Source organism: Lactuca saligna, chromosome 9, assembly GCF_052625555.1.
Source record: "Lactuca saligna cultivar CGN05327 chromosome 9, ASM5262555v1, whole genome shotgun sequence".
Lineage (NCBI taxonomy): Eukaryota > Viridiplantae > Streptophyta > Magnoliopsida > Asterales > Asteraceae > Lactuca > Lactuca saligna.
In genome coordinates this window covers 182,526,479-182,598,567 of record NC_136425.1, presented here as the reverse complement: position 1 = coordinate 182,598,567, position 72,089 = coordinate 182,526,479, and the positions used below count along the sequence as shown (strand labels likewise).

At 38.3% G+C, this 72,089-nt stretch overlaps 4 protein-coding genes and 2 pseudogenes across 5 annotated transcripts; 3 read left to right on the top strand and 3 right to left on the bottom strand.

The window, feature by feature from the left end:
- Positions 1-847: 847 nt before the first annotated feature.
- Positions 848-6,628, bottom strand: LOC145014570 (uncharacterized). Of its 2 annotated transcripts, none has more exons than XM_078972962.1 (9): positions 6,456-6,628; positions 5,399-5,993; positions 5,190-5,315; positions 4,915-5,094; positions 4,601-4,828; positions 3,369-4,505; positions 2,964-3,257; positions 2,424-2,853; positions 848-1,932 (listed from the first exon to the last, which is right to left on the bottom strand). In XM_078972962.1, exons 2-9 carry the CDS (start codon positions 5,966-5,968, stop codon positions 1,088-1,090), a joined length of 3,810 nt encoding a protein of 1,269 aa, XP_078829088.1. In that variant the 5' UTR covers positions 5,969-5,993; positions 6,456-6,628; the 3' UTR covers positions 848-1,087. The 2 variants fall into 2 exon arrangements, with proteins under 2 accessions (XP_078829088.1, XP_078829089.1); XM_078972963.1 differs by having other exon boundaries at positions 6,477-6,628.
- A 3,872-nt stretch (positions 6,629-10,500) lies between these two features.
- On the bottom strand, positions 10,501-12,983 carry LOC145017011 (uncharacterized; annotated as a pseudogene).
- Positions 12,984-38,509: 25,526 nt separating this feature from the next.
- On the top strand, positions 38,510-42,746 carry LOC145014496 (heat shock 70 kDa protein, mitochondrial-like). The gene is made up of 6 exons (XM_078972878.1): positions 38,510-38,739; positions 39,371-39,444; positions 39,521-39,599; positions 39,688-40,254; positions 40,575-41,195; positions 41,910-42,746. Exons 1-6 carry the CDS (start codon positions 38,665-38,667, stop codon positions 42,540-42,542), a joined length of 2,049 nt encoding a protein of 682 aa, XP_078829004.1. The 5' UTR covers positions 38,510-38,664; the 3' UTR covers positions 42,543-42,746.
- Positions 42,747-46,496: 3,750 nt separating this feature from the next.
- Positions 46,497-51,887, top strand: LOC145014119 (uncharacterized). The gene is made up of 8 exons (XM_078972489.1): positions 46,497-47,127; positions 47,211-47,336; positions 47,432-47,611; positions 47,698-47,925; positions 48,021-49,157; positions 49,269-49,562; positions 49,673-50,102; positions 50,804-51,887. The coding sequence occupies exons 1-8, from the start codon at positions 46,558-46,560 to the stop codon at positions 51,646-51,648; spliced, it is 3,810 nt and encodes a 1,269-aa protein (XP_078828615.1). The 5' UTR covers positions 46,497-46,557; the 3' UTR covers positions 51,649-51,887.
- Positions 51,888-56,226: 4,339 nt separating this feature from the next.
- On the top strand, positions 56,227-58,333 carry LOC145017009 (L-type lectin-domain containing receptor kinase IX.1 pseudogene; annotated as a pseudogene).
- Positions 58,334-58,507: 174 nt separating this feature from the next.
- Positions 58,508-61,874, bottom strand: AGD2 (Pyridoxal phosphate (PLP)-dependent transferases superfamily protein). Its single transcript, XM_078972490.1, has 10 exons — positions 61,717-61,874; positions 61,497-61,573; positions 61,180-61,247; positions 60,936-61,052; positions 60,652-60,714; positions 60,393-60,497; positions 60,208-60,258; positions 59,553-59,873; positions 59,033-59,239; positions 58,508-58,937 (listed from the first exon to the last, which is right to left on the bottom strand). Exons 1-10 carry the CDS (start codon positions 61,803-61,805, stop codon positions 58,644-58,646), a joined length of 1,392 nt encoding a protein of 463 aa, XP_078828616.1. The 5' UTR covers positions 61,806-61,874; the 3' UTR covers positions 58,508-58,643.
- Between the last annotated feature and the right edge of the window lie 10,215 nt (positions 61,875-72,089).

The following is a 72,089-nucleotide window of genomic DNA, read 5'->3' as shown; positions in this document are numbered from 1 at the left end:
TAGGTTACAAATCATTTGTTTGTATGCATTGTATGTGTATTGTTGTATGTGATATATTTGTGAACTCACTAAGTACTATGTTTACCTATAGTTTACAAATGTTTTTTTCATGTTGTTCTAGTGATCAAGGCAAGGTGCGGGGTGACTATAAACTCATATCATTGGGTTTTTATGATGTACACTTCTATTGATTCTATATTATTACAATTTTTTTTTTCTATTTTGGAAACTATGTTTTATAACGTTGAACAAATGTATTTTTATATTATTTGTGGGAACGAAGCTTGATACTTTATTATATTCTGATAATGAAATTTTTAATTTGAAATTTAAGACCTTGCATACGATTTTTTTTTAATGGCACGACTTTTGATAAATAGGGCACACTTATGTAAATGTCACATGATACTCTTTGGATTAACTTATGATACATAATTACATATGCCATAGAAGTTTATCATGTACTATTTAACAACATTACAAATCATGTACATTCAATACAAACTGTTAATATGCAAAAATATTTTAAAAACTATGGATAACCAAAGTTCCACTTATGTCGCTAAACAAAATGCATTACAGAACTAGTACACATTTCAACTTGTCATTACGCAAAATCCATTAAACCAGTTTAACTAGAAACGTTAACAGCTTCCATTTCTTTTGGTTTAATTCTTGTCTAACAACCAAAACTTCCTTGATTCATCTTTCATGTGGTAGTTGTTCATGTCATTTCCCTCGTATACCATGTTAAAAAGTTGAGTGAAGTTCAATGATAAAACACATAAAAAGGACTAAATAATATCATTTGAAATATATATATATTTACTCGGTATATGCAAGGGTATTTAAAACGTTGAAAAAATGTAAGCAATGAGGATATTCTTGTTCAATAGTACATGAAAATAATATTCAAAAGTTTATAACATAAAATGCTCTAATAAAACTAAGCAACTGCAAACATTCGTATAGTGATTCCAGAATATAAAGTTTCTTAAAAATAAAACAAAGATCCCTTCAAAATTTTATGAAGCTCTAAAATCTCACACTTTAGCTTCATCTCCAAATCTTTTTCAAGAACCCTACGCTAAACTTGTTGTTTCTTCAAATCAAGAAACACTTTACCAATTTGCCCCTCACACGCCACAGAAACTTCCGGATCCAAAGACTCAAGAAACTTAGCGGATAACTTTAAATTGGTGAAAATCGTAAATAATTTCCCACAAAACTTTCTGACTTCCGCCCTTTTGGATTGCTTTTCAGGCATATTCATCACCAATTCCTTAATCAAAACACAAATTTCAGACATATGTTTACTCACCATCTTCTTTCCAACATCGCTTCCTTCAATGTTCAAAGGCTTCAAAATCTCCAACACCAAATCAAGCCCTTCAACTCTCCGAAATTTCGATTTCGCCCCTCCACATTTCTCAACTAAAAACCCGAAAAAACGTCTCCCGATCCACGCCCACCTCCTGAAAATCTCCTTCAAGAAATTCAACTTGAGCATCGAGTTTTTCCCATCGAAATAACGGGTTAAAGCCCCTTTAAAAATCTCAAACACCTTCTCCAATTCATCTTCCTTGAAGCTTCTAGAATCAATGATCTTCAAGATCCAGTAGATTGAATTCTGGGCGAGATTCACAATCTTTCTGTAACGTTGAAACGAAGCTGATTGTTTCTTTTTTGATGGAGTGATTGCTGATTTCTTCTTTTTGAAAGGTTTTGATGCCAATTTTAGATTCTTTTCAAGTAGAGGCTCGAGAAGTGATAGCTGAACAGATTCGTCTTTTGGATAATGTTTTGCTTTGAAGATTTTGTGTTCCATGATTTTACAGATCCTGTCACCTAACTGTTCACTTCCTTCAGTTGTATTGGGGTTCACGAATGCTTGTGCAAGATTTGTGAACACCTTCAATACTTGTGGTTTACCTGCATGATATGATATGATGTTAAATTAGATTAATTTACATTCTTGGTCCCTGAGTATAGCTGGTTTTTGAAATTCTAGTAATTTGAGGTTTTTGTAACATTTTTGGGGGTCAAATTTGCAAAAATCAGGTATACTCAAGGACCAAAAATATACTAAAAAACTGTTACAAAACCTCAAACAAATTTCTTACAATAGCCCCAAATTTAGAGACCAAATTTGCAAAAGAACTTTTTTGGGACCAAAATTAGTACAAAAACCTAAAAGACCAAAATTGCAAAATCGGCTAAACTTAAGGACGAAAATCGTTACAAAGAACATCAAATAAGGACCAAAACTACAAGATAACTTTTTGGGAGGGAGCAAAAATGCAAAAATCAGCTATACTCAGGTACCAAAAATGCAGAAATAAGCTATACTCAAAGGACCAAAATTAAAAGAAAACACTTTTAGGGACTAAAAATGTAACATATTATAAAAGTAAAAAACTTGCCTTGATTCTCATGGAGGTAGATTTCAAGCAAGGAAAGAACACGGAGTTTGAAAAGAACAAGCTGAGAATGAGCAGTTTCCCCTCCTGCTTGGTTTCGTTTCTCTTTAAAGATCTGCGCCAGATACGAATCCATTCTAAACATGGCTTCATCATCCATTCCGCCATCGGAATCGGAATCGGAATCTTCTTTTCCGGCGGAATCAGCAATTCCCTCGGAGTCTTCGGATTGGTCATCAGCAGCTTCACCACCGGTTTCCGCTTCATCGGAATCTTCAGCTTCTTCGATTTCTAGAAGATCATCGTCATCAGTGTCATCATCATTTTCAGTATCGGAATCCTGACGCCTTGCGGGTTTTAAATCTTTTTTTATAACTTTCAACATTCGGAGTAAACCATCGTCTGTCACATCATCACTGTAGTATTTGAAAACCTACAAAAGGTAAGTGGAAAAATGTCAACAATGGAAACTTGAAAATTCTATTTCAACTTCTATTTGCTTATTATGAAGAAAATCAATACAAGTATGTTGATTGATTATACCTGTTCAATGGAGGATCGCATGGGAGCTGATGATTGAGGAAGCAATGATAAGAGTGTATCAACAAAAACATCCATTAACACAGGTGCATCATCACCATCTGCATCTGCTTCATCATCTCCAGATGAATCAAGAAGATCGGGTGATGGGAAGAATTTTTTGCAGCAAATTATGATTTCAGAAGCAGCTTCAAAGAATTCCCCTGGTCTGAGTAGGATTTGGAGCAGCAATTGGATGAGTAAGTACCTCAATGCATGCAATCTGTGAGCATCTGCACTCATCCCACAATTCCTTTCCTGAAATTGTTCAAACTCTTTTTTAGACGCAATATAATATGAAAGGTTTAACTGGAAGTATAATGTTGTAACAAAAAGAAATAGAAGTAGGATGCTGTAGGAGTGAGTTACCTCTTTGGAAAGCCAATTTTCCATGGCTTGCAATTTCTTGAAAGCCTTTTCATCTTCATCGCTCAATGACCTAAAGAGGGATACAGATGGAATGTTGCGCAAAACACTGAGAAATTTCATGAAATAAGAACCAAGATCATTAGCTTCTTTCCCACTTGTAACTGTATGAGGCCATTCTCCTTTTTGAGCATTGGCCAAAAGTAATTGCAGCTGTTCAATACACATCCTGCAAAGAGAACTTGAAGTTGCTGCTTTTGGCCATCTAAACTTCTGATCTAACTCAAATGAAGTCACTTCAGTCCCTAAAGATGAAGAGAACAACCCCTGAACAGCTAAAAACTTCAAGATTTCTTTCTGAACACCAAACTTTCCTTCACCTTCAGGCAGCTCGTTTGAATCCTCAGTCTTATCAAGCTTTGCATGTTTTAAAACACTTGGAAGAGAGTCCACAACCCAACTTTTGAGAAAATCTGAAGTGACATCTTTCTCTTCAATCGAACCGATTTCTGAATTATCATCAGTTGTTTGACTTTGGTCAGATGGTTCTTCTAAAGGTCGCACATCAAGAAACATGTCGATTAGGTTTTTAATGAAAAGCATACAGCCAGGTTCAGTAGTGAAACCTGACATTAGATCTTTTACAGTTTTAGTCCTTGTAATGCAGTCGAATTTCCCATTGCTGTGTTTTTGTAGAGCCATGGTTACAGCTACCCGTTTTCCATCATCATTGCTGACCCAATCTGACAGCTTTTCAAGAAAGTATTGTGCAAATTTGTAAAGCCATGAATCCTTTGTGGAAAGTATGTCAATTAGACATTGGACAATCTTGTAGGATAAAACAATTGGTATGCAAGAAACAGGGAGTCTTGGTAGAACAAGAAGCATAACATCAAACACCAAGTGTTTTCGATCATGAGAGGATAAAAGAAGCGACCCTTCGATGATAACATCCCAGAAATTTTGTAGGTTTTTCTGTAGATCTTCTTCATAAGAACTCGATTTGGGTTTCTTTTTGTGCTTCTTTGTAGAGTTTAATCCTGTTGATGAATCAGTGCCTTCTGGGACAACATCGGGTAAAAGGATATTCACTAAAACAGGCCACACACCATGAACTCGAGGCTGACAAAATGTTGACTCCTGCAAACCCACAATAAAAACTTCAAAAATTACAACTTTAACCCTCGAACTGATGCAAATACCATGAAACCATTTTTAAAAAAAAAAAAAATCACCTTTAGGCAATTTGAAAGAATGGATAGATGTTCAGGAGAGAACATTGAGCTAGAACTGTATGGATTTGGCAAAAGCTTCCCAAATGATCTGTTGTCATCAGATAGTTTTTCTCTTAGTTTAAGAGCTAGAAGTAATGCATCAGGATTTCCAGCTTCTGTGGCTCCTTCAAACCATTCATGGAGACCAGGAGCATCAAGAACTTGCTTCAAGACAACTTTAACAGGCAACTGCAATCCATTTTACACAGATCATGAAAGGGTATTAATGGAATGATAAAAAAAAAAATTGTTTTATCCCATCAATTATTAAGTACCTTTTCAACTAACTGCAGGATAACAACAACAGCAGGCTCCTGGAGATAACGTTTCTTGGTGGCTAGTGTAATAACAGCACCAGTGAATTCCTTAATATACTCGCTTTCCTGAATCAGTCTTCCTGATCTTGCAAGAGCACCATAAGCAAACAAACGACCTAAAAGACAATCTTTGATTTCCTGTATGACATAAAGAAACACACAAACATTTAGAAAGGGAATAAATAAGTCATCAGTCATGTTCAAAAAAAGTTAAAAAGAGATTACAATCCCACCTGTCCCTTCATAGAAGAAGAGACTTCCAATAAGTCAACTATAAGTTTCAGCAAAGAGTCCAATGCAATATCAGAAACTGCACCAACTAACATAGTCAAGCCCAATGCAAACCCTTGTCTTGCACACTGAAAAAGAATAACCAAATAAGCACCTGCTAGTAAAGACAACAATGGTCATATAAGTAAAATCAAAGTGAGGAAGCACACACCTCTCTTGATGAGGAAACACCACGAATAAGCCTTCTGACAGCATATCTTATGGAAGGTGCACAGTTATTCAATCCATCCTCTTTCTCAGCTTCCAATTTCAACCCACCATCAACATCTTCCTTCTTCTCGAGCATATTATAAGCCTTCTGAACCACCTGCAACTCCATCACCAATCTCTCTGCAGCAGCTTCCCTTACCAAACCATCGGCAGATCCCAAATCCTTAAACACGCCTATATGAAACTCAGGCAAACTGTTACTTGTTCTACTCTTCTCAACTTCTTTGACCTCCAAATTTGCTAGAATTGGCTTCACTTCAGCGTTATCACCCGATGTAGCGCGGTGTTTTTCTTTATCTAATGCTTTTCGTTTTTTCTTCCTCTCCATTGGTTTAACACCATTGGAGCTGTTATCGTTATTATTTGATTTTTCTATCTCCTCTTCGTTCTTCGTCACCTTTTTAATCTTCTTTTTCAAATGCTCACTCGAAACTTTGCTATCAGAGCTTGTATTGCTCTTCTGGATATCTATTTCTTCTACACTATCAGAGCTCCTTTTCTTGCTACCCATTGATGTCAACGAATTTAGGAAATATCTGTTAAATCAGAAACAAAAACACATAAACACAAAGATTATTGGAGCATAAGAGCATAATATCGATTGTAATGAGCATGTTACACGAATACGAACCTATTATAAAATATATATTATGTAACTATTATAGCTATTATAATCAATAAATAAGAAAACAAACCATTAAACTAGCTAAATAACTTAACCATATTAGTTTTTTAGACATGTTTGTAGAAGATTGTAATCAACTAGAAGTTACATTGCACCCATTGGCTATTTCCTTCAATCTTTGTACCATAAGCCCAACCAGGATCGGTTTTTTCTTTTACTAGCCATTTCTAAGAAAGTAGCAGTGATCAAAACATGAATTAGAAGTGTAATACTAACTTACTAAGCCTAATCATCAAACCACAGTGAAAGACAGCAGAACAAGTGAAAACAGGAAAAAGAAAAGAAGAAATAGCAAAATTTTCCAATTTTGGACCTGAAGTCGCCGGAGAAGAACCTGGTCGAAGGTAGAGAAGTCGCCGGAAGAAGGCAGTCGATCCTGGTGGGGGTCGCAGGAGGTGGACGCAAGGAATCGGATGCAGAGCAAGTCCAAAGCGTAGAGGCGGGACTCAGGAGGCGAAGCAGCGAACGAGCACGAGACTGATTTTAGTTAGCGTGAGTCCTCAACCCTAAAACGTTCTTTTTATTAAAAATAATAATAATAATAATAATAATAATAAATAACCCTATCGCTAACCGCTATTTGTGGCTATTTACACCATAGCGGTCGATGGTCGCCTCGCCTCGCCTCGCTATTTGCTATGGTCGCTATTGACAACTGTGATCTGAAGTGCTTTAAGGTTTTGCTAAATCCTAACGGAAAAGATGAAACGAAGCGTTTTTGTTTTTCCAAAATAAAATTGTCTGAAGTCTGCGGATCACTTTTGCAGACCTCTACAGCAGAAAATGTGAACCAAAGTGTTGCAGAATGTAATGAGAAGCATATTTGTTTTTTAATATCTGCAGGCTGCTGCACATATTAAAAAATTTAAAATTAAGTAATTTAATAAACCGAAAATAGTTTTTTTAATAACAAAAATTTAATAATTGTAGACTTAAAACATTGAAATAAAATTGAAACAACCAAATTAGTTTTACAATTACATTTTTAAATAAAATTCATACATCATGAATGAACAAAAAAAATCATATAAGCAAAGATTATACAGCAAAATCAATAAATAACTTTAGCATATTCAACTATTTAAGCACAGCATTCATAACCATTCAACACAAAAATTCATAAACCTAAACATAAAGTTTATACAACACAATCATCAAATAAGTTTTGCATTTAAGTTTATGATTTCAGCAAGGATTATGATTCGACAGAAAAATTTATAAACCTAAACATAAATTTGAGCAGAAAATTTATTTAAAGAACAATTATATAATAAATCAACATTCAATAAAGCTTTTAGCAACGATTCTTCACATCTCAGCAACAAAATAAGTACTCAAATGTATAGAGTTGGTACTTTATAAGAAAAAAAAAAACTAACCTGATGTTGAAGACGATGGCAGCAAGGATCGAAACTGCGCTTGGCAGCAGCAGAGGGTGCTGAGAACGAACGAACGAACGAAGAAGAAGGGTGACCAGTCCGGCAACGAAAGGGCAGGGTCGGCTGGAATCGATCTTCAACAGGGATGAGAAGGGTGCTGAGAACGAACGAACGAAGAAGAAGGGTGTTGCGGCGTTTTTTTTTCTTTGCGTAGCGTGTTTTTTGTGTAGGGTGTTTTTTTAAGTTTAGGTTAGAAGTGGATAGAAGAGTCAGGCCCAATGTTGTATGGGGAAGAGGACGGGAAGAGGTTTTTGAGCCCGAAGTCTGCAGAAAAACAAACTGTTGCGAACTTAAAAATGTTGCGTGTGTGCTGCGCCACTATAACATCCCAAATTTCAAAGCCAAAAAATTCATTTTTAAATAAGTTATTACATAAAACCATTAGTATAAAAAAACATTCATAATAATATCTTGTGTCAAACCAAGGTGTCAGTAATCAAAACATATTATCATAAAACCATATTAGAGTGTAATCCTAAAGATCTCACGTGCGGAAAACAAAGTGTGATGTGCTGCGATCAACCCGAATCCTTTCCTTTAAACACGAAGTACCTGAAACCAAAACTGAAAACCGTAAGCACGAAGCTTAGTGAGTTCCCCCCATCATACCACATACCACACAATCACATAACATACATACTGCTAGGCATTTATGGGGTGCCCGACCTACCCGGTACAGCCATTACGAGGTGCCGACCTACCTGTGTCAAGCCATTATGGGGTGCTGACTACCCATGTTAAGCCATTATGGGGTGCTGACTACCCTTTGGTCCTAACAACCGAACCTCGAGGATTATTTCACCCCTACTACTACTACTATCACATATCATAACATAACAGATTATCAGACATATATAGGGTGTCTGAACTACCCTTCGATCCTAACAACCGAACTCGGGGACTGCTCCCCTCCTACTACCTCTAACTCATATAACAGATCATGCTAGCATATAAACATAACATCACATACTATCAGACGTATCTGGGGTGTCTGACTACCCTCCGATCCTAACAACCGAACTCTACTACTATCACATATAACATATCATGCTAGCATATAACATATCAGGTAGTAGCAAACCTAAATGATATCACATAGACAATCATCTATCATACGTCTCATACTGGTGGGTTGGCATTGTGGCCTTAGACCCACCGCTACTGGAAGGTAACTCACCTCACATTGATGAAGTCCCGAAGACACAATCCCACACTTGCTGAAGTCCCGCATACTCGACCCCAACTTTTGGCTGACACATTCCCGAACTTGGTTGCCGGTGGTAGTGAGTGGCGGCAGCCACCATGGCTGGCGACCATGGTGGTTAACTCCTTGATTTTCGGCCAAACACACACACACACACTAAAACATTAGGCTTGAAGCAGCGATACACGAACATCACATAACACACCCACACAACTCACAGACACCTCCACGGTGGCATGCGACGATCCTGACGGTAGGCAGCAGCTGCGCGAAATGGAGGCAGCAACGGCAGAAGAACGGACCCACCGGTGTCCTCTTCGTCACCGGTAAGGAAGCATGATCGATCTGCGACAACAACAACAATGCTTTACGTCCGTCGGCGGACCTGTGGGTGCTAGCAGTCGTTCGCTAATCAGAAAACAGATATGACAACGACTCATCGTCTTCATCGGCGGCGGCGCAGCGGCGGCAACAGCCTTGATGTTCATATCCCATGAATCGACATTCCTTTCTCCGTCATCGTCAACAGTGGGTCTCCGGGTGGTTCAGCTTCAACAACGGTGGCGAAGAGAGGTTGGCTGCTGTGGAACGGTCTCAGAAGCGGGTGGTCCTCGTTGTCGCCGGCAACAAGAAAGAGATAAGAGAGGTGGCGATCGGAGGTGAAGAAGTGGGAGTGGCGGCCGGTGAGGGAGGCATAAGGAGGGTGACGGCTGATTGCTTCTATTAGGGTTAGGGTTAGGGTTAGGCAATGGAACCTTTATATACATGTGCACCACAAAACTTTATCCCATAATGACATAAATAGTCCCTCCCTTCAGAAATAACTTCGAAATAGATCCCATAATTACATTAACAGCCCATCTATCCTAATTCCTTTCAAAATAAGTCAATAATTACCAAACGCACCCTGACTTCTGAAATCCTTTTCAAATTGAATCCAGAACTTACATTTTTAACCCCCAACTTCTAAAAATGTGGCAATTAACTCCTCGATCCCAACACCCTGCATAAATAGTTATTTATGAGTCCTTCATTTATTTATTTATTTATTTATTTATTTATTTAATAATAAACGGGGTTTTACAGCCACGTAGCACTAAGAGGTTCAAAGAGTTTTTTTTAAAAAAAAAAAATAATAAACACAACCTTAGTGTGGTTTCTGGTATGGTATCGGCAATGATGAAGGAAGGTGCCATGGTTTGGAACACTATAAACTCGCCGCTTATGTTAGTTCTTTATTGAAAGTTACACTTGCATCCCTTCTATTTTGGATAACTTTCAATTTCACTCCGAACAAAAAAAAAAATAGAACGACTGAAAATAAAATAAAAATAAAAATAAGAAAAAAGCAATGTTTTAAAAAACTGGTTTTTTAGTTGAACCAATCGTGTGACCGGTTTCCGGTTCAACCGGTTTTCTTAATTTTTTATGTTTATTATTTTTTTTATCTACATATATATTATTATATACAACATAGAATTTAACATCCACACATTCAAACAATAAAAATACATATGAAAATTATTGTAGATCAATCCAAACACATTAAAAAACATATTGTCATAGGTTTTACATCAATTCAATACATCCAAAAAACATAAAACGTAATACCTAAACAAAAAATATTGTTTTAGCTTAAAAGTAACGCATCAAGATCAAATCAAACTATGGATCTTGAGACATCGGAGTGTTATACGCATCAATCTCACGATTGCTTAATAAATAAAATTCACTGTCAACTTCATCATTATTAAAAACAGGGTCAGTTTCTTTTTCTACAATATAAAAAAAAGGTTAATATCACGAAATAGCTTAATAATAAACTAAAATTATAACACTTCATTAATATTTATGCAAAAAATATCAACTTGTGTTTGAGCAGCCGGTTCATGCTCTTCTTCATCAAGCATATTTTCTAAATCATTGTAATCAAGTTCTCATTCGACTCTTTTTCAACCACCCAAAAATTGGTCTTGTCAATACATTCATAGTCAATAGGATCGTAAGATTTTTTATCAACCTTGAGTCTACAAAATCATTCACAGAAAAAGTTGTAAAAATAAAACAACATTGTTATTAGTTAAATATTTTATTATAATAAAATGTACCTATATTTTTAAACGCAAGTTGTAGTGCACAAATACAAGATCATTTAGTCTTTGATGTTCCAACCTATTCCTCTTTTTTGTATGAATCCTTTCAAAGACACTCCAATTACGTTCACATCCGGAAGAAGATGCGGTTTGGCTTAGTATTCTAATAGCAATTTTTTTGTAATATTGGAGTATCTCCGCCAAATACCTTCCACTACTCATCTACAAATACAATTGTAAGAATATATATATATATATATATATATATATATATATATATATACATATATATATATATATATCACAAGAATATAGTTAATAATAGTATACAAAAGTTAAATGTTACCTGGATGGGTACTAGTACGAGAAGCAATGACATTATATCTACCAAAAGTACCTTCACTTTCACGAAACTTGCCTAGAGATAGTGTGAGATCTAAAATGCTTGTACCGGAAAAATTCTTCTCAACCATATCGAGAATACCTTGAAACACATCTCTCTTAGAACAAACATTCTCATGATTATACTGAAAAACTGGATTTAACTAATACGTTGCACAATGAATACTTTTTCTTAGCATTATATCCCAACGAAGATCAATTATGTCAGTATAAGGCTTGTATAATTCTTTCTTCTTCTTAAATAATTCCTTTACCCCTCTTCTTGCCCGGTACATTCCCTCATAAACATAACCCAATGTAGGTTTTTCATCTGAATCACATAACCGTAAAAGTCTTAACAAAGGAGTCATCACTTTTACCGTAATCAAACAATTTCTCCAAAAAATTTCATTCAAGACAATATCTTTACATTTAACTGCATTTCTCACTTTCAACGTCTTCTTAAAGTCATTAGGTATGACCATTGCTTGTAAATCGACTTTATGGTCATACAAACTTTTTAATGCAATAAACGCAGTACCAAAACGGGTAACACCTGGACAGATGATTTATGTCCAACCATATCTTTTTCTTAACCATTTCAAGGGCCACTTATGATTGTAAATAAAAACAGTAACTTTGGACGCAAGAGTGACCAAACTTTTTATATTATCCAATTTCAAAACATCATTTAATATAAGATTAAGACAATGTGTTGCACATGGAGACCAAGTAATAGAAGGATATCTTTCACGTAGCTTATTACCAGCAAGTTTGTAATTGGCAGCATTATCAGTAACAATTTGAACCACATTCTTGTGTCCTACCATTTCAAGAATCTCAGCAAACAAATTGCACAAATTTGAAGCATTACTCTCTACATCAGATGCATCAACAAATTTAAGAAATGATATTCTTTTCGAACAATAAACCAAAAAAATTAATTAAATGGTGTTGCCTAGTATCCCTCCACCCATCACTCATAATTATGCAACCACTTTCAATCCATTGACTTCTAAATGAATCAATTAACAATGAAACAGACTTCTCTGCATCAGACAATAAATTGGCCCTCAAAGCATGATAATTAGGTGCTTTATACCCATGACCAATACCCGCTATTTTATCTACCATGTGTTGAAAATAAGGAGAGTTACAAGCATTGATATGTACACATGCATCATAGAACCACATTACAATTGCTAAATCGACATCACATATTTTTTGCTTAGTTTGCATGACATATTTAATAGTGGGTTGAGAATGATCATTTATACTTTTTGTGAAGGATGAAAATTTGATGTACCTTTCCGTTTTCCTTCCTTATTAGTATGTGCTTTGACATTTTGATTTTGTGTTTCTTCCGTATCTTCATCGTCATCCGAGATAGTAACATTGTTTATGCCATCACCACTAGCTTTGCGTTTTTCCTTTTGTGCCGTTTCTTTTAAAAGACCGTGCATTAAGAAACGGACTTCTTGAGATACTTTAGTACAAACTGATATGTCACCACTAACACCGACAAGGTGTTTCTTAGCTATGCTTATTCCACCACCACGCCAAAAAATTTCACAAAAATTACATATGTAACTTTTGTTTCCTTTTTCATCCTTAACTATAGTTATATGTTCACATGCTTTATCTGTCTTCGTTTTTACATTTGATTCAACGAAAGGTTCTGATTGAGATTGTGTTTCCATTGGTTGTTTGTCTCTAGAATCCATGTTGAACTGTATTTTAAACCTTAGAACAATTTCAAAATTAGAATAACAAACATAAGCTAAAAATAATAAAATTTAACAAATACAAATTGACTAACCATTAACCAAATAGTTTTTGAAGTTCGATATATATATATATATATATATATATATATATATATATATATATATATATATATATATATATATATATATATATATATATATAATAAACTTAAGCAGTGGGTAAGGTTTCGTTCATAACCAACATTAATTAAAATAATGTATAGTAAACAAGATAGGACTTACCGACTTATGTATTGATTTTTTCAATTAACTTAATTAAAGTCATATATGGACGATGGATTAAAATTGAACTAAAAAACACATGTGCTCAATTCTTACCTTAGTAGGTTGCGGTTTTTGAAGATGAAGACTGTATTAAAAAAAAAGCAACTTTATTATGGAAGATTATGTATTGATCACGATCGACCATGGAGATAACGAGAGATAAGAACTTGACCTACTGTTCGTAACATTCAATCTAAACTGCAGGGTATATTTGTTGAAACTTGTGAAGCCCGCACTCCATATTTTAGCCCAAAAGTTTTTAGTCACCGGTCTAAACGATATTTAACCGGTTCATTACAACAGGTTCAACCAGAAAATAACAATAACCGGCCGGTTCACCCCGGCATGAAATCTAGAAAAAACCCGGTCCTAATTAAACCGGACACTACACCGGTTCCCGGTTCGACCGGTCGGACCGGCCGGTTCGAGCCGGTTTTTAAAACACTGGAAAAAAGTAGTCAGCTGGACCGATAACAAATAGTGCAAATTACACAGATAAGACACTAAGAACTAAGAGGGATATTGTAGAGTCGAAGTCTTGTAAAAAGTCAAATAGGGTTATGTCTCATTTCGTATGTAATCTATTTTGCTAAGTCATTTGTATTCGAAGCTTAATGCGTTTAGACTTAGTATTTTTTGTACTCTCTAGTTTCCTATAAATAGGGACTTTGCTTAGGATTAGACTAACGAGTTTTCCCACTTCATTAGTCGATTTTGTATCCAAGTTCAGAGAGTAATAAAGCTTACAAACAAATCATATTTACATTCGTTGTTTTTACTTTCAATCAGAACTTGTTTAATCATGTTTCGTATTTGATGCTCGATTACAATTCTTCATCAGTTGGTATCATAGCAGAAATCAAACTGCATTGATCTGATTTTCAATTTGAATCACATGATTTCGAGTCATCATTTTGTCTTAAAAATTTCCGCTCATTTGGTTCTGAAAATCATCTTTGATCTTCAAATTTGATTCGATTTTGTAATAGAATTGTTTAATCGAGTGATCAAATATTAGTTTGTGATCAATTCGCTTGATCATATTTGAAATTCATCAAGTTTTCAAGTTTTTCTGAAATTTTTTATTGTGTTCATCAATTGCGAACTTCAACATGAACACGATGACTTCTTATTCTCATTTGCTTGGTTCTTCAACCAAAATTCCTACGTTGATCCCTGAGTATTACGATCAATGGGCTGATCGAATGGAGGATTATTTGAATGGACTAGATGAGGAGCTTTGGAAGTGCATCAATGGAAATGTTCAACCTCCATTGAATGTTCAAAACTTAGGTTCGTCTGGAACCTCTTATAGAGTTGGAGATCAACAAACTCGCATGAAGAACAATGAAAAACAATGCATGCGGGAGTTAAAAGGTGCCTTGCCACCTGTTGTTTACAACTACATCCTTGGTTGTAAAACAGCAAAGGAGATCTGGACAACACTTAAAGAGAAATATCAAGGCAGAGAGAAAACAAAAATCAACTTTGTGAAACAATGTATGGTGGAGCTGAAAGAATTCAGACAGAAAGAAACATAAACGGTTGAAGATTATTATGATCGTCTGATTGAACTCATCTACAGGTGCAATCGTTATGGAACCACGAGGTCGCTCATGGAGTTTAATCTTACATTTGTCATGGGACTTCGCAAGGAGTGGCGAAGTGTTAGCATGATGATTAAAAACCAGCAAAGTTTCAACAATTCTACTTTGAATGATCTTTACAATCAACTTAAGACGCATAAAAGTGAAGTTGCTGAGATGATGGAAGAATCAAAACAAAGCTTAGGAGGTCCGTTGGCTTCGGTTTCAAAGATTTTTGAAACTGATTCTGCATAGAAAGAGGTGTCTGATGATGAAGGTTTTCTAATGAATTCGGATGACGAAGTTGTGGATTTCTATTCGAACAATAGGGTCAAAAAGTTCTTCAAAAAGCTTTCAATCCGAAAGGAAAACAAAGTGATGTGAAAGGAAGTTTTGTAAAAGCAGGAGGAGAAGATAAGAAGAAGTTTGAAAAGAGTGATGAGAAGGTGAAAGAGTTTAAAGCTGAAAAGAAATTGAAAGGAGATTCCGGTGTTGATTGCCACTACTGTAATGGGGCAAATCACTTCGTTGCTGATTGTATGCTTCGGAAGAAGGATGAAAAGAAGAACAAGGTGAAGGATGAAGCGTATTACGCCGAGAAATTGGAGGAGGTTCATTCTAAGGCGAAGGGATTATCTCTAGTGACGAGAGGAGAAGGTGATGATGATGAAAGTGGTACCTATCAGATCTGGTCTTCCGGATCTGATGATGAATAGATGAGGCATCCAACACATGGTGCCATGTTTGCAAGCTATGAGGAAGAGGCTGAAGAGGAAATTTCAGGAAGATGCTTCGTTTTGAAATCTGGTGATAAGTCTCCAATGACAACCAAGGTACGTGCTATACTCGAATCTTTTAATATCCCTTTAAGTGCTTATGATTCTAAAATAATTGCTTTCGATAACACTGTTGCTTATTTCAATGCTATTGTTGTACCTGCTAGTAATGAGGCTTAGAAACTTAACTGTCAATTGGCTCAGACACGAAAGCACTTAGATACGAAAGCGTAGCAGAGTTGAGTACTTATAATTGCAAATGAACAATGTCAATATTGATATAGATAATCTTGATAGAGAAGTAAGGCTATTGTTAGCACAAATAAGCATCTACTGTAATTCAGCCAAAAGATTGTATGCAAAGTTAACAGCATTACATCATTCTTCATATATATAAGCAAAGAACAACATAGAAAATTGTTGCCTTTTCTTGAATATGAAAGAGAAAAAGTTGATATAGTTTCGTATGATTGTGAAAACACCATAGCTCAATTTGATAAAATACCAGATGATAGAACGCTTATGGTGTTGTGAAAATAGATGAATACAGCAGTACGCGGGGCGTACGCGTCCGAATCGTCATGGCATGTGTCATCCGAAGAACTCGAGTGCGAGGGACGTCACGCTTCGCTGTACGCTGGGCGTACTTCGGATATGCTCAGTGACTCCCATTCGGATAATGTCGGATTTCATAATTAAATTTAAATATTAATTATTTAATAAAATTTGAAAATTCATATCTTCTTCATACCAACTCCGTTTTCGACGTTCTTTATATCCACGCGTAGGTGAGACTACGCTCTACAACTTTCATTTAGACTCTGTCGGCTAATTTTGACTTTATTTTTATTAATTATTTTTTGTAGGCCGGGACAGAAAAACTTCGTTATAAATTCATAACTTCTTCGTTTGACGTCCGTTCTCGCCTAACTTTTCATCGCTTTGATACCAACAACGAGATCTTCGATTCTCGTTTAGATTGTTTTGGCTAAAAACCGCTCGATCTCAAATCGAGTATTTCGGGCTGCATACCGCTAAGTCGAAACTTCAATAAATCATAACTTCCTCATACGAAGTCAGATTTGGGCGTTCTATATATATTCGGAAACCTCGTTTCAACTACTACAACATTATCCAAAGCTAACTAGTTTATTTTACACTTAAATTTTGATGCTTATTTTTATTCTTAATTAATCAAACCACATAATTAAGCAATTAAGCATAAAACACATAATACTCAAATAATACACTTATATTATTTCAAAACGGGTTACAAAGGTTAACCTAGATTATTATATCAACATTAATGACAGGCCCAGAAACACAGGCGTTACAATTCTCTCCACCTTAGAATGATTCCGTCCTCGGATCACACATCAACAAACAAATGCGGATAGCGACCCATCATGTCACTCTCCGTCTCCCAGGTGAGATTCGGCCCATTCGTGTGTTTCCATCGGACAAGCACTAACTCGACCATCTTGCGTCGCAACTTCTTAGTCTTTCGGTCAACAATTGCCTCTGATTCTTTAATCAACCTTTTGTTCTCATCGATTCTGAACTCCGAAAGTGGAAAAATGTCGGGAACTTCTCCTATGAACTTCCTCAAGTAACACACATGAAAAGTGTTATGAATTCCATTCAGTTCTTCTGGTAGTTCGAGCTTGTAAGCTTGGTTCCCAATCCTCTGAAGAACTTTAAATGGTCCAATAAACCTTGGACTTAATTTTCCCCTTTTACCAAATCTTATAAGTCCCTTCCACGGCGAGACTTTAAGCAAAACTGAATCCCCAACTTCAAAAGTCATCGGTGTTCGCTTTTTGTCAGCATAGCTCTTTTGACGATCCTGAGCTGCTAACATTCTTTCCCTAAATATTTTCAACTTTTCAGCAGTTTTATGAACCATCTCCGGTCCCATAAACTGCTTTTCCCCAGCCTCAAGCCAACAAGACGGCGTACGACACTTCTGTCCATACAAAGCTTGGTAAGGTGCCATCTTAATGCTCGAGTGAAAACTATTATTATAGGAAAATTCTACCAAAGGTAAATGTTCATCCCAATTACCTAGGATTTCCAAGGTACATGCTCTTAGAATATCTTCAAGTGTTTGTATCGTTCGTTCGCTCTGACCATCAGTCTGCGAATGGTAAGCTGTACTTAAACACAACTTGGTACCCATTTCCTCTTGTAGACTTTTCCAAAACCTCGAGGTGAAACGGCTATCACGATCCGATACAATCGTTAACGGAACACTGTGAAGCCTCACAATTTCCTTCACGTAAGAATTTGCAAGCTTCTTCATAGACCATTTCTCCTTGGCTGATATGAAATGTGCACTCTTAGTGAATCGATCAACGACCACCCAAATCATGTCGTGACCATTCTTTGTTTTGGGCAGTTTAGTGACAAAATCCATAGCAATGTCTTCCCACTTACCCATAGGCACAGACAATGGTTCTAAACTCCCGTACGGTTTCTGATGTTGTGTCTTGACTCTCGCACAAGTCACACACTCGGCCACATACTTTGCAACATCAAGCTTCATCGTCGGCCACCAGTAGTAGGGTTTTAGGTCCCTATACATTTTAGTGCTACCGGGATGAATCGAGTACATGGTTTTGTGAGCTTCTTCCATAAGAAGATCTCTGACTCCTCCTGTCTTAGGTATCCAAATCCGATCTTGGAACACCTTCAGTCCATGACTATTTACACCGAACACCAACGTTTTGCCTAAACATTCATCCTTTCGATCATTCTTCTCAGAAGCTTCACTTTGAGCTTTCTTTATAATTTCCAAAATAGTCTAGACAACTTTAATTCTCAACGCTCTTGGCCTTTTCCTTTCAAGATTGACTTTCCGACTGAGAGCATCAACAATAACATTAGCCTTACCGGGGTGGTAAAGTATCTCGCAGTCGTAGTCTTTAAGTAATTCTAGCCAACGTCGTTGCCTCATATTCAATTCCTTCTGATTAGAGAGTTATTAGAGACTCTTATGATCAGTGAAAAGTTTGCACTTTGTGCCATAGAGGTAATGCCTCCATATCTTCAGAGCGAAAACTACCGCTGCCAACTCCAAATCATGAGTCGGGTAGTTCTTTTCATGCTTTTTCAGCTGTCGAGACGCATATGCTATCACCTTTTCTCTTTGGGTCAAAACACAACCCAATCCAACCCCAAACGCATCGCTATAAACAGCGAAGTCTTCAACTCCATCGGGTAGAGAAAGTATCGGTGCCTCGCATAACTTCTTCTTTAGCTTCTCGAATGCTTCTTTATTCTTATCATTCCAAGCATAAGTAGCTCCTTTGTGGGTCAAAGCTGTCAGCAGAGTAGCGATCGAAGAAAAGCCTTGGATAAACCTTCGGTAATATCTGGCTAATCCCAAAAAGCTTCGGATCTCCGTGGGACTTTTCGGTTGTTCCCATTTCATCACAGCTTCGATCTTCGCTGGATCAACCATTATCCCTTCTTGGTTGATCACGTGACCCAAGAATTGGACTTCACGAATCCAAAAATCACATTTGGAGAACTTAACATACAACTTCTCCTTCTTCAAGACTTCTAACACTTCTCGCAAGTGTCTGCCATGCTTTTGGCTTTTTGAATAAATCAGAATGTCATCTATGAACACTATCACAGATTTATCAAGGAACGGGTTACAAACCTTGTTCATTAAATCCATGAATGTTGCTGGAGCATTGGTTAGTCCAAACGACATAACCAAAAACTCGTAGTTTCCATATCAGGTTCTGAACACAATCTTCTCTATATCCTGCTCTCTTACTATCAGCTGATGATATCCTGACCTTAGGTCGATCTTTGAAAAATAACTTGAACCTTGCAGTTGATCGAATAGGTCATCAATCCTCGGCAACGGATATCTATTCTTTATTGTTGCCTTATTCAGCTCTCGGTAATCGATGCACATCCTCATGCTTCCATTTTTCTTCTTCATGAATAACACCGAAGCTCCCTAGGGTGATGAACTAGGTCTAATGAAACCTTTATCCAATAACTCCTGAGGTTGCATCATCAACTCCTTCATCTCCGTCGGTGCTAATCGATAAGGTGCTTTTGCAATTGGTGTTGTTCCGGGCAACAAGTGAATACAGAATTCTACTTGTCGATCAGGCGGTAATCCATGAAGATCTTCGGGAAATACTTCCGGATAATCACATACAACGGGAATATTCTACATCACCTTCTTTTCCTTCTTAGTGTCACAACTATAAATTTTGAGCCATGTAATCTATGCATTCAAGTACATGTGAATCAAAAACTTCAATCAAATACAAGATACAAGTACTATAAGTAGTCATCAAACAATTGGAGACCCTAGAAGTTCTTGTTAAGTCCATTTAGGACTAGGACTTCCTTATTGGATCCAAATGGACCAATGAATTTCCAAATTGGACTATCATGGGTTTAGGACCCTAATTGGGTTCTAATTGGACCCACATTCGTTTATTGCAATATTTTGGGCTAGGTAGAACCTAGAATGAAATAAAACACAAGTTTTGATCCATAATTTAACCTAACCTAGCTTAATAAAGCATAAAAATCACAATTTTATTTTATAAGGCCAATAAATACCCTAAACTACCTCTAATGTTGGGCTTAGGGGCAAAGAGCCCAATTTTTCCTTCTTCTCTCCCCATTCTCGGCCCAATGCATGAGCCCAAGAGGAAAGGAAGCATGTTGACTTGTGAGTGACACCTCACTATTATCTAATGGATTTCTAGGCACATATCACATACCTCCATGCATGTATCACTTCAAATATCACTTCCTCTCTTCTCTCTTCCCACTCTCGGCCGAATCCCCTCTCACACACACCAAAAATATCTCAAATTCTCTCTAGAACACTCAAGAACTCTCCTTCCTCCCCTCTCCAAAAATCTCGAAAATTAGGGACTTTCCAAGAGGATTTTGCAAGTAAATCATCATCTAAGGTAAGATTATGCATAGATCTATGGTTTAAATTCTTTTGTTATCAAAATCCTTTCCTAATCTATGCAAAAATCGTGATCTTGCACCCTAGAACCATCTCAAAACTCGAGATCTTCATCAAAGGGAGCCAAGGCCAAAAACACTTCATTTTTCCTTCCATTTTCCTTGCAAAACCGAATCAACACCCCAAGGTGAGCTTCATACCCCCTATTTTCTGTTTTTATGAGTTTTGTGGGGGGGGGAATACAAGTGAAAGTGTAGATCTATATGTGTTTGTATGCCTTGTATGATTTCCATGCTTATATGTATGCTTTTATGTGTTTTTATGTTGGATCTAGCCTCAAAACTCATCAAAACCGAGATATAACTTGTGCTACATGATTTTAAACTTCAAATATATTTCTAAACACAAAGTGCTTCAAGAAAAATTGGCTAAGTAGTTTAGCAATAATTTCTTTGGGTTAAAAACACAAATTTTGGGCCTAAAATGTGAAAAATGCAAAAATAAGGGCCCAAATCGACATGTCACAGATTCTGATGGATGAAGTGTGCCAAAACAGTTTTCATAAATAAATTTCTGGAAATATACTCATTTAGGGGACTAAAAACATAAATTTTAAGCTTAATGGGTTAAAAATGTAACTTTCGGCCCAATAAGGCCCATTATGCGAATTTTTCTGTTTTGGAGGGCCAAAACTGTAACTTTCTATAAAACAGTGGACTATAAGTGTTCCAAATCCTTTTCAAAGGTTTAAAATGCTTTTTAAATTTAAAAAGGACCAAAGTTGCAAAAAAATTTCCAATTTGGGCCAAAATTGTCAAAGTTGCGAAAAGAAGGGATTAAAACCGAGAAAACTGCATTTTCAAGGACTTAAACTGTTTTCTATGAAAAATTTGCTGAAAAATATTAATTTCAATAATTTTTGGTGTTAAAATGTCAAGAAAAATAGTTTAAGGACCAAACCGGGAAGTATTTAATAAAAAGGGTTGAAAATGTAAATTTTACAAATAATGAGGGGCTGAAAACAGGAATATTTCAAGGCTAGTTCAATGTACACAATTTGATCAAATAATGGCACCGCGACTATCAACGAAATACAATACATTACAATACCCAAAAGTCGTTGTTAAACGAATTGGCTCGGTCTCGAGCCAATAGAAATCTACAACTACTAACACTACGACACTACGATTCATACAAGTAACGTTTGGTAATACATATACATGCGAGTGTGCACAGACGTCTATGCACCATCTTTGGGCCCCACAAGTGTAAAATCTTGTTCGTTGAGCCTAGCTAGCCCAATGACCTGATCTTAAGGCCCGAAGACATTTTTTTTACGGAGTGTTGGGTTTTACCGATCCGACACAACGTAAATGGACTTTCAATGGCTTGTATACCACCGGTCCCCAAGGGTCCTTTGGTCTTGCTAGTAAGGTCTACATTTCATGCGAGGCGGGTCTGGGACCCCTCGTACATTTTATCCCCAACCGGCTAATGGAGTTACCGGGGTCTTCGTGACCTCTTTCTCTTCGGATGTGGGACTTCACCTAGTCAGGGCGATTGGATAACGCGATTAGTATTGACGACGCCTTCGGAGTCGTTAGTATAACTATAAACTGGGCGTTTGTGTAACGCGGGTTTGTAGTAAATAATCCTGCTCGAAAACCTTCCAACGTCGCCTGTGACTGACACTATATGCTATGCAATGGTTTCAATGTAACATCACGTAATTCAAGGAACTAGGAGAACATCGGGTTTTCCTAGGGTTTTCAATACTTACAAATTTGAAATGCATACATTCTAAACGAACATTTTTTTTTTTTTACAAGTATAGAAACAAACAAGCATACCTATGGATCTTCACAAACGTTTTCGGAAACTTATCTTTTCAGAAAATATCGGATTTTCTGGTGGTTCTTCAAACAATACAAACATTCGATTTCAAACACTACTTATGAACTCACCAACATTTCATATGTTGACGTTTTTCAAAATACTTGTATTCTCAGGGAGCCAGTGAATCAAGGGAAATCATATCCAGTGACGGTTGCGGTTTATTTTTGTATGAATTGAACAACTTAATTTCTGGGGAATGTAATGTTTAAACAATGTATGATATGTAAACACTACTGGTTGTACTATGTTGATGAATGGTGACGAATGTTGTTATGTTTCATATATATTCAATGTTATGGTATTCAATTGAGTCACGACAGCCCCCGGACGTTTCCGCCGTCTGGTTCGGGGGTGTGACAGGTTGGTATCAGAGCTTTGTTTATAGTGAACTAGCATGTCGAGCCATACATTGATATGCAACTATAAACCAAAAAGAGGGACTAACATAACTCTGAACAGAACGAGTAAATAAAACACACTTGCTTGCATTAGGAATAAGGACCTAACGCTGAATCAAACACAATAATACTGGTATCTTGGTTAATTCGGGACTGTTCTTAGGGATACCAAGGAGTGAATGTAGCCTGATCAACTACATTCTCTCCAAGGTAAAACTAACACACGTCTTGAAGAGATCGGGATAGCCAGAGAACCAAAAACTATACCCTTATCACCCAAAAAGAGAACGTTTGCTTAGTCTGTACCATAGTCATAGCATCCTAGGATAATGTTAGCATATTTACGTACTCGCGCAGACAGCATGGCTGGCTTTCATCACCCGGGAGACCCCTACTTCCCTAATCAGGGAAACAACGGGTGGCTAGAGGAGGAGGGGGAGCAGCAGGGTATCCAGTATTATCAGGCCTTAGTAGCTCACGGGATGCTTGTGGATGAGCCAGGAGAGAATCCAGGTGAAGCACACGATGTCGGACCCGATGAATATGTAGACACTGACTACGAGTTTGGAGGAATCGACAGTGACGACGAGGAAGGTCAGGCTGGGGACCAGGACCCCATCCCGCCATATGAGGACGTAGCACAACACGATCACCCCGCTCCACCAGTGAACCCCCCAAGAGAGAACCGTTCCCTCGAAGCTGAGGTCGTCGCACTGCGACAACAGCTGTATGCTATGGAAGCTCGGGCGGTGCGAACAGAGCATGAGAGGGATGAGGTTATTGGAGACATGGCAGAGATGGCGCAGTTACTGGCGCAACATTTCGGCATGTGACTTCGGCACCACCTCCGGACACAGCTCATCGCGGTTAGGGGTAGACTTATCATAGTAGATCATTAGGAACTATGTTACGTACTCCGGCTCTATGTTTAAGTGACTACACTACTCATGGAGCCGTTATGCTGTCGGATTAGTGTTACTTATGTATGCTCCTACGAGCAAATTTTCTTGTACTAAATGCGGATAATATTAATAAATTTTTGTGTGTTTTGCTATGATATTCTCAGTTGTTATGTGTTGAGACGTTATGATTGTATGCTTGATGATAGTAACGTTTAGGTTCGTACCATACACCTAGTTAGTAGAGTCGCCACCTCACGGAAACCACGAACACTCAACATCTTTCCGTTTCATGACAGAAAGATGCCTCGCCCAACTACTCGCGGAAACCCAGGACCAACCCCGCCCGAAGCTGACTCCACTGCTTTCCAGGCAGCCGTGTCGGCTGCAGTCACAGCAGCGATGGCACAACTTCACCGAGGAAACAACGGAGGAGGTAACGGGCAAGGATCTGGAAGTTCGAACAACGGGGCGAACCAAGGACTCACTAAAACGTGCACCTACAAGGATTTTGCGAACGCTAAACCCCGAACTTTCAACGGTACCGGAGGAGTGATCGCCCTAAAGCGATGGATCGAGAAGGTAGAGTCGGTATTCGAGATATGCGAGTGCCCCGAGCAGATGAAAGTGAAGTTCGCGGCCTGCACTTTGGTGGACCAAGCACTCACTTGGTGGAATGGTCATGTGGAAGCCATGACACTCCCGGTCGCCAACTCTATTCCCTGGGCAGAGATGAAAGAGATGTTGACGGCTGAGTACTGCCCCCGAGGCGAAATACAGAAGATGGAGCAGGAACTATGGAATCTCACGGTGCAAAATGGGAACATCGATGCTTACATATCGAGATTCAGCGAACTATCTCTGTTGTGCCCGGGTATGATCACTTCAGAGGGGAAGAAGATTGAACGATTCATTTGGGGACTGACATCCCCCATTCAAGGAAATGTGATAGCTGCGAACCCTGAAACTTTTGACAGTGCGAAGAGATTGGCAAAGAGGTTATATGATCATAACCACAAAAAGGGCGAGAAACCGGTAGAGGCTGAGAAGAAAAAGGAGGGTGATGGTAAGAAAGGATGGAACAACAAGAGAAAGGGGCGTCAGGGCCCCGAGGCCTCTAAAAAGCAGCAAACAGTGGCAGTTAACGCTGTCACTGCACCGGTTCCAGCCACACCACATGCTCCAGCCTCAGCTGCTTCAAACACTTCAAGACCCTATTCCGGTACTCATCCCAAATGCAACAAGTGCGGTTTCCATCACCAAGGAGAATGTAGGGAGTTCCATTGCACCAGTTGCAACCGAAGGGGACACACTGCAAAGTTCTGCAGGACTTATCCTTCTCAGAACCAGAATCAGGGAAACAACCAGAACAACAACAACCCTCGCAATAACAACAACACCAATGCCGGTGGCAACAATGCAGGGCTTAGTCACACCTGTTTCGGGTGTGGAAGGACGGGACACTTCCGTCGAGATTGCCCTAACAACAACAACTCAGGAAACAGAGGAGCAGGAAGAATGCTGACTATGGGTCAGAGTGATGCAGTTCAGGACCCCGCAGTTGTGACCGGTACGTTCCTCCTAAACCACACTTATGCATGCATCTTATTTGATACCGGAGCGGAGCGAAGTTTCGTAAGCGAGAAGTTTAAACACTTATTAAAACAACAACCCCAAAAGCTGAATGAAACCTATACGGTGGAAATGACCAATGGGAAGACCGAATCCACTAGAGAAATCTACACTGGATGTACCCTAACCCTTAACCAACACGTCTTACGAATAGATCTGATGCCAGTGTCAATTAGGAGTTTCGATGTGATTATCGGCATGGATTGGTTAAGCCCCCACCATGCTGAGGTTTTGTGCCACGAGAAGGCCGTTCGCCTTCGTCTCCCGAATCACGAAACCCTAGTAATTTACGGAGACAAGCCTAGCACGAATCTTCGTCTTATCTCGTGCATCAAAGCACAAAAACATCTGCGAAAGAACAACTTAGCGTTCTTGGCCCACATAGTGGACAAGACCAAAGAAGAAATTAACATCCAAGACATTCCGGTAGCGTGTGAATTCCCGGACGTGTTTCCTGAAGATCTCCCAGGAGTACCCCCAGAGAGACAGGTTGAGTTCCGAATCGACCTCGTCCCAGGAGCAACTCCTCTCGCTAAATCACCATATCGATTGGCACCTGCTGAAATGCAGGAATTGTCCAGCCAACTCAGTGAGCTTCTGGACAAGGGATTTATCTGACCTAGCTACTCGCCATGGGGAGCTCCGGTGCTCTTTGTCAAAAAGAAGGACGGATCTTTCAGAATGTGCATCGATTACAGAGAGTTGAATAAACTCACTGTTAAAAACCGCTACCCACTCCCTCGGATCGATGATCTATTCGACCAGCTCCAAGGAGCTAGCTATTTTTCTAAAATTGATCTACGATCCGGATACCATCAACTCAAGGTCCGAGAAGAAGATATCCCTAAAACCGCTTTCCGAACCCGCTATGGACATTATGAATTCGTCGTAATGCCCTTCGGTCTAACAAATGCACCCGCCGCATTTATGGACCTAATGAACCGAATCTGTCGACCGTTCTTGGACAACTTCGTCATTGTGTTTATCGATGACATCCTCGTCTATTCTCGAAGCAAAGAGGAGCATGGCCAACATCTCCGACAAGTCCTAGAGACGTTGCGATCGGAAAGGCTTTACGCCAAACTCTCTAAGTGTGAGTTTTGGCTACGGAGCGTGAATTTTCTCGGTCACGTAGTTAGCCAAGATGGAATTCATGTGGATCCCTCTAAGGTCAAAGTTGTGGAAGGATGGGCAACTCCGACTACGCCCACAGAAATTCGTCAGTTCTTAGGCCTAGCAGGCTACTATAGGAGATTCATCCAAAACTTCTCTAAAATCGCCAAGCCACTTACCTTGCTTACGCAAAAGAGTGTGCCATTCAAGTGGACAGACCGACAAGAGATTGCGTTTCGAGCCTTGAAGCAAGCTCTTTGTAGCGCTCCTGTACTATCTCTACCCGAAGGGACGGAAGATTTTGTAGTTTACTGTGACGCGTCAAATCAAGGTTTAGGTTGCGTCCTCATGCAACGTGGAAGAGTGATAGCATATGCGTCCCGTCAACTAAAGACGCACGAAGTAAATTACACAACCCATGACCTAGAACTGGGAGCCGTGGTCTTCGCCCTAAAAATTTGGAGGCACTACCTGTACGGTACAAAGTGCACCATCTTCACAGACCACAAGAGCCTCCAGCACATCTTGAATCAGAAGGAGCTGAACATGAGACAACGAAGATGGGTGGAGTTGTTAAACGACTACGAATGCGAGATCAAGTACCATCCAGGCAAGGCCAACGTGGTAGCTGACGCATTAAGTCGGAAGGAGTACACAAGTCGCCGTACGAAAACGCACTCGATAACCATTCAGTCTCATCTGACCACTCAAATTGCATCAGTCCAGGCAGAGGCTATGAAAACGGAAAATAGAACTAGCGAGGCATTACGCGGAATGGAGAAGAACCTGGAAGTCAAAGAGAATGGGGTATACTACTTCATGAACCGTATTTGGGTTCCAAAGATCGGAGGATTCAGGGAGATCGTTATGAAGGAAGCCCACAAGACACGATACTCCATTCATCCTGGTTCGGACAAGATGTATTTGGACATTAAGCAGCACTATTGGTGGCCTAACATGAAGGCGGAAATCGCAACTTATGTTAGTAAGTGCCTTACGTGTGCCAAAGTAAAAGTGGAATACCAGAAACCTTCCGGATTGTTACAGCAACCGGCAATCCCTGAGTGGAAATGGGAGGGGATTTCTATGGACTTCGTGACCAAGCTGCCCAAGACGTCGGACGGATTGGACACCATATGGGTAATAATCGACCGACTGACGAAATCTGCCCATTTCCTGCCCATCAAAGAGTCCTACAAGATGGAGAGGCTGACGCGTTTGTACCTACGAGAAATTGTAAGACTTCATGGAGTACCAAAATCTATCATCTCGGATAGGGACAGTAGGTTCACGTCACGCTTTTGGCAGTCGCTCCACAAGGCCATGGGAACTCATCTTGATATGAGCACCGCGTATCACCCACAAACGGACGGTCAAAGCGAACGAACCATTCAGACGCTTGAAGACATGCTTCGTGCATGTGTGATAGACTTCGGAAAGTCTTGGGATACCCACCTACCGTTGATCGAGTTTTCATATAACAATAGTTATCATTCGAGCATTAAGGTGGCCCCTTTCGAAGCACTGTACGGGCGTAAATGTAGATCACCGTTATGTTGGGCCGAAGTAGGTGACACCCAGCTAGCAAGAACACATACGTCAAACAGGGCATTAACGGGACCGGAAATCATTCGCGAGACCACAGAAAAGATTGTCCAGATCAAAGCTCGATTACAGGCATCGCGTGACCGGCAAAAGAGCTACGCTGATAAACGGCGAAAGCCCTTAGAATTCCAGGTCGGTGATCGAGTATTGTTGAAGGTCTCACCCTGGAAAGGGGTTATACGTTTCGGAAAACGGGGAAAGCTGAACCCGCGATACATTGGACCTTTCGAAATCATCGCCCGAATAGGTCCAGTAGCATACAGACTACAACTACCTGCAGAGCTAAACGGTGTACACCCCGTGTTCCATGTTTCTAATCTGAAAAAGTGCCTGTCAGATGAAACCCTAGTCATTCCTCTTGACGAAATCGAAATCAATGAGAATCTCCTGTTCGTCGAAGAGCCAATCGAAATCATGGACAGGGAGGTGAAGCGTACTAAGCAGAGTCGCATCCCGATCGTGAAGGTACGGTGGAACGCAAAGCGTGGGCCAGAATTCACGTGGGAACGCGAAGATCAAATGAAGCAAAAGTACCCTCACCTATTCTAGTTTTCTCAAATCTAGCTTTCAAACAGAATTTCGGGACGAAATTCCCTCTAACGGGGGGATGATGTCACAACTATAAATTTTGAGCCATGTAATCTATGCATTCAAGTACATGTGAATCAAAAACTTCAATCAAATACAAGATACAAGTACTATAAGTAGTCATCAAACAATTGGAGACCCTAGAAGTTCTTGTTAAGTCCATTTAGGACTAGGACTTCCTTATTGGATCCAAATGGACCAATGAATTTCCAAATTGGACTATCATGGGTTTAGGACCCTAATTGGGTTCTAATTGGACCCACATTCGTTTATTGCAATATTTTGGGCTAGGTAGAACCTAGAATGAAATAAAACACAAGTTTTGATCCATAATTTAACCTAACCTAGCTTAATAAAGCATAAAAATCACAATTTTATTTTATAAGGCCAATAAATACCCTAAACTACCTCTAATGTTGGGCTTAGGGGCAAAGAGCCCAATTTTTCCTTCTTCTCTCCCCATTCTCGGCCCAATGCATGAGCCCAAGAGGAAAGGAAGCATGTTGACTTGTGAGTGACACCTCACTATTATCTAATGGATTTCTAGGCATATATCACATACCTCCATGCATGTATCACTTCAAATATCACTTCCTCTCTTCTCTCTTCCCACTCTCGGCCGAATCCCCTCTCACACACACCAAAAATATCTCAAATTCTCTCTAGAACACTCAAGAACTCTCCTTCCTCCCCTCTCCAAAAATCTCGAAAATTAGGGACTTTCCAAGAGGATTTTGCAAGTAAATCATCATCTAAGGTAAGATTATGCATAGATCTATGGTTTAAATTCTTTTGTTATCAAAATCCTTTCCTAATCTATGCAAAAATCGTGATCTTGCACCCTAGAACCATCTCAAAACTCGAGATCTTCATCAAAGGGAGCCAAGGCCAAAAACACTTCATTTTTCCTTCCATTTTCCTTGCAAAACCGAATCAACACCCCAAGGTGAGCTTCATACCCCCTATTTTCTGTTTTTATGAGTTTTGTGGGGGGGGGAATACAAGTGAAAGTGTAGATCTATATGTGTTTGTATGCCTTGTATGATTTCCATGCTTATATGTATGCTTTTATGTGTTTTTATGTTGGATCTAGCCTCAAAACTCATCAAAACCGAGATATAACTTGTGCTACATGATTTTAAACTTCAAATATATTTCTAAACACAAAGTGCTTCAAGAAAAATTGGCTAAGTAGTTTAGCAATAATTTCTTTGGGTTAAAAACACAAATTTTGGGCCTAAAATGTGAAAAATGCAAAAATAAGGGCCCAAATCGACATGTCACAGATTCTGATGGATGAAGTGTGCCAAAACAGTTTTCATAAATAAATTTCTGGAAATATACTCATTTAGGGGACTAAAAACATAAATTTTAAGCTTAATGGGTTAAAAATGTAACTTTCGGCCCAATAAGGCCCATTATGCGAATTTTTCTGTTTTGGAGGGCCAAAACTGTAACTTTCTATAAAACAGTGGACTATAAGTGTTCCAAATCCTTTTCAAAGGTTTAAAATGCTTTTTAAATTTAAAAAGGACCAAAGTTGCAAAAAAATTTCCAATTTGGGCCAAAATTGTCAAAGTTGCGAAAAGAAGGGATTAAAACCGAGAAAACTGCATTTTCAAGGACTTAAACTGTTTTCTATGAAAAATTTGCTGAAAAATATTAATTTCAATAATTTTTGGTGTTAAAATGTCAAGAAAAATAGTTTAAGGACCAAACCGGGAAGTATTTAATAAAAAGGGTTGAAAATGTAAATTTTACAAATAATGAGGGGCTGAAAACAGGAATATTTCAAGGCTAGTTCAATGTACACAATTTGATCAAATAATGGCACCGCGACTATCAACGAAATACAATACATTACAATACCCAAAAGTCGTTGTTAAACGAATTGGCTCGGTCTCGAGCCAATAGAAATCTACAACTACTAACACTACGACACTACGATTCATACAAGTAACGTTTGGTAATACATATACATGCGAGTGTGCACAGACGTCTATGCACCATCTTTGGGCCCCACAAGTGTAAAATCTTGTTCGTTGAGCCTAGCTAGCCCAATGACCTGATCTTAAGGCCCGAAGACATTTTTTTTACGGAGTGTTGGGTTTTACCGATCCGACACAACGTAAATGGACTTTCAATGGCTTGTATACCACCGGTCCCCAAGGGTCCTTTGGTCTTGCTAGTAAGGTCTACATTTCATGCGAGGCGGGTCTGGGACCCCTCGTACATTTTATCCCCAACCGGCTAATGGAGTTACCGGGGTCTTCGTGACCTCTTTCTCTTCGGATGTGGGACTTCACCTAGTCAGGGCGATTGGATAACGCGATTAGTATTGACGACGCCTTCGGAGTCGTTAGTATAACTATAAACTGGGCGTTTGTGTAACGCGGGTTTGTAGTAAATAATCCTGCTCGAAAACCTTCCAACGTCGCCTGTGACTGACACTATATGCTATGCAATGGTTTCAATGTAACATCACGTAATTCAAGGAACTAGGAGAACATCGGGTTTTCCTAGGGTTTTCAATACTTACAAATTTGAAATGCATACATTCTAAACGAACATTTTTTTTTTTACAAGTATAGAAACAAACAAGCATACCTATGGATCTTCACAAACATTTTCGGAAACTTATCTTTTCAGAAAATATCGGATTTTCTGGTGGTTCTTCAAACAATACAAACATTCGATTTCAAACACTACTTATGAACTCACCAACATTTCATATGTTGACGTTTTTCAAAATACTTGTATTCTCAGGGAGCCAGTGAATCAAGGGAAATCATATCCAGTGACGGTTGCGGTTTATTTTTGTATGAATTGAACAACTTAATTTCTGGGGAATGTAATGTTTAAACAATGTATGATATGTAAACACTACTGGTTGTACTATGTTGATGAATGGTGACGAATGTTGTTATGTTTCATATATATTCAATGTTATGGTATTCAATTGAGTCACGACAGCCCCCGGACGTTTCCGCCGTCTGGTTCGGGGGTGTGACACTTAGCATCGATCACGAATGCTAAGTATGATGTACACCCCTTGGTCAAACATTTTCTGGCTTTCATTAGAGAAATGCTTTCAGAATTTACTCTACGTTTATCTCCATACACCATAAACAATTCCTTCCCTGGCGGGTTTTCCTTCACTATCTTCTTCTTGCACAAAATTTCGGCATCATTGACGCTAAGCCAATCCATTCTCAAAACGATGTCGAAACCGTTAAGTTCGATAGGCAATAATTCCTCGTGGAACTTATTCCCATTCAGATCAATTAAGATGTTTTTCATACGATAGCAAACAGGTACAAACTTGCCACTAGCAACTTCGACTAATAAGGCATTATCTAGTCTATCAACAAGCAAAGTTAGTTTTCTACCAAATTCATGCGATATAAGGGAGTAGTTGGCTCCAGAATCAAATAAAATTTGGGCAGACAATGTGTTTATGAGAAAGGTACCTAATGCGACATCAGCTTCATCTTTAGCAGCTTCCAGTGTGATCTGGAATGCTCTCGCCTTCGGCTTTGGCGGAATGTTGGGTCTAGCTGCCTCATTCTTCTTCGGGCAGTCCCTCGACATGTGTCCCTCCTCACCACAACCATAGCAAACCTTCTTTAATAGGGTACATTCATTGGCATAGTGACCTGACTTTCCACATTTGTAGCATGTGGTCGCTACCTCATATTTTTCCATGATGCTTCTTCTTACATTTGTCGCATCACTTGGCTTCGCCTCCGCTTCCCCTCGAACCAGACTTCGAGAACTTGTTTTTCTTGTTGGACCCTGAAGTTCCATCGAACTTCCTCTTTTCACCAACTTCTATCCTTTCCATACCCTTTTCCTTCTGCTGGGCCTCCACATTCTTAGCTGCACGAACAACCGTTTTCAGGGTAGTTGTCATCTTGATCGTCGGACCAAAGTCGGCAGGCAGTCCATTAGCAAACCTCTCAATCTTGGAGAGTTCTGTTGGCACTAGGTACGGAAATAACTTCATTTTCTCAGTGAATGCAGTAGCATAGTCGTCTATGCTCATCCTCCCTTTCTTCAAGTTTTGGAACTCATTGTTCAGCTCAATCAAATCTATCTCTGAACAATACTACACCCTTAGTTGTTCCAAGAACTCCTCCCATGACATTTTCAGGGCTTCCCCTCGTGGCATAGTATCTGCCAACAACTTCCACCAACTCAATACTCCAGTCTTCAGTTGTCTAACTGCAAAGACAGTCTTCTGTTTTTTGCTACAATCGCAACTTTCAAATACCATCTCCATTTCGGAGATCCAATCCATTATCTCAACAGGCTTTGGGCTCCCAGAAAGACTTTGCGGCTTGGCGCCCAAGAAGTTCATGTACATTCGCCCATCCTTGTTGTTTCTCCTTTCCGGATCGTTCCTTCGTTCTCCTTGAGTCCCAACTTGACTCATAATGCGACTATTGTTCCCTTCCTCCGATTGCTTGGGAATCAATTCAGGTTCCTCAATAGGTATGATAGGTTCGTCCCTATTATCATGCAACATCTATCGCATCTTATCCCTTTGTTCGGCTAACATAGCCCGAATCATGGCTTGCACCCCAACCATTGTTATTGGTTCTGGTGTTGCTACTACAACAAGTATTTGCTCAATCACTGGCGGTTGATTCCTGTTTTCATCCACGTTTCCAACGCCACTCCTTGTTCTCACCATTTTTGATCTACACACCGAATAAGGTGAAATTTAGATCTTCATTCACGATAGATTTCAAATCATCCTTATCACTCCGAAACGATTACATGCTAGTTCTAATATCGTATACATACGCTTAGAATCCTAAACACATAAACCTTCAGATCCGGTTGGCAACAAACCGTTGATCCGAAGAAATAATATCATATATGGCAACATATAACATTTAGCACATAAAAGCATTTTAGGCAACTTTCCTAAAAATAAATCAGTGCTCGTGTCTAAAATCCAACAGACACACATCTCAAAATTCCACTTAGCATTCTAAGTTTAAGTCTAGAAATCCTACAAATTCCTAGTTCGCTTAAACTAATGCTCTGATACCAACTGTAACATCCCTAAATCACAGCCAGAAAAGACCGATTTCATTTATGATTTTTAAAATAATTTCAGAGTAAATCCTTTTGATTTAAAAGTGTTGCGGAATTTGTTCCCAAAACAAAACATGATAAAATAATATTTATCAAAGCATTTCATCAAGAGATGAATTTTCATTATATAATCAAAACTCAGGATGTCATGTTCCGATACAGACCATAAAACATAAACGATAACATTACAAGTCATTCAACAAATATATACATATAGAGACTTGTAAACAAAACAACTCGATGATTCATCCATCTTACGCCCTTGCACCACTTCCTGTAATACAAATAAAACTGAGTGGGTCAGGCTTGGGAGCCTGGTGAGCATATAAGGTTTTCAACCCACAATAAATAAATTATATTTAATTTCACCAACCAATCACTATCCCGATTACCCATTCCCGTTATCTTCACTTTACGTCCCTAAAACAACATCTATCTCAAGGGACCTAATCTAGGATTTTCATCGGGACGGACATTACTGCTAAGGGGTTTCCTCAACAATAGATATCCTAAAGGCAACCATGAGGGGGATAGAGTACACCGGTGAACACATCGTTCACAACACCTACAGGTTATGAACCTGTTAGCGTTCCACAAGACTGTCTAGAAGGAGTTTGTGGTCGTTATCCATACTCCGCTGAATAACTAAATCAACAACAACAACATCGAGGCCTCTCATTTGTTTATTACACACCAACTATCTACCCATGTTCTACCCAATATATTAGTAGATAAAAATATATATTTTTATACATAGTTTAAAACGTGTATAACATTTTCATTCAATATATATTCCACATAACAGATGAGGCACACCCACATAACACGTATTTCATAGAAAATAAATCAGATCTATGAGATAGAAGAGAATGAATATACATTCACACATATAACAAAGAAATTATACACATAACACGTATTTCGTATAAAATACTTCATAATTATGCGTTAGAAGAAAGTAACTACACACTCACTTGATCAGAAAATAATCGGACAACACTATGGCTTGCAGAAGTAGAAATCCTCAGTAGATCTGGAAGATCTCTACAAAAATCGAACTTCTCGCGGGCAGAGCTTCGGCTCGGGAATCGCACTTCTCGGGATCTTTGGGCTTCGGGACTTTGCTTCGGGGCTCGGGAATATTACTGGGGCTTCGGGGTACTTCTGGCATGCAAATCGAGGTAAAACGGGAGAGAGAAGAGAGAAAAAGAGCAAATTAGCCGGCTACCCTCGCATCCTATTTATAGGAGGTTGGAGCCTCGCAGTACGCTGGGCGTACAGCAGTACGCGGGGCGTACGCATCCGAATTGTCATGGCATGCGTCATCCGAAGAACTCGAGTGCGAGGGACGTCACGCTTCGTTGTACGCTGGGCGTACTTCGGATATGCTCGGTGACTCCCATTCGGATAATGCCGGATTTCATAATTAAATTTAAATATTAATTATTTAATAAACTTTGAAAATTCATATCTTCTTCATACGAACTCCGTTTTCAACGTTCTTTATATCCACGCGTAGGTGAGACTACGCTCTACAACTTTCGTTTAGACTCCATCGGTTAATTTTGAATTTATTTTTATTAATTATTTTTAGTAGGCCGAGACAGAAAAACTTTGTTATAAATTCATAACTTCTTCGTTTGAGGTCCGTTCTCGCATAACTTTTCATCGCTTTGATACCAACAACGAGATCTTCGATTTTCGTTTAGATTGTTTCGGCTAAAAACCGCTCGATCTCAAATCGAGTATTTCGGGCTGCATACCGCTAAGTCGAAACTTAAATAAATCATAATTTCTTCATACGAAGTCAGATTTGGGCGTTCTATATATATTCGGAAACCTCGTTTCAACTACTACAATATTATCCAAAGATAACGAGTTTATTTTACACTTAAATTTTGATGCTTATTTTTATTCTTAATTAATCAAACCACATAATTAAGCAATTACGCATAAAACACATAATACTCAAATAATACAATTCTATTATTTCAAAACGGGTTACAAAGGTTAACCTAGACTATTATATTAACATTAATGATATGCCCAGAAACACAGGCGTTACAAAAACCAACACAGTCGTGTATCCGAACTTTACATGTACTGATAATGTGGTATTTTCTAATCCAGTGTTTGTCAGAGCTGGAAATGCAGAAAACATAAAGCTTGAGTTCAACAAGTTGGTTGAGGATGACAACAAGCATTCAAGTGCTGAAGGATTTTTTGCCAATCAAAATACGGTTGAAAACAATCTTACTAAAAATTCATACATTTTTCAAAGACAAAAGACAACACAAAAATGGATTGTGAAAACTAAAAAAGAAAAAGAAGTTATTGCAAAAAAAAAAAAGTTAGATGAAACAACTCCAATTGTAAAATTAAATTCAAATGAAATTAAAACGCTTGTTGAAAATTTTACCAAAGAACATAAGGTTTCGAAAAGAAATGCACAAAAGGTTATTTTCGGGCAAGTTGTGTGTAAGGAAAACTTGCTTTAACAAAATCACATGTATTGGAATCTCAATCAACAAAGATTCATAAACCAAAGAATTCTCAAAACTCTTTTGTCACACAAACTCAAAAAGATACATCTTTTCATCAACCAATGAATGTTGTTGATAAATTTCCCACAAATCAAAAGGTTGGAAATATTCGACAATTTGATAACATTCAAAAGTACGAGACTGCACACAAAGTTGTAAATGATCGCAAATTTCAAAATGTTAGAAAATCAACGAATAATCATCCACTTTCAAATGTCAAAGCTAAATCAAAGGTAAAGTTTACACCACAACAACTAAAATTTCCAAATCTTTCGATAACAAAACCAACCAAGGTTTCTTATTCAAAAGGGAAATCTGATATTCATTCCATCAACAACTGGCTTAAAGGACAAGGCAAAAGATATCAAACTGAAAAGTATTCGTAAGATCAAATCAAGATAGCATTCAAAAAGTTTGTGCATGAGTCTTCTACTGGCAGTTCGTCTTCTCAAGATTCGAACACTTCAGTTAAAAAATGGAAACCAGTCGTAAAAGTTAAGAAAATTGAGAATCCTGAGGTGAAAGTCAATGAAAATCCGATACTATCGAAATGTTATATTTCAATGTCTAAATCTGATGATGTTGATATCATTGATAGTGTTAAGGAGAAAGTTAAATCTTGGGTTTTCAATTCGAAAATTCAAACTTTGTTTCATGCTAATGACCAAGGACCCAAAAATTGATACTTGGAAAATGAGAATAGTTCGACTGAGTATTGGAGGATTTCTTATTTGAACTAGATGTAGAAATCGGGAATTTCTTTTTTGTGTGCTTTCGATCATCAGATTCTTTATGAAAGAAGGGAAATATTGGTTATTGTTTAATTGGGTTTGTGTTTGTTGTGTGTGTGTGAGAGAGAGAGAGAGATAGAGTTATTTTATTTTCTTTTTTAAATTAAAATAGTATTTAAAAAATGAAAAAAATAATAAAAAAGAAAGTGAAAAGGTATAACCGTCATTTCAAGTTTTTTTGGACTAAAAACACAGATATTCCAAAATTTTAGACATTCCATGCAAATCGAAAACTTTTTGAACCATATCCAAATTTTTTTGCAAACCACAAGAACTAAATTTGCAGTGTTGTCTTTTATAAACATATAAATGTTAAATGTTGGTATATGTGTTTTTCTTGGTATATATATATATATATATATATATATATATATATATATATATATATATATATATATATATATATATATATATATATATATATATATATATGTAAAGGGATTACTCTTATACCCACTTGATAATTTTCTATCATTTTCTTTTTATTTAGTCCTTTATAATAAATAAATGTTTTTTGCCACTTTTCACACTCTTGTTCAACTTGCAAAATATCATTTTTTGGTTATTTTAAATTAAATTTTTTCCCACATATCATTTTATAAGTTTTTTTTTATTTTATTAAAAGTCTATAAATTAATTTTTTTCCTACATGTATATTATTTTTTTTTATTTTCTTATAAATTCAAAGTTTTCATATATATATATATATATATATATATATATATATATATATATATATATATATATATATATATATATATATATATATATATATATATATATATATATATATATATAACACATTAGTCTTACGGTTAGTTTGTAGTATAGTATAGTATATGATTATTTTAGGATTTCCACCAACATTTTATATATGATTAATAGGGGTGACAAATCGGATCATCGTGTCGTGTTTTTGTTTGACACAACACGACACGATATCGTGTTTTTTTAACTAACACGAAAACGAACCGATTAAAAAATGACAAACACGACACGACAAAAATAACATAATAAAAAATTATTTTATTTAATTAATTTTTAATCATACATAACACGAAAAACACGACAAATAAATGCTAATTGTGTCAATTTAATGTTGAATTTTAAACACGAACACGACACAACACAACATCGTGGATTTTACAGGTAACACGAACACGAATTCGAATTTTAGTTTCGTCACAATTTCATTTTATATCGTCGTGTCGTGTTAACAATTGCCATTCTAATGATTAATTAAGCTGGAAATCTAAAAAAATAAAATAGAAAAATAAGAAAAAACTAGATAACGCCACCTCCACGCAGACCAAGCCCTCCCGACAACACTCGCTAGAAAATTCTGCCCCCCTTTTTATATCACTTCTCTACGAAAACCCTAAACCCTTCCTTCATCTAAACCTCTGATTTCTGAACTTCACTTCATCGATTCGATCGTCTCTTTGCCTCATTGTCCGGTGTTATATGGCGACCACCGCGTTGCTAAGATCTCTTCGTCGAAGAGACCTCTCATCTGCTTCTTTATCCGCCTTCAAATCCGTATGTACTTCTCGCTTCAATTTCCTGCTTTAATCCATTTGATCTGGGATTATTTTCTATTGCTTCTATAATTCGTTGTGTTTCGGTTGGTTGAAGCAAAAAAATCCAGAGGCCCGACATGAACATTCTGTTTTGGTGTTTCTGAATCACGCGTCTCCTTTAATATCGTATTTGTTTTATACACGTCTTATATGGTCGAGCTATTTGTTTATTGGATATATTTTGTTATTCAAACTTTTTTACTTTGTATATGAATTGTGATCTTCGTGCTGTTTGTGCTTTCTTTTGATCTAATTACATACTGTGAGGATCTTTGCATGTGTATTATCTATTGAGGCAAAATACGTGTTTATTCTGTTTTCTTAAATCAATGATCTAATTCATTTGGATGACATTTTTGGCTTATGAGATGAGTTTATGGACGACACACCTTTGTTTAGATTATTGGTTGTAAAGAATCCAACATTGTGTAGAAAGTTATTTTGGTGTTTTCTATATTTGGATTTCGTGTAAAGTTTAATTTTTTTTTTCTCTAGCTAGATAAAGAAAGATATCTGCAATACCTGATTTTTTGCCAATCAACCCATAAGAGACTATTAATTTAATGTAATCTATATTAATGCTTGTGCAGTTAGGTGGAGCCAAACAATCATGGGTTGGGTCACATTTGAGTCAGAAGATGGGGATACTTTCCAGACCTTTCAGGTAACTAGATTCTCCCTGTTACTAATTCTGCTTTTACTTGCTAATTAATTCTAGCTAATATTTATTTCTGATGCAGCTCAAGACCTCTAGGAAATGAAGTTATTGGGATTGATTTGGGTACCACAAACTCATGTGTTGCAGTTATGGAAGGAAAGGTAAGATCCATAATACTTCATCTTTTCAAATCCCATTCATAGTTGTGCTAAAAGATAAAACTCTGATTGTTGTTTCCTTTATATGTAGTCTGCAAAAGTTATTGAGAATTCTGAAGGCTCACGAACAACTCCATCAGTTGTAGCATTCAATCAAAAAGGCGAGCTAATTGTAGGCACTCCAGCCAAACGACAAGCAGTAACAAACCCAACCAACACTGTATTTGGTACAAAAAGATTAATAGGAAGGCGTTTTGATGACCCTCAAACACAGAAAGAAATGGGAATGGTTCCTTACAAGATTGTCAAGGCTCCAAATGGAGATGCTTGGGTTGAAGCCAATGGACAAAAATACTCTCCAAGCCAAATCGGTGCTTTTGTTCTCACTAAAATGAAGGAAACAGCTGAAGCGTATCTTGGAAAGACAATCAATAAAGCTGTTATTACTGTTCCAGCTTATTTCAATGATGCCCAAAGACAAGCAACTAAAGATGCTGGAAGAATTGCTGGACTTGATGTGGAAAGAATCATCAATGAGCCAACAGCTGCTGCTCTTTCTTATGGATTGAATAACAAAGAGGGTCTTATTGCTGTGTTTGATCTTGGTGGTGGTACCTTTGATGTTTCCATTTTGGAGATTTCAAATGGTGTCTTTGAGGTATGTCATTTTACAAAGATACCCTTTTGTTATTCTCTAGTAAATTCAATGTGCCAGTTCACTTTTGGTCAAATATAGTTTCTTCTTGCAATTTTGGTACCTATGTATAATTGCTGCAACGATTTTGGTCCTAACAAACACCAAAATTGCAAGAGAAAACTATCAAAAATACAAATTATGAACAAACTCAGGGAGTAAAATCGTTACAACAACTGAAAATGGGCACCAAAATTGCAAGAGTAAAGTACTTGGGACCAAAATGGGAGTTTTTGAACAAGCTCAGGGACCAAAATCGATTTTTTTTTTTTTTAATCATACAGGTTAAAGCAACGAATGGGGATACATTCCTTGGAGGAGAGGACTTTGATAACACAATGCTGGAGTTTCTTGTGAGTGAGTTCAAAAGAACTGAAGGAATTGACCTGTCAAAAGACCGTCTTGCCCTTCAAAGACTAAGGGAAGCAGCTGAGAAAGCCAAGATTGAGCTCTCTTCCACAACCCAAACAGACATCAACCTTCCATTCATCACAGCAGATGCATCTGGTGCTAAACATTTGAACATCACACTGACAAGATCAAAATTTGAAGCTTTGGTGAACCATTTGATTGAAAGAACAAGGAATCCATGCAAAAACTGTGTGAAGGATGCTGGAGTCACAACAAAAGAGGTTGATGAAGTTCTTCTGGTTGGTGGAATGACACGTGTCCCTAAAGTTCAGGAGGTTGTTACTGAAATCTTTGGGAAGACTCCAAGTAAAGGAGTGAATCCTGATGAAGCAGTTGCCATGGGAGCAGCAATTCAAGGTGGAATTCTGAGAGGTGATGTGAAAGAGTTGCTTCTTCTTGATGTCACTCCTCTTTCTCTTGGTATTGAGACACTTGGTGGGATTTTCACCAAACTCATTGGTAGAAACACCACAATTCCAACAAAGAAAAGTCAGGTAAGTTCATCTTAACATTTCATTTCTCTGAGAGTGTGTTTTGTTTTGGAATTGGAATTCAAGATTCCATTCCTGGTATGTTTTGGATTTCTCACACCATTTGTATAAATGGGTAGAAGGAATTTTAATTTCATTCTTCCTTTATTATTAAAAGACAAAAAAAAAAAAAACCCTTCTTATATATTAAAAAAAGGTAAGACCAAAATATCATTGTTATTTTTTTACAAGTAAATTATAAAATCTTTGATTTTTATTATTAAAGTCACTCCTTTTCGTTTCTAGCTAACCAAACATGTGATAGGGAGCCTTCGGTTTGGAAGGAATTAAAAGACCAAAGTACCCTTGTAATCAATCTTTATATGTAACTATTTGTTTAAATATATAGAACAAGGGTATTTTGGTCTTTTAATTAAAAAGAATGGAACTGAATTTCTTCCACCTATCCATGGAACAAGGGTATTTACCAAACACACCACTTGGAAGGAGTTAAAAGACCAAAATACCCTTGTAGTCGATCTTTATACGTAATTATTTGTTTAAACATATAGAAACAGGGGTATTTTGGTCTTCTAATGAAAAAAGAACGGAATCGAGTTCCTTCCACCCATCTATTCAGCAAGTGAAACCAAACACACCATGGAACGGAATCTCGAATTCCCGTTTTTCCCTAGATTCCAATTCCGCTGACGAATTCCATTCCGGTTCTATCGACAGGTGTTCTCCACAGCGGCTGACAACCAAACACAAGTTGGAATCAAAGTCCTCCAAGGTGAACGTGAAATGGCATCCGACAACAAACTTTTAGGGGAATTCGAGCTCATGGGAATCCCTCCGGCCCCACGTGGAATGCCACAAGTCGAAGTTACATTCGACATCGATGCCAATGGCATAGTCACAGTCTCGGCCAAAGACAAATCCACCGGAAAAGAACAACAAATTACCATTAGGTCCTCGGGTGGTCTTTCCGATTCCGAGATTGAAAAAATGGTCAAAGATGCTGAACTCCATGCCCAAAAGGACGCCGAAAGGAAAACACTCATTGATGCCAAGAACAATGCGGATACAACTATTTATAGTGTCGAGAAGAATTTGAACGAGTATAAGGAGAAGCTTCCGACGGATGTGGTGGGGGAGATCGAGGCGGCGGTGGCGGACCTCAGGAAGGCAGCTGGTGGTGAGGATGCGGCGGAGATTCAGGCCAAGATTGATGCCGCGAATAAGGCGCAGTCGAAGATTGGTCAGCATATGCAAGGTGGGGGTGGCGGTGGTGGTGGTGATTCGGGGTCACAGGGTGGTGGTAGTGGTGGTCAGGCACCGGAGGCGGAATATGAGGAGGTGAAGAAGTAGAGGGGATGAATTATTATTAGATGTTTTTTTGTAACTAAAAACTTAAGGTGAGTGGGTTGTGGTAGAAATAATCATGGGAAATGTTTAACGCTTTTTTGATGTAGTTGTATTGGTGTCATTGAATGGCATCCATCACGCAAACAAAAAAATTAATATCGTTTTAATTTATTTATTTATCTAGAAGGGCAAAATTGTCTTTTCCTATATTACTATAGCTTTTGTCTTGAATTATCCTCCGGTGTTTGGCTAAGCTTATTTAAGGAGCTTTTTAATCTACCGCTAGTTTAAGATCGGTATAAGCTAAACTATTGTTTGGATATAGATATTTTCTAAAGTCACTTATAGCGGTTTCACAAGTTATTCCTCATAACTTGTCAAAAAAAATTGGGTGCTATAAATTAATAATCTAATAAGTTTAGAAAATATTTATCATTTTAAATAGGCATTCCCAAATACTCTCATAAATTTCGAATATATAGATGAATATGGATTTCTTATAATTCGGTTCTTTTAAGAAAAATGGTCGTTGCTCTCTTTTCATTGGGTGTTTACAAATGTGATGATGACTATAATCCATCAATCACACCACGACCACCACGATGCAACCGAGATGGCATGCATGGTCATGTTGAAATGTCATTGTGGGTTATGGCCATAAACCCCGTCCACGATTTATATTCCAAAAGGTCTTTCAAAAGGTCTAAAGAAGTAAAAACATTTGTTTTCATGTAAAAGATTATATAAAATGGTTAGGTACCTTTGTACCAAGGCTTACATGTAAGTAGATTTTCATTATTTTTTTTTTGTATATGTGAAATTTACGAAAATAATGTAATTTTTTGAAGTTTTGACTTAATTGATCATTCATGTTACAAAAACATCACCCATCTAAGTTCAAAACATGCTAATTAAGCCCTTAAATTGTCATTTGATTTTCTATTTAACCATTGAGACATACTTTAACATGTTTAGTATGTTAGAAGCTTATGTAGCGTGGCTTATAGACATTTTTACTCACCTTTATCCAGGAGTTGCTAACATGGCGTTAACGTGGATTTTTAGATTATTATTATTATTATTTTAATTCTTTATTGGGGGGGGGGGGGTACTTCTCTTTTGACATAATTCTTCTTGCACTCCTTTTCAATCTTCTTTGGTCACCACACGATCTTCCTATGATCAAATCCCTGTAAAAAGATTAATGAGAATCGTTGTTAGCAAAATATAATGGTAATGAAGGAAAGAACAAAAAATGTTAAGGTTGTTGAGGCATGTGTTAAACGCAATATCATTAAAACAAATTTGTTTGTTACACTGTTTGTTTCTAATGATACAATAGTTTGAAGTAATACTTCTAGTTTGTTTAAACCGAGACTAGGCTGGAGTGAACCTATTGAATTTTTATTCAAAAATTAGTTTCAAAAACTCAACATTAACAACATAAGCATTTTAACTTAAAATAGTTTTATTCTCACCAAATGATCATTTTGCTAAGATTGGAAAGAAAACACAATTATAGAAGGAAAAAAAATTAACTTTTGTAGTTCTTTGGGCCCTCAAAGGAGACTTGAATGTTAATGCAGTATGTATAGTAGAACTCCTCTTTAGATGGAAATACCAATAATAACTAAAGTTGACTACGATGCTAGTTAAAATTTCTTAATCTTTAAATCAATCCCAATAATGACTCAAAAGAGAATATGAGAACATATGTTGGTGATTTTAGTGTCACCATATCATTTTAAGTAACTAGAACTAACATGTGAACTAATGGGCTTCATAACTTGTACTCTAATATATGTATGGGGTTGTGCGGAATGCACGCATGTATAAGATCGAATTAGAAACCGGTTCGACGACTAGTCGGGAGTCCAGGGGTAGCGTCCCTGGATCCGGGGTTTCCAAAGGGCAGCGCCCCTTGTGGGGTCCAAGGGACAAAGCCCCTGGTAGGTCAGTGGGCGGAGTCGAGGGGCAGCGCCCCCACGGGGTTTAAGGTAGCGCCCCAAAACCTCACCGAATTTTACATATGAGAACACAGTGGAAAATTCAATTTATTGAGGGTGATTATGGTAAAACTAACGAAACTCGTTAGTTTTGGTAATCCTAAATCCTCATTAAATCCGGATTATCATTACTTGCTTCCAAAGCAACTAATGACGACCCAACCCTAATGAAACCCTAAACTCATTTAATATATAAACAGTTCTTCCTCTTCAAAAGATGGTTACGATCTTAAGCTCTTGTTTTCATCATACTTTCACAAAATCCTCTAGCATATTGGCTTACGATTTCTGTGCCTAGAATCGTAAGTGTCCACTTGGATTATCTTAGGCTGAATTTCTTGTAACCAGGTATAGGGTAGAAATATCAATTCAGAAAGTGATATCACAATCCAAGTTGGTATCAAGATCTCCACCACAAACCCTATATTTCCCTACAACATATCTAACAATCCTTTTGCGTGAGAGAATTGAAAGAGAGATGGAGCAAAGTCATGCACATACATCCTCGAATTAGAGATATACCATAAAACACAATGATATATATACAAAAACTCAAAAACACATTTGTTTTAAAGGACGAATGCTTGGAAAATCTAAGTGCTCTTCAATGAAGAAATCCTAAGAATAATGTTTTACTTTTTACACGACTCTACTTGTTTTCAAAGCACCTAAGTGTCATCAAACATATGTTTAGGTACTAATTATATTTTAATATTTATAAAAAAGCTAATCCAATTAGAAAACCAACCATGTCAAAATGGCAACACATGTCAACTAACTTATTTTTCCTAAGTCAGAAAACCTGGTCGGTCGAGTTTTAGAACACATGTAATATCAATGCTAGTATTTGATATATACTAAAATATCTTAAATCATTGGTTTTTTTATAAGGGATTATCATGACATGATTCTAGCCTCCATCAAATTTCTCCCCCTTAGTCCCCTCAATTGAAGAATCATCAAACCCTAAATTCCCATATTAATACTAGTAATTTATGGTTTAAATGTTATATTAACCCCATGACTTCTCTAAGTCATGACTAATATTTTTTATTAGCCTTTAAGTACATCTATTACAATTACAATCAAAAGGTTCATTTATACACTTTATCATTTCCATTTATTAGTTGTTTAGACAAAGAATTGACTAGAATTTCTTTATCTTTCACAAAAGGCCATTCAAATTAAATAGTTATTTATTTAATAATTTTTTAAATGAAAATTCAACACCTTAAAATTAAAACACATAAAATGATGTTGCATTCTAACTCTACTATTCACATCTAACATATTCACATTAATTCGTAGGAGTTAGATTTACATTATTCTAAGAAAATCTTCAAGAATATACTCGGTAGGTCAGTATCAGCTATTTATAAATGTTACATCAAATTATATACTTCAAACCATGGTTGTCAAAATCGCGATCCTGATCGTAAAAGTATCGTATTTGGGGTCGGATCGCAGGTAGGATTGAGATTCGATCGGATCTCGATCCTACCTTGATTTTTTATTTTTATTATTATTTTTTTTTTTTTGCAAATGAATTTTTTTACCATTTTATGTCTTTTATCTTTTACAAATTTACTATTTATCATTTTGTATTGTGATTTATGACTAATATTTTGAAGTTTTTATAAATTTTGAACAAAAAATTGAATGTTTGAAAGATTTTTCATGATTAAAAATTATAAATTAAAATTATATTTTATTTTGTGGGATCTTAGGAGTCCGATTCCTAATCTTGCTAACCTAAAAACGATCCTACATAGAATCCTGATCTTGAAAACATTCTTTCAAACATATCAAGGTTCCTTTTTGTTGAACATTCAATCAAAATATTATTATTTTCAACAAAACTAGGTTGAAATGTTGAATTGAAATTTATCCAAAATAGAAGGGGTGTACTTTCTATAAAGAACTAACGTAAGCGGCGGGTTTATAGTGTTCCAAACTCTTCGTCATTGCCGATACTATACCAGAAACTAGGGCACCTTCCTTCGTTGACATCAATGGGTAGTAAGAAAAGGAGCTCTGATAGTGTAGAAGAAATAGATATCCAGAAGAGCAATACAAGCTCTGATAGCAAAGTTTCGAGTGAGCATTTGAAAAAGAAGATTAAAAAGGTGACGAAGAACGAAGAGGAGATAGAAAAATCAAATAATAACGATAACAGCTCCAATGGTGTTAAACCAATGGAGAGGAAGAAAAAACGAAAAGCATTAGATAAAGAAAAACACCGCGCTACATCGGGTGATAACGCTGAAGTGAAGCCAATTCTAGCAAATTTGGAGGTCAAAGAAGTTGAGAAGAGTAGAACAAGTAACAGTTTGCCTGAGTTTCATATAGGCGTGTTTAAGGATTTGGGATCTGCCGATGGTTTGGTAAGGGAAGCTGCTGCAGAGAGATTGGTGATGGAGTTGCAGGTGGTTCAGAAGGCTTATAATATGCTCGAGAAGAAGGAAGATGTTGATGGTGGGTTGAAATTGGAAGCTGAGAAAGAGGATGGATTGAATAACTGTGCACCTTCCATAAGATATGCTGTCAGAAGGCTTATTCGTGGTGTTTCCTCATCAAGAGAGGTGTGTGCTTCCTCACTTTGATTTTACTTATATGACCATTGTTGTCTTTACTAGCAGGTGCTTATTTGGTTATTCTTTTTCAGTGTGCAAGACAAGGGTTTGCATTGGGCTTGACTATGTTAGTTGGTGCAGTTTCTGATATTGCATTGGACTCTTTGCTGAAACTTATAGTTGACTTATTGGAAGTCTCTTCTTCTATGAAGGGACAGGTGGGATTGTAATCTCTTTTTAACTTTTTTTGAACATGACTGATGACTTATTTATTCCCTTTCTAAATGTTTGTGTGTTTCTTTATGTCATACAGGAAATCAAAGATTGTCTTTTAGGTCGTTTGTTTGCTTATGGTGCTCTTGCAAGATCAGGAAGACTGATTCAGGAAAGCGAGTATATTAAGGAATTCACTGGTGCTGTTATTACACTAGCCACCAAGAAACGTTATCTCCAGGAGCCTGCTGTTGTTGTTATCCTGCAGTTAGTTGAAAAGGTACTTAATAATTGATGGGATAAAACAATTTTTTTTTTTATCATTCCATTAATACCCTTTCATGATCTGTGTAAAATGGATTGCAGTTGCCTGTTAAAGTTGTCTTGAAGCAAGTTCTTGATGCTCCTGGTCTCCATGAATGGTTTGAAGGAGCCACAGAAGCTGGAAATCCTGATGCATTACTTCTAGCTCTTAAACTAAGAGAAAAACTATCTGATGACAACAGATCATTTGGGAAGCTTTTGCCAAATCCATACAGTTCTAGCTCAATGTTCTCTCCTGAACATCTATCCATTCTTTCAAATTGCCTAAAGGTGATTTTTTTTTTTTTTAAAAATGGTTTCATGGTATTTGCATCAGTTCGAGGGTTAAAGTTGTAATTTTTGAAGTTTTTATTGTGGGTTTGCAGGAGTCAACATTTTGTCAGCCTCGAGTTCATGGTGTGTGGCCTGTTTTAGTGAATATCCTTTTACCCGATGTTGTCCCAGAAGGCACTGATTCATCAACAGGATTAAACTCTACAAAGAAGCACAAAAAGAAACCCAAATCGAGTTCTTATGAAGAAGATCTACAGAAAAACCTACAAAATTTCTGGGATGTTATCATCGAAGGGTCGCTTCTTTTATCCTCTCATGATCGAAAACACTTGGTGTTTGATGTTATGCTTCTTGTTCTACCAAGACTCCCTGTTTCTTGCATACCAATTGTTTTATCCTACAAGATTGTCCAATGTCTAATTGACATACTTTCCACAAAGGATTCATGGCTTTACAAATTTGCACAATACTTTCTTGAAAAGCTGTCAGATTGGGTCAGCAATGATGATGGAAAACGGGTAGCTGTAACCATGGCTCTACAAAAACACAGCAATGGGAAATTCGACTGCATTACAAGGACTAAAACTGTAAAAGATCTAATGTCAGGTTTCACTACTGAACCTGGCTGTATGCTTTTCATTAAAAACCTAATCGACATGTTTCTTGATGTGCGACCTTTAGAAGAACCATCTGACCAAAGTCAAACAACTGATGATAATTCAGAAATCGGTTCGATTGAAGAGAAAGATGTCACTTCAGATTTTCTCAAAAGTTGGGTTGTGGACTCTCTTCCAAGTGTTTTAAAACATGCAAAGCTTGATAAGACTGAGGATTCAAACGAGCTGCCTGAAGGTGAAGGAAAGTTTGGTGTTCAGAAAGAAATCTTGAAGTTTTTAGCTGTTCAGGGGTTGTTCTCTTCATCTTTAGGGACTGAAGTGACTTCATTTGAGTTAGATCAGAAGTTTAGATGGCCAAAAGCAGCAACTTCAAGTTCTCTTTGCAGGATGTGTATTGAACAGCTGCAATTACTTTTGGCCAATGCTCAAAAAGGAGAATGGCCTCATACAGTTACAAGTGGGAAAGAAGCTAATGATCTTGGTTCTTATTTCATGAAATTTCTCAGTGTTTTGCGCAACATTCCATCTGTATCCCTCTTTAGGTCATTGAGCGATGAAGATGAAAAGGCTTTCAAGAAATTGCAAGCCATGGAAAATTGGCTTTCCAAAGAGGTAACTCACTCCTACAGCATCCTACTTCTATTTCTTTTTGTTACAACATTATACTTCCAGTTAAACCTTTCATATTATATTGCGTCTAAAAAAGAGTTTGAACAATTTCAGGAAAGGAATTGTGGGATGAGTGCAGATGCTCACAGATTGCATGCATTGAGGTACTTACTCATCCAATTGCTGCTCCAAATCCTACTCAGACCAGGGGAATTCTTTGAAGCTGCTTCTGAAATCATAATTTGCTGCAAAAAATTCTTCCCATCACCCGATCTTCTTGATTCATCTGGAGATGATGAAGCAGATGCAGATGGTGATGATGCACCTGTGTTAATGGATGTTTTTGTTGATACACTCTTATCATTGCTTCCTCAATCATCAGCTCCCATGCGATCCTCCATTGAACAGGTATAATCAATCAACATACTTGTATTGATTTTCTTCATAATAAGCAAATAGAAGTTGAAATAGAATTTTCAAGTTTCCATTGTTGACATTTTTCCACTTACCTTTTGTAGGTTTTCAAATACTACAGTGATGATGTGACAGACGATGGTTTACTCCGAATGTTGAAAGTTATAAAAAAAGATTTAAAACCCGCAAGGCGTCAGGATTCCGATACTGAAAATGATGATGACACTGATGACGATGATCTTCTAGAAATCGAAGAAGCTGAAGATTCCGATGAAGCGGAAACCGGTGGTGAAGCTGCTGATGACCAATCCGAAGACTCCGAGGGAATTGCTGATTCCGCCGGAAAAGAAGATTCCGATTCCGATTCCGATGGCGGAATGGATGATGAAGCCATGTTTAGAATGGATTCGTATCTGGCGCAGATCTTTAAAGAGAAACGAAACCAAGCAGGAGGGGAAACTGCTCATTCTCAGCTTGTTCTTTTCAAACTCCGTGTTCTTTCCTTGCTTGAAATCTACCTCCATGAGAATCAAGGCAAGTTTTTTACTTTTATAATATGTTACATTTTTAGTCCCTAAAAGTATTTTCTTTTAATTTTGGTCCTTTGAGTATAGCTTATTTCTGCATTTAGATTCTGAAAACTTCTCTTGCGATTTTGTTATTTTCACAATTTTGGTCCCCAAGTATAGCTGTCATTTGCAATTCTGGTCCCAAAAAATTCTCTTGTAATTTTGGTCCTTATTTGAGGTTCATGTAACGATTTTGATCAATTTTTCAATTTTGCTAACTGAATATAGCGGATTTTTGCATTTTTGCTCCCTCCCAAAAAGTTATTTTGTAGTTTTGGTCCTTATTTGATGTTCTTGTAACGATTATGGTCCTTAAGTACAGCCAATTTTGGTTTTCTTTTAGGTTTTTGTACTAATTTTTGTCCCAAAAAAGTTCTTTTGCAATTTTGGTCTAAATTTGGGGCTATTGTAACAATTTTAGTCCCATAGAGTTATCTTGCAGTTTTAGTCTTTATTTTAGGTTTTGCAACAATTTTCATCGCTGATCCAAGCAAAATTACTATTTTAGTCCTCGAGTATAGCTGATTTTTGCAAATTTGACCCCAAAAACCTCAAAAAATTTGCAAGAGAACACCTCCTTTCAAGACAAGAGTTTTCAAAAACCAGCTATACTCGGGGACCAAAAATGTAAATTAATCTAATTTAACATCATATCATATCATGCAGGTAAACCACAAGTATTGAAGGTGTTCACAAATCTTGCACAAGCATTCGTGAACCCCAATACAACTGAAGGAAGTGAACAGTTAGGTGACAGGATCTGTAAAATCATGGAACACAAAATCTTCAAAGCAAAACATTACCCAAAAGACGAATCTGTTCAGCTATCACTTCTCGAGCCTCTACTTGAAAAGAATCTAAAATTGGCATCAAAACCTTTCAAAAAGAAGAAATCAGCAATCACTCCATCAAAAAAGAAACAATCAGCTTCGTTTCAACGTTACAGAAAGATTGTGAATCTCGCCCAGAATTCAATCTACTGGATCTTGAAGATCATTGATTCTAGAAGCTTCAAGGAAGATGAATTGGAGAAGGTGTTTGAGATTTTTAAAGGGGCTTTAACCCGTTATTTCGATGGGAAAAACTCGATGCTCAAGTTGAATTTCTTGAAGGAGATTTTCAGGAGGTGGGCGTGGATCGGGAGACGTTTTTTCGGGTTTTTAGTTGAGAAATGTGGAGGGGCGAAATCGAAATTTCGGAGAGTTGAAGGGCTTGATTTGGTGTTGGAGATTTTGAAGCCTTTGAACATTGAAGGAAGCGATGTTGGAAAGAAGATGGTGAGTAAACATATGTCTGAAATTTGTGTTTTGATTAAGGAATTGGTGATGAATATGCCTGAAAAGCAATCCAAAAGGGCGGAAGTCAGAAAGTTTTGTGGGAAATTATTTACGATTTTCACCAATTTAAAGTTATCCGCTAAGTTTCTTGAGTCTTTGGATCCGGAAGTTTCTGTGGCGTGTGAGGGGCAAATTGGTAAAGTGTTTCTTGATTTGAAGAAACAACAAGTTTAGCGTAGGGTTCTTGAAAAAGATTTGGAGATGAAGCTAAAGTGTGAGATTTTAGAGCTTCATAAAATTTTGAAGGGATCTTTGTTTTATTTTTAAGAAACTTTATATTCTGGAATCACTATACGAATGTTTGCAGTTGCTTAGTTTTATTAGAGCTTTTTATGTTATAAACTTTTGAATATTATTTTCATGTACCAATGAACAAGAATATCCTCATTGATTACATTTTTCAACTTTTTAAATACCCTTGAATATATTGAGTGTATATAAAGGGACTACAATTGATAGTTTAATAAACAAAAGAATAATATCAAGTCGTTTTTTATATGTTTTGTCATTGAACTCCTCGCAACTATTCAAAACCTACCATGATGACTGGGATGTATGTTGATGCTTGCTTACATGGCATAGGAGGGAAATGACATGAACATCTACTAGACGAAAGATGAATCTAGAAGTTTTGGTTGTTAGACAAGAATTAAACCAAATGAAATGAAGTTGTTAACGTTTCTAGTTAAACTGGTTTAATGGATTTTGCGTAATCACAAGTTGAAATGTGTACTAGTTCTGTAATGCATTTTGTTTAGCGACATAAGTGAAACTTAGGTTATCCACAGTTTTTTAAATATTTTTGCATATTAACAGTTTGTATTGAATACTACAAGATAAACCTCCATGGCATATATATCATAAGTAAATCCAAAGAGTATCATGTGGGCATTTACATAAGGTGTGCCCTATTTAACAAAAGTCGTGCTGTTAAAAAAAATTATATATAATGTTTCAAATTTCAAACTAAAATTTTCATTATTAGAATATAGTATAATGTCAAACTCCATTCCCACAAATAATATAAAAATAGATTTGTTCAACATTATAAAACATAGTTTCAAAAACAGAGTATTAATATATAATCAATGGACGTCTACATCATAAAAACCCAACGATCTGAGTGTACATCAGGCCGTGCCTTGCCTTGATCGCTAGAACAACATGAAAAAATATTTGTAAATTACGGATAAACATAAAACTTAGTGAGTTCCCTAAGATATCACATACAACAATACATATACAATGCATACAAACAAATGGTTTGTAACCTATCGCCCTTCCGCCATTAACAGTTGACTCGCAGCCTAATGTCGTTCCGTCATCAACCCTCAAACATTACTCAATAGCTGACTCATAGCCTCGTTCCGTCAATGACTGTGAGTATTTAGACTCATAGCCTAACGTCGTTCCATCATCAACCTCTCAAACATGATACAAAAAAGCAACATACAATCAAGCAAACAACAAACATACAAAAGATAAATCTAGTCTACTTGTATAAGCATACATAGCAGTATCTAAATCCTATCTTACAAGTAATATCTATTTTCATACGAAATATAGTGAGAAAGTTCACTCGAGTCTAACAAAAGAATCACAACCATAGCCTCCGCAACGAACAACTAACACAAACCACCTAATCATCCAACTGAGGTCAAACCTTATTCAAATCCTCTAACCCACCAAAGTTTGACCTGGTCAAAAAGTCAACGGTCAATAGGTAGGCTCATCGTGACCGTTAGTCGAGATTTGGTTCATGAGACGTGTCGTAATCAATTAGAGGCATGTCACATCCTACTGGCTTAATAACCTTTTTGATAAGCACTTTACCCATCCAGCCAGAGGCTCAAACTTTCCATAAATCATTCAATGACCTTAATGGATAAAATTTCCAACTTTATCCATGTAAAGGCCTCTAACAAGCTCAACCCTAACCCTAGATCTAAAACATGACCAAAAATGGCTAGATCCATTAGCATTGTTCAAAGAGAGTTCAAGCTTACTCTCTGTTCATCCTATTAAGTCCAGAAACATTCAAACAACAACTCAAAAGCCTGGAGTTTTCCCACTACATAAAAGATCCATGGATGAAACATAACAAGATAGGAATTTTAATTCTCACCAAAGTCTAGAAGGTGATTAGAAGGTAGAAATTTGTGTGGATATTGCTTCCCTTGGCACCAAAATGGCCTATTTCTTCTTCAAGCTGCACAACAATGCACAAAAACACCAAAAAAATGAGGCTAGGAGGCTAAGGTTTTAGATTATGGTTTCTGGAGGATGAGGGATGCTATATAGGTAAATCGTAGAAGTTAGAGCTCTTAAATAGAAACCAAATCCCAAAAACTAGGGCTTAGACCGCCAGTTACAACGTGCCATGCCTAACGCTTACCAGACATGGTGTGACCTCAAATACATGTGTCGCGCTGCGCCCTAGCCAAAACCAAAGGCTAAAAGTTTGTATTGAATGCTTCCTAAAAACATAAACAAAGGACTACCATTCCTATTCCACTAGATTTTGTTTACTTCCACTTCTATCCTTTAGTACCACTTGTTTCCTCATGATTATTTTAGTGATATTTATGAGATTTTCCTTATCCTTTTCATAATTTGAGACTCAATAACATTTGTAACTTCTATTAGTGGTTCAAGTTTTCAACTTTGACATCTGGATCCATTTGATGTAACACTCGCAGATTCGAGCTAGCTAATTAAATAAAATATGCTATAAAAATGATATTTTTATAGAAGATTATTTAGGATAAATAATCTTAACCAAAGTTAGAGTATGTGAGATAAGGATTCCGTACATATAAAAACAATGAAATCCAACTTCGTATAAAGAAGTTATACTTTCTCGAAGTTTCACGATTAAACCGACACGACTCTAAGTGATTTTTTGATAAATTACTTGTTAGACTTAATCTAAATGAAAGTAGTAGTAGTCGTTAAACTGAGAACGTGCATATAAAGATTGTTTTGACTTTATAGTCCTATTCGAATGATTTTTTTGACTTCGTAATCAAGAATTCTAGGTAAGTTATGTTTTTTTTTCTTCTTAACTCTGTTATATATTAAAAATGTTTTTTTTTTTTTGGTTTTTATTTACTGTTTTTGACTTAATTACATTGAATGCATATGAGTGGTTGATTTTTTTTATCAAAAACACATAATATGAATGTTTGACTCTTTTATTTTATAGTTTTTTATTTAATTGTATTGAACTCGTATGAATATTTGACTTTATTTTAATATTAATATCAATTATCAATATATGAAATTATTAATGTCAATTTTTTTAATGTTTTATATTTTTATTGAATGTTTTTTTTATTTTGAATGTGTCTATGTGTTATCTCACTTTAAGTATTAAAGGTACACATTTTATTCTATTACTATAAGTTAGGTTACAAACATTGGCGTCGATGACTTTTTGGTATTCTATTTTCATTTTTTATGTCAATATTTTTTCGTCATTTATATTATTTTGAACATTATGGTTAACCAATATTAACCATTAACCAAAACCGTTAACGGAAAAAAACCATTAACCATAACCAATATTAACCATACCCAATGCTACCAAAATGGATTAACCAACCATAATGATTATGGTTCCCAATAACCGAACCAAATTGCCCATACACACCCCTACGATTCAGAGTTTAAAGATTATCATACCAAAAATACTACTATTGATCCACGATTTACCTCCATATGATGCAATGGATCAGGTTTAATGTGTATCTTATAGATGACACAGCTTACTATTTTTCTAAATAAATTTCAGCAAACAATGTAACACAACGATGTAAGGCGTGCTATGAAAATCGTCAACCTAATTTAGTTTGTAAAGACACAATTTCACCAGTGGCAAACAAGCACCATTCAAGAGGCTTATGTAAATATTCGTTATGCTAATAAACTATTCAAAATGAAGTTTTAACTTTTTAGCGTCCATAATATTGGTGCATACCATGAAAATAATGAAATCGATATGAAATGAACCTTTAGATTTCACTTTTACAAACGAACAAATAACTTTTACCATGTAACTTAGTTGATTTTGAAATAATATTATTTAGCGTTTGGAAAAAGAAAATAAAAAACATAATTGAAATTTTAATGCATTTATAATTTCTGATGTGAGTGTGACCCTCTTATTTGTCATCAGTTTGATGTACCAGTGGTAATGCATGTAGTACAACATTCACAGCAATCCACTTTTGGAATCTGGTTCGTTTTTATTTTATGTATGGGCCTTCCAATTGTCATCGTATATGATATTTTAATGAAAAAACAGTTTAAAAATAAAAAATGAAACCTACTTGATTTTTTAAATACTGGGTTTTGCTTATTTTCTACCTACATAATGTATAAATTGAATTGACCAATTTTTCAATATTTCAACAAAAAGAGAAAAAAAAAATCATCTGGCATACCATTTTTCCGAAATCTATTTTTTTTAATAGACGCCATACAAGATAAGTAAAAAAATAGCATCACAATAATAATAATAATAATAATATTAATAATTATTATAATCATAATAACAACAATAATGATAATAAATTAATAATAATAATAATAATAAGTCTTGTAGTTGTGCTTCAGCCGGCTTAAACAACACTGTCCTGTTCATGACTCATGAGTTGACTTAGCCAAGTGTGTTAATTGCCAAACCTTACAAATCCAATGATTTATACTTTAAAGTCTAAACCACCACCACCTCGCAACCTTCACCCACCCATGGCTGTTTTCAGCAGCCCTATAGTTATTTTCCTCATTACCACCACCACCACCATCCTCCTCCTCCTCCTTCCACCACCTTACGCCACCGCTTTATCCTTCCAAAAAACCGGTTTCAGTCCAAACGACGACGACATCACGTACGAGAAAGACGCGTATCCTTCAAACAACGCGATCCAACTCACCACAAACCAACGCGATATTCATGCGTTGGCTAGCATCGGTCGAGCCGTGTACTCCGAGCCATTACACCTCTGGGACCACGGCTCACGAAACCTAACCGACTTCTCGACACGGTTCACTTTCACCATCAACTCTCTCAATAGCTCCAAGTATGGCGACGGGCTCACATTTTTCCTCGCACCAAACGGTTCCATTGTTCCTGAAAATGTCACTAGTGGAAGCCTCGGGCTCACGGGGCCCGACAAAGAGTTGAACTCAACCGGCGCACCGTTTGTTGCGGTTGAGTTCGATGTTTTTCAGAACGCATGGGACCCGAAGAACGAACATGTCGGGATCAATATCGGATCGATGGATTCGGTAACGAATGTGACGTGGCGGAGTAGGGTTAGGGAAGGGAAAACATATGATGCATTGATTAGGTATGATTCTAGTTTGCATAACCTTAGTGTTGCGTTCACCGGTTTCGGTCGAAGTGGTTCCCGTCTAACTCAACGGATTTATTACACTGTTGATCTAAGAGACCACTTACCCGAGTGGGTCGAATTCGGATTCACGGGTGCGACCGAGAATGCTTCTGCTATACATAGTATATTCACATGGGACTTTAGTTCAAGTCTTGGTATCGGAGAGGATACAATGGATCCCGATCCAAACCTAGTTAGTCCAGGTCTTGGGAATCCTATTCCCAAGCCCGAGACCAAGGTTGGCTCCAAACCGGCTGGTGTACTTGCTGGTTTGGTGATTGGGAGTGTTATCCTAATAGGATTGGTTCTCGGATTCTTTGTGTGGAGAAGGAAGAAAAGATACGGAGCTGAAGACGATGTTTTTGTGTTAGATACCGAATTTGAAAAGGGTATCGGAGCAAAAAAGTTTTCGTACAAGGAGCTGGCCCGAGCCACTAACAATTTCTCAGAGCAAGAAAAGCTCGGGGAGGGTGGTTTCGGCGGGGTTTATCGAGGGTTTATCAAAGAAATGGATTCATACATCGCAGTCAAGAAAGTATCAAGCGGTTCGAGCCAAGGGGTAAAGGAGTACGCATCGGAGGTCCGGACCATTAGTCGTCTGCGCCATCGTAACCTAGTCCAACTCATCGGATGGTGTCACGAACACAAAGATCTCGTACTTGTATATGAGTTCATGCTAAACGGTAGCCTAGACTCTCATCTATTTCACGGGAAAAGCTTATTATCATGGCCCGTGAGGTACACAATTGCACAAGGGTTAGCCTCCGCAGTACTTTATCTGCACGCGGGATGGGAGCAGTGTGTGGTGCATCGAGACATCAAATCAAGTAACGTAATGTTGGATTCGAGTTTCAATGCAAAGCTCGGTGACTTCGGGCTAGCCCGGTTTGTCGATCATGAGAAAGGATCGCAGACGACGGTTATAGCCGGGACCATGGGCTACATGGCTCCGGAGTGTGTAATGACCGGTCAAGCTAGTCGGGAGACAGATGTTTACAGTTTTGGAGTTGTGGCACTAGAAATAGCATGTGGAAGGAAACCAATGGAGATGAAGGTTGCTAAAGGTGAGACGAGAATGGTGGAATGGGTTTGGGAACTTTTCGGGCAAGGGAAGGTTCTAGAAGCGGCTGACCGACGACTTAATAAAGATTACAATGAGCAGGAAATGGAATGTTTGATGATTGTTGGGCTTTGGTGTGCACATCCCGATAGTAGTTTTCGACCTTCAATGAGGCAAGTGGTTCAAGTTCTTAACTTTCAATCCCCGCTGCCCGAACTGCCCTCAAAGATGCCCGTGCCAACTTACTTTACCCCATTTTCAAAACCGAATCTTACACAAAGTAGCCACACACAGAGCTCAGTCTCAAACTATAGCTACGGCTATAACACAGACTCCTCAAAGTAACCGCTATTTATTTATGGATTTTTATTGTGCATAACAGGAGGTTTATTTTTTATTGTTCGAGTGTTGTTTTCTTTAGAAAAAGGGCTAAAAATGTAAGAAATAGCAGTATACTTATCTTTATTTGTTTATTACAGAATCCTACTTTGGTTTCTTCCGAGAACAAAATTGTACTTTCATTTTTCTTTTCTTATTAAGGTTTAGTTTCTGTTATGAAAATGTACAATCCAAATATCCATAAAACCACAACAATCTTTCCATATCAAAATTCAAAAGTTAATCTAATACAATAGAAAATGAGAAATCATGATTCATGAAAGCAAATTATCGAAAGGTTAAGAAGTACAAAACCTGGTTTTATTTTTGTTTTACTTGTAAAGCTCTTTGAACCTCCTACAAGCTTCCAACACGTTGTTCCTGTGTCCAAAAGCACTAACCCTAACAAACCCTTCACCAGCAGGCCCAAACCCACTGCCAGGTGTCGTCACCACATGAGTCTTCTCAAGAATCTCACTAAAAACATCCCATGAGCTTTGACCCGGGAAGTGGACCCACACATACGGGGCATCTTTTCCTCCATATACCTTAAACCCTAGTGAAGTAAATGTATCCACTATAATTTGTGTGTTTTCTTTGTAGAATCCCACCACTTCACGCATAGCCTACAAGAATTTATAAAACTCAATTCATTTTCCATTTTCCATATATTGATTTGTCTTTTATTATGCTAATTAATATTTTCATGAAATAAACTAACCTCAAGACCTTGAGGAGAAAGACATGCAAGTCCACCCGATTGAGCAATGTTTGAAGCTCCATTGAACCCAGTGCAAACAATTCGGTTGAAGTCTTTTGCAACAGGAAATCCATCTGAATATTTCAGCTCTTTTGGGACTACAGTCCACCCTAAACGAACTCCTGTAAATCCAGCATATTTTGAAAAAGAAGCTGTTTCAATTGCAACCTGCAATATGAACATGTTAAAAGTTTGACTAAATTACACTTTTGGTCCCTAAAGATAGCTGACTTTTTCAATTTTGGTCCCAACATGTTTTCTATTGCAATTTTGGTCCTTATTTCAGGTTCTTGAAATGTTTTTGGTCAAAATTACCATTTTCATCCCTGGGTATGGCTGAATTTTGCGACTTTGATCCCAAAAATATAGTCAAAATCTCAAACAATGATCAAGATTACATTTTGGGGACCAAAATTGAAAGAATCAGTTATACTTAGGGACGAAAAATGTAAATTAATCTAAAAGTTTTGATTTTGATTACCTCTTTGGCTCCAGGGATTTCAAAGATGGATTTAGGGGTGTCGCCTGATACATACATGGCATATGCTGAGTCATAAACAATGATGGATCCATTGTCTTTAGCAAACTTTACTAACTGAATAAGTTGTTCTCTTGATGCAGCTGAGCCAGTTGGGTTGTTGGGTGAACAGAAAAATATAATGTCTGTTCGTGAAACTTTGGATAAATCAGGAAAGAAATCGTTTTCTGGTGTGCATTTCATGTACTCAATATTTGCAAATTTCTCAACATCTTTCTGGAATTCTCCTGTTTGACCCATAATCACACTTGAATCTACATAAGCCTGCAAAAGGAAATGAATATCACAAATTAACTCTTCATCTTGAGAGTAAATTACAAAAGATTGTCTTTTATTTTTTGTTTTTACCGTGTTTAGTCCAAAGTTCCAATCTTTTTTCCGTTTTGGTCTTTATTTCAAGGTTTTATATTGATATTGGTCTTTGGAACCTTGATATGAAGACTTGAAATAAGGACCAAAATCGATAAGAAACCTTGAATTAAGGGCCAAAACTGAAAAAAAGATTGGAACTTTGGACTAAACATGATAGAAATTAGAAAGCACAGGGACCATTTTGTTAGTTTGGTTCTTGATGATTGCATAAGATTGAATTGGTTACCGGGTATGATGGATCTTGAACTGCCATTGTCACATTTGACCCAAATAAGACCTGACATGAAAATAAAAGTAGAGGGTCAACTGTAAATAATGATATGATATTATCTTTTGTGTTATTGAACTAATAAAGAAGAAAGGACAAAATGTTTAAAAAAATAGAAGCTATGTTGTAAACCAAGCACAAACCTGAAGGCGAGAAATGTCTGATTTAGCCCCATCAGATACAAATATGTCATCTTCCTCTATGCCAAGGTTAGCATAAAAAGCTGAAGCAAGTCGAGCTCTTAGTTCCTGATCATATAAATGGCATAAATGTTAATTTAACTGTTGTTATATAATCAATTTTCACTGTGTATGACTGGAATTTTTACACCAATTCTTGCTACATATACTTTATTGCTTTAGAATCATAACTATAGTAAAAACTACTATTAATTATTCGTACCTTTTCACCTTGTTCTGCTCCATATCCACTGTAACCCTCAACAGTTGATAATCCAAGAGCTCTCTGCCAACCAGAAAATTAAAATATTTGTGTTTATGGGTGTATATACTTAATTACGAAACTACCCTTTTCTAGTCATGTCTTATAGAAGAGGGACTATACATGGGACAAAAGATATATCATTGAGAAAGGAGGGGAGTTTGATTTTAAGAAAAGGTATTAAGTTTCAAATGAACTTATTCTCAAACCACCAAGAATAGAAATTAGAACCCACATGATCATACCTTAGCCATGGCTGAAGTAATAACATCTGGAATGGGCTCAGTAGTATCACCAATACCAAGGCTTATCACTTGTGCATCAGGGTATTTCAACATGTGAGCAGCTTTCCTTCTACCAATCTGTAATTGAGAACATGAAAAATCTTTGAATCTCATCTCCAAATGCAATGTAACAACCAATTAAGAAAACAAAGTTTAACATCCACATTTGAAACTCTAAGTAACATGTGACAGTGATGTTACAGACCTCTGGAAAGAGGTAACCAGCTTGAAGTTTAGCAATGTTCCCATTTCGGGAGACTTTCGTTTTGTAAGCTGCAGAAGAGCAACAAAGAGAATTAAAAATTTGGATTTCAGATGGTAGTATGGAAATGTTATCAGAAGTATAAATGTATAAATTCCCTCCAAAACATGGGTAAAAGTTCAATATAAAATTGATACACCTCAAATCACTTACTCAGTAAGGAATTTTTCCAATTATGCAGAAGCACCGAATAGATAAAAGTATCTTCAAATTGTGTTGACAATTGAAAACGACAAAATACTAACAAAATTTGTAATTACCAGTCTGTTCTGCCGGGGAAGTAGCTACACATTTACAAACCACTGCCTTTTTGGGAGGTACACTTACAATCTGAGTTCTGCAGTGAAAAAAAAAAAAAAGATAATCAGAACAAAATTGAGTAGTGTCTGTTCTTTCGAATAATTTGTAGGAACGAAACCAGCCAGCTGTTAATCGAGTAGTTCTCAGTTCTGTTACCAAAACAGGGAGATAGATGGATACCTTGGAACATCGAAGCCATTTTGAGCGAAGAAGGAGGATGTCGACGATGAGAGTGAAGCTGCTATGTGAGTATGCTGAAGAACAGACATTGTGATCGGGAAATGATTGGACTGGACTAGCAGGAGTTGTACTAAAAGGCGCAGTCGTTTTTATGGTTGGTGGGAAACCCTAGCTTCTCTAATCTTTGACGGAATTGCACAAATAGTCCTTGGCCTTATTCTTTTACTACATAAGGGTACGGATGTTATTAGGGATGTCAAAAAGTCTCGTGGGACACTGATCCCGTGAGGGCTCCGTCCTGTATGGGGGGATTTGTTGAAAAAAATTGGGGACATGGGCGAGGGCGGGGGCAAGGTTAACCTCCGTTTTAATTTCGGGGGCGGGGGCGGGGGTTAGTAGTCCCATCCTGAAACCCCCGTGGGGACCCGTTAATAAATTATATAAATTGACATATATTAATTATATAAATATAATAAACAATAAAATGAATTTTACATACAAAAATTCAACAAAAAACGTGTTTTTAAGTTGTTTGTAACATGTAAAATTATGTTATAAATATCTATTTGTTACCCAAAAAATAGTTTCTTTTAGCCCAAACAAAAACTTATATTTGCCCAAAATCATTCAGGGTAGGGGAATAGGGGCGGGGGTCAGAAGGGGAATTCGGGGGCGGGGTGGAAAGGATGGAGATTTCGCGGGGCGGGGGAACGGGAAATTTTTGGGGGCGAGGGCGGGGGATGCAATCCCCGTCCTGTTTGCCCTCGTTGACATCCCTAGATGTTTTTGGGTTCGGAACCGGACCGAACCGACCCGAAAACCGAATAAGGGTAATTGTATGAACCGAAAACCGGACCGATTAACCAATACGAGTTTGGTTCGATTCGGGTATTTTTAACGTTCCAAAAATAATAACATAAAATTTTCCATTTTTAGATTAATATATTGCTAATACATATCATTTTCATAAAACCAATGTAATTTAGATAAATCAGATTAATTCACAGAGTGCGGAATCATGTGGTGTGTGCTCTGCAATCATCAAGAGCTCTTCCATTTGAAAACCGAAGTAACTCAATCATAAATTGAAAACTATAAGCATAAAGCTTAGTGAGTTTGTAACATCCCGACTCCCAGGTATGAATTTTAAGAATTTTTATACATCATTTAAGACCTACTCGACGAGTTGGAGGCCCTAAATCGTCGTGTAGAAACTGATCAGGTCGCGTGGTTGTTGGAACCTACTCAGCGAGTTGGAGGACCCTAACTCGACGAATTGAGGTTGTGCATGAATACTTTGATCTTTAAGGTTTGCATCCTATTTAAAGGACCATAAGTCCTCTCTCCAACCTCCCTCTCCACCCTATCGTCCAGAGAAAACCCTAAACGAGCTAACCTTCCATTTTGAGTATGTACAAGGCTAAAGAGTGTGTGTTTGGTGCATTTCTCGGAAGAACTTGAAGATTTAGGAGCTTGGAACGACAAGGAGCTTATAGATCCGACATCTACTCAGTTGTAGCAACCTTTTGAAGGTAAAAAGTTGTTACCTTGATCATTTTCTTGATAGATCTCTCCATGAAAGAGTTTAGGGTCTTTTTAGCCCACTTTGGATCCATTTTTGGAAGTTGAGCATGATTTGAAGTTGTAACTTCATATTTGGACTCCTCTAGGCCCCCATAGTCATAAAGTCATCGACTTTATCTAGTCTTGGCCTTTCTCCATGCCCTAAACCTCTTCCTAAGACTAGTTTTGGGTGTTTTAGCCTTTTGATGTAACACCCATAAAATCATGCCAAATTTGAACTTTTAAAAACATTTCAAAACCATTAAATCATTACAAACTTGTTTTCAAAATGTATAATATCATAGTTTTCCCAAAAACATAAACAAAACATGAGAAGTTGTACGATCACGCATTTGCCTTGCCACGATCCCCTAATGTACCTGAAACAATAAACTGAAACTGTAAGCCCGAAAGCTTAGTGAGTTCCCCCAAAATATCGATACACTGCACATAATACATATACAAATAACAGCATGTGCTGGTCCACAACTTTACAGACTGGATTACCCCTGGGCCCACAGTGTGAGTATGGATTGCCTTCCAGGCCCACAGCTCACATCTGGATTGCCATAGAGCCCACAGTACGAGTCTCCCTCAGCCCGTATCTGGAATGCTCCCGGGTTTGTTAGTTACCGCACGGAGCAGTATCACCTCAACCCATCCCATATAATATGTCGACATATATAACACAACTAATGCACATACAGATAATCACATAATACTACGGGTAGTCCTACATATCTACCTAATTGGCATAGCAACTAACATGCAACACTAACTCATACTCAACATACTACACTATGCTAGGATATCATATCCAATGGGTCGGCCTTGGTGCCTTAGACCCCCTTAGTATAGTGAGTATAATTCACCTCTCAATTGTCGAATTGAAATGATAAGCTCAATCTCTCGGATCACCGCCACAAACTTCACCACCTATATTCACCATAGAAGCATATTAATAAGTTTCGAGTTTTCCCAAAATGCCCCAGAAGTTAACTAGCCAACCCTTGGTCAAAGTCAAAGTCAACGGTCAAGGTCAACAGTCCATGTTGACCCGACTCATCGAGTTTCCTGCAACTCGCCGAGTTCAAGCGTGTCCAAAAGTCAGGAAAACCCAAGTTGACTCACCGGGTCCATGCAAAAGTCCTTGCACGACAATCTTCATCGGGCTCGTAGAGTTAGCCATGCAACTCGCCGAGTCCCTTCAGTCAATTATCTATTCAGATGCTTTTTAATCCATTTTAAGGTTCCAAACTACAGATCCAACTTCCCAAGGCATGTTTATCACATAAAGCTGAAAAGTTTACGTGCATGCAATGCTCTAAAGTCTTATAATGTCAAAACCAAACTTGTAATGGAGTTTTACACTCAAGGAGAGGTTTATACTTTCTAAAGCTGAAAGCATTATGGACTTATAGACCAAGGAGACTTCAGGTGTGGAGTTACAACTTCAAATCTTAGCTCATGCCCAAGAATATCTTCTTAATATGCTAAAAAATACCTAATCTTTAACCAAATGAGATCTAGAAGGAAATGAGGTCAGGGTAACAAATTGATACCTTCCAAAAGATGCTAACTGAGGTAGATATCAGATCCCCACATGTTCCTTGCTTCTAGCCACTTGCTCTCCAAGCTCTTCTCACTAAAGATCCACCTTCCAAAGCTTAAAACACACAAGGATGGAGCACACACACGGATTAGGGTTTGATTGTGACATCCCTATTTTCACGGCCAGAAAAGACCGATTTTTTTATGCTTTGTTTCATAAATCAGAGTAATCTTTTAAAGAAAACAGTTGCGGAATTTGTTCCTAAAACAAAATGTGATAAGAATTTATCAAAGCATTTCTTTAAAGAAATGAATTTTCATTAAATAAAAAAAATCTCAGGATGTCATGTTCCGATACAGACACATAAGCATAAATAGAACTTACATTTATTTACACTAATGATTTACATCTCCTTTAATCTCTTAGTGAAATATGTCTTCGTATTGATACCTTTAATACAAAGAAAACTGAGTGGGTCCGACTTGGGAGCCTAGTGAGCATATAGTGTTTTCAACCCACAATAATATAATTATTATATTCAATCATCAAACAATCAACCCAATTACCCATCCCCATTATCTTCTTTCTTTCTTAAGGTTTTACCCTAAGAATCGACTATCCTTCCTTCATTCGTTCCTAAGGATTGACCTAAGGAATTGACACAAAGTCCATTGCTACCACGGTTTATACAACAAGCACTACGTCACATAGTCACCAGGGTTTATACAATAAGCACTACGTCTCATAGTCACCAGGGTTTACACAATAGGCACTAAGTCACATCGTCACCAAGGTTTATCAAATAGGCACGAACTCGCATCGTCACCAAGGTTTATCAAATAGGCACGAAGTCGCATCGTCACCAAGGTTTATCAAATAGGCACAAAGTCGCATCGTCACCAAGGCTTACTCAATAGGAACGAAGTCGCATCGTCGCCAAGGCTTACTCAATAGGAACGAAGTTACATCATCACCAAGGCCTTACTTAATAGGCACGGAGTAACATTGTCACCAAGGCTTACAGATTAGGCACGAATTCACATCGTCACCAAGGCTTTACTCAATAGGCACGAAGTAGCATCGTCACCAACTATTCCATCTACCCATGTTCTACCCAACATTTTTGTAGATATAAATACAAACACAATTTAAATCATTTAACACCCGTATAAAAACATCAATTCCAAGCCCATCTCAAATAGACAAATAATATATAACACATAGCACGTATTTCATAGCTAATACTTTATATTTATGTGTTAGAAGAAAGTAACTATACACTCACTTGATCAAAAGATGATCGCACAACACTACGGCTTGTAAAAATAGTATTCTTCGGTAGATCTGGAAGATCTTCACAAAAAAACAGCTTCTCGCGGGCAGAGCTTCGGCTCGGGAATTTCACTTCTCGGGATCTTCGGGGCTTCGGGACTTGCTTCGGGTCTCGGAAATGATACTGGGGCTTTAGGATATTTCTTGCACGAAAAACGAGAGAGAAAGGGAAGAATGGAGCACCAAAACTCGACAACCCTCAAAATCTATTTATAGGGTGCTGGAAGAAGGATTACACTGGGCGTAATCTCGGAGTACGTTGGGCATACTCGGTACACTGGGCATAGTTCGGTTACTGTAACACCGTAAGTTTCCAAAACAATTTTTCGCATTTATAAAGACATAATTCATTTGTAAATCATAAAAACATCATTGTTTGAAACTCAATTTATAACATATAAAATCCCAAGATCTCATAGCATAAAAATCCCGTGTGTGTACTGATCAAGCCGACACCTTCCCGCGATCCTTACTAGTACCTGAAAAACATAACACAAACACTGTAAGCACAAAGCTTAGTGAGTTCCCCAAAATACCACATATAACACATATTAGCCACTCGAGGCTATAACTCTGTGGGTCCGTGCACCCAAACTCTGTGAACCCTCAGGTTCTAACTCTGCAAACATGCACAACATAAATCACATAGAAGAATGCAGTGCAACAAACAATATATATATAACACCGTATCACATAACTCTATTTACCTACTCAAGGTAAAGTATAGTGAGAAGACTCACCTTGCGTATCTCGGTAACTCGTAAATCCCTGAAATCACTAGTGCTCGATCTCCCGAGCTATAGTCCTCCTATACACAAATATATCTCTAATTAACACTTTCCCAACTAGGATTTACTAACTCTATCAAGTCAACACTGGTCAACTCTGTTCAATGGTCAACGGTCAACCCAACTCGCCGAGTCTGGCGTGGACTCACCGAGTCCCTACGAGGACCCGATTCCTCTGAACCCCTTCCGACTCATCGAGTCACCCACCCAACGCGGTTACCCAACCCCTGGTTCGAAAACACAGAATGACTCGCTCCAACTCACCGAGTCTGCCAATGGACTCGGCGAGTGCATTCCATGCATAACCCCAAACGACCTTCTGAGGTCAGATCTGTTCCACTGGCTCATAGATCTAGTATTTCCAAGCTTATTTATCACGTAAAGTTTATGTCTTGGCGCTCATATCACACCCATTGACTCATAAATGGTGTTTTAACCTCACACACAATGATCCCAAACCAAAACCTCCATAGAATCATATAAAGCTTGGACAAAGAGGCACTCTGGACCTCCATGGGTCTAAATCCAGAACCTAACTCGCTTAAGGGACCATGGGAGCACTAGATCTAGTCACAAAAGGTCTCAATAAGCCCTAAATCAACATGAACATCACCTCAACAGAAAATGGTTCGAAAATAGTACCTCAAACGTGATGTTCTGGACCTCCGATCTTCAGGAATTTAACCCTTTTGCTTCATCTTGGCTGTAGCTTCCTTTTCCTTGTTAGACAACACCTCCAAGGTCGACAATGGCTCCTTCTCTCACTCCAAACGCTCAAGTTCACTAGGGTTTCGCTCTGGGGGGCTGGTGAGCACAAATGACGGCGATAAGGCCCTTTAAATAGGCTCCAAGCCCTGGAAATTAGGGCTTTACTAAACAACGTGGACTTGCCGAGTCCACGAATGGACTCGCCGAGTCCGGTCATGAAATAGAATGAACATCCGCGTCCCTACTCGATGAGTCTTGGCGCCAACTCGCCGAGTTCCTTCACAAACCCTAAAAAGACAAATGAATAATAACATATCTGGGAATCCGGATGTTACAATTCTCCCCCACTAAAATCAGACTTCACCCTCGAAGTCTCACTCTGAAAACAACTCCGGATACTGCGCACGCATCTCACGCTCGGGTTCCCAAGTAGGCTCCGACCCTTTCGATGCTGCCACTGGACCTGTACCAGGGGCACCTCCTTGTTCCTTAGAACCCTGATCTTCTGATCCAAAATCGCAACTGGTCTCTCCGCGTAGTTCAGGCTCGCATCCACCTGAATGTCCTCTAGCGGCACTACCACCGACTCGTCAGCTATACATTTCCTCAACTAAGATACGTGGAAGGTATTATGAATCTGCTCCAACTCCGCAGGTAGCTCCAAGCAATACGCTACCCTGCCCACCCTCGCGATTACTCTGAACGACCCGATATATCGGGGCCTAGTTTGCCCCTCTTCCTGAATCGAATCACTCATTTCCAAGGAGATACCTTCAGGAGAACATAGTCACCGACCTGGAACTCAAGCTCGGATCATCGTCTATCCGCATAATTATTTTGGCGACTCTGAGAGGTCAACAATCTCTGCCTGACCCGCTGTATTTGATCTGTTGTCTGAAGCACAATCTCTGTACTTCCCATCACACGCTGTCCTACTTCTCCCCAGCAAATGGGGGTCCGACACCTCCTCCCATACAACAGCTCAAAGGGTGGCATACGAATGCTCGAATGATGGTTGTTGTAGGAAAACTCCGCTAAGGTCAAATACGTGTCCCAGCTTCCACCGAAATCTAGCACACATGCTCGAAGCATGTCCTCGAGCGTCTGAATCGTCCACTCACTTTGTCTGTCAGTCTGCGGGTGGTATGCGGTACTAAAATGCAACCTTGTACCCAACTCCTCATGGAATTTCTTCCAAAATCTGGAAGTGAAACGCACATCTCGATCTGAGACAATCGAGATTGGCACCCCATGTCGCGATACCACCTCTCTCACGTACAATTATGCCAGCCTCTCAGCAGAAGAGCTCTCACTGATGGCAAGGAAGGGAGCGCTCTTCGTCAACCTGTCCACAATCACCGAAATTGCATCGACACCCCTAGCATTCCTCAACAACTTGGTGATAAAATCCATGGTGATCTGTTCCCACTTCCACTTGGGAACCTCCAAAGGCTGCAACTTGCCATGCGGATGCTGGTGCTCAGCCTTAACCTTGCGACATGTTAGGCACCTCTCAACGAACCATGCTACATCTCTCTTCATACAGGGCCACCAATACTCCTTTTTAAGATCTAGAAACATCTTAGTGGATCCGGGATGGATCATGAATCTCGATTTATGTGCCTCCTCCATCAAGATGGTACGTGTTCCTCCAACAAACGGTACCCGAATCTGACCCTGGAAGGTCATAAGCCCTCTGCTATCGGTCATGAACTCCATCACCTGCCCGATAACTCGCTCTCTCTTGCGGTTCTCCGGTCTCACTGCCTCAGCCTGAGCCCCTCTAAAGGTGTCCAATACCGGAGTCATCACTGTCAATCTCATATAAATATCCTGAATCGGGGTGCTCTCTGCTCTACGACTCAGGGCGTCGGCTACCAAATTAGCCTTGCCCGGGTGGTACAGGATCTCGCAATCATAATCCTTTACCACGTCCAACCATCTTCTCTGACGCATGTTCAGATTCTCCATCAAATACTTCAAACTCTTGTGATCTGTGTATATCGTACACCGAACCCCATACAGGTAATGGCGCCAAATCTTGAGGGCGAACACCACAGACCCAACTCTAGATCGTGGGTGGGATATCTTGCCTCATGGGGCTTCAGCTGCCTCGATGCGTATGCGATCACATGCCCCCTCTACATCAACATCGCGCCCAACCTAGACATCGATGTGTCACAATACACCACGAAGCCCTCCATCCCCTCTGGAAGAGTCAACACCGGGGCTTCGCATAATCTCTGGCGAAGAGTCTCAAACGAGGCCTGCTGCTCCGGGCCCCAGCTGAGCACCACACCCTCCCGGGTCAACCTGGTGAGAGGAACAGCAATCTTGGAGAAATCTCTGATGAACCTCTGACAATAGCTGGCCAACCCTAGAAAACTCCTAATCCCAGAAGGAGATCTCGACACCTCCCAACTCATTACCGCCTCGATCTTGGCCGGATCCACCAATTTCCCCTCTTGGTTAACGAGGTGACCAAGAAATTGCACCTCTCGTAACCAAAAATCGCACTTGGAGAATTTGGCGTAAAGCCTCTCCGATCTCAGCACGCTGAGGATCTCCAACAAATGCTCCTCATGCTGGTCCCTGGACTTTGAATACACCAAAATGTCGTCAATGAACACAATCACTGACCGATCCAACATCGGTCTGCATACTCCGTTCATGAGATCCATGAATGTTGCAGGCGCATTGGTGAGCCCAAATGGCATCACCACGAACTCGTAATGCCCATAACGAGTCTTGAACGCAGTCTTCTGGATATCCTCCTTGCGCACCCTCATCTGATGATATCCAGATGTCAGATCAATCTTGGAAAACCAAGATGCTCCTTGCAGCTGATCGAACAAATCATCGATCCTCGACAAAGGATAACGGTTCTTGACCGTTAACTTATTTAGCTCTCGATAATCTATGCACATTCGGTGCGAACCATCATTTTTCTTCACAAATAGGATCGGTGCTCCCCACGAAGAGCTTCTCGGCCGTATAAACCCCTTCCCCAACAACTCCTGAAGCTGCGAGGATAACTCCTGCATCTCTGGAGGTGCAAGGCGATAGGGCGCCTTGGCGATAGGTGCTGCCCCTGGAATCAAATCAATGCGAAACTCCACCTGCTTCTCGGGAGGCACACCCGGTAACTCCTCGGGGAAAACATCCGGGAATTCACACACTATCGTGACCTCCTCAACCGCACTCGGTCTCCCTGCACCAACCCTCATATCCGTCACATACGCTACAAAACCATTACAACCCTGCTGTAGACTTTGCCTCGCTCTAGCATCTGAACAAAATGTTGAATCGGGACGGGTACCCTCGCCGTACACAGTAAGAACTCCCCCACTTGGGTCTCGTATAGTCACCATCTGTCGCTCGCAGTCGATAACTGCTCCAAATTTGCTCAACCAATCCATGCCTACGATGACACAGACGTCCCCCATCGTGATCGGGACCAAATCAATAGGAAACTCTACACCGAAAATCTCAAGTACACATCCTCGAATCACCTCCGTGGCATACACTGCTCTCTTATCGGCGATGGAAACTCTCAGAGGTTAACTCAACGCCTCTCAACTAATACTGATGTGCCGACTGAAGGCCAATGATATAAAAGATCGACTCACACCCGAGTCAAATAACACCAAAGCAGGTACAGAATTCACAAGAAAAGTACATACGGATATCATAATATAAGCATAAAATCTTAAACATTAAATAATTACATGAAAGAATACATACCAGCCATGACATCGGGCGCTGCGCGGACCTCCTCCGCAGTCAATTAGAAGGCTCTCCCTCGCGCCTTCGGTACCTCGGCCTTCACTGGCCGACTCTCAGTAGCTCTAATAGCAGCAGGGGCAGATCCATGTGGTGCTCCCTGGGTAGTCCCTCGTAACAGCGGACACTCTGCCTTTCGGTGTCCGGTCTGGTTGCAGTGAAAACACACTGCAAACCCCTTTGGGCAGTCTTTGGCCATATGCCCCTCCTTGCCACACTTGTAGCAAGATCCCGCTCTACAAACTCCATCATGACCCTTGTCATACTTCCCACAAGTGCGGCCCTTCTGGCTCCATGCCCTGGAATCAGTGGGCTTGGCCCGCTTGGCTGCCGGCTGAGACTGTACCGATCGTCGATCCCTCCCCTGAGACTCCGCCTCCTCCCTCGTCTGAGTCTCTAGCTCGATCTCCCTCTTCCGAGCATTTTCTTGAAGTTCAGTAAATGTTCGGTATGAGGAGTTCGCCACGAACTCCCAAATGTCTCTCCTCAAAATACTCAAATAACGACTCATTCGTGCCTGCTTAGTAGACACGTGTTCAGGGCAGAACATTGCCCTCTCATGAAACATCCTGGTAATAGCCGTAACAGACTTCGTACCCTGCCTGAGGGTCAAAAACTCCTGTGCCAACTGATCTCGTTCCACCGAG

What these genes read in the sequence shown, in the direction of transcription:
- LOC145014570 (XM_078972962.1), bottom strand. Translation starts at nt 5,968, where the DNA reads ATGGGTAGCAAGAAAAGGAGCTCTGATAGTGTAGAAGAAATAGATATC. An exon ending in TCCTGCAGTTAGTTGAAAAG is followed by an intron (nt 4,829 to 4,914) that starts GTACTTAATAAT and finishes AATGGATTGCAG; the next exon opens with TTGCCTGTTAAAGTTGTCTT. An exon ending in TTCTTTCAAATTGCCTAAAG is followed by an intron (nt 4,506 to 4,600) that starts GTGATTTTTTTT and finishes GTGGGTTTGCAG; the next exon opens with GAGTCAACATTTTGTCAGCC.
- LOC145014496 (XM_078972878.1), top strand. Translation starts at nt 38,665, where the DNA reads ATGGCGACCACCGCGTTGCTAAGATCTCTTCGTCGAAGAGACCTCTCA. An exon ending in TTTCAAATGGTGTCTTTGAG is followed by an intron (nt 40,255 to 40,574) that starts GTATGTCATTTT and finishes TTAATCATACAG; the next exon opens with GTTAAAGCAACGAATGGGGA. An exon ending in TTCCAACAAAGAAAAGTCAG is followed by an intron (nt 41,196 to 41,909) that starts GTAAGTTCATCT and finishes TTCTATCGACAG; the next exon opens with GTGTTCTCCACAGCGGCTGA.
- LOC145014119 (XM_078972489.1), top strand. Translation starts at nt 46,558, where the DNA reads ATGGGTAGTAAGAAAAGGAGCTCTGATAGTGTAGAAGAAATAGATATC. An exon ending in TTCTTTCAAATTGCCTAAAG is followed by an intron (nt 47,926 to 48,020) that starts GTGATTTTTTTT and finishes GTGGGTTTGCAG; the next exon opens with GAGTCAACATTTTGTCAGCC. An exon ending in TGCGATCCTCCATTGAACAG is followed by an intron (nt 49,563 to 49,672) that starts GTATAATCAATC and finishes TACCTTTTGTAG; the next exon opens with GTTTTCAAATACTACAGTGA.
- AGD2 (XM_078972490.1), bottom strand. Translation starts at nt 61,805, where the DNA reads ATGTCTGTTCTTCAGCATACTCACATAGCAGCTTCACTCTCATCGTCG. An exon ending in AATGGCTTCGATGTTCCAAG is followed by an intron (nt 61,574 to 61,716) that starts GTATCCATCTAT and finishes TTTTCACTGCAG; the next exon opens with AACTCAGATTGTAAGTGTAC. An exon ending in TTACTTCAGCCATGGCTAAG is followed by an intron (nt 60,715 to 60,935) that starts GTATGATCATGT and finishes TCTGGTTGGCAG; the next exon opens with AGAGCTCTTGGATTATCAAC.